Genomic DNA, 71447 nt, shown 5'->3' with positions numbered 1-71447 from the left:
ATATAAAGATTTGGACGCCGAAAACTTGCTATGAATCGGAAATACATCAGATCTACATAAACTAGGCGAAATGAAATGAAAACACGTAAGCTAGGCATAAAATTATAACACTCCTGCTCAGAATCACTTCAGACGCTTAATCCACTCCGGATCCAAGCCATCCGAACTCAACAACCAACAAAATCAACTCCATAACTCCGATTCTCACAGATCTGCTCCGATCAACTCCAAATTCCAACAATCACAAACAACTCCACAACATCAGCAAAACAAAACCCCGATTCATCCACAAACAAACTCCATTCTTCCAGATCTCACCATTAACCTGCAATAATCCTGAAATTAACCACGAAAACAACCAACTCCAACAATCCAACTCCAGAATTCAAGTAAACACAATCAATCAACAAAAATCATCACGATCTATGTAAGCGAAATCGAAACTTGCATAAAAGTAGAGAAATATCCAGAAACAAAAGAGGACCGAGCTTCGAACAGCGAAGCTCGGCGAATTCAGCAGAAACAAAAAAAACAGAAATAAATTGTTTCTTCGCCCCAAAGAAGGACGGTGTTACAACCCTCAAACACTATCGGAAAGCTAAATGTGAACCCCAGTGCGAACCCGAGATCCTCCGCGAATTAGAACCAAGTATGTGAAAAGTGAACTGAGCAACAGGCTGTTCGTGAGGCCTCCACCGAGAAGGTCCCTCCAGCTTGCATGCTTCTTCCTTTTATAGATGCGGACATAGCCTTCTAGAGTCTTCGTAGAAATCCCTATTCTACCCTTCAACTCCGAGGCTTCCTCCGTCAAGCAATTTCTTTCATAATGTCCACCTTTTCGCCAGTTTCCTAGGACTATGCAAGCGTCCTCTTCTTTTCCTGGATCTAGCGAAAACCTTCACACACCTGGCTTAAAACATGCGTTAGACCCAGTAATTTCACGAAATAAAACCCCTAGACCGATGCATGAATTTAGCCTTATCAAACTGCTCACACTTAAACCATGCTTGTCCTCAAGTATAAAAGACAAGAGAAAGAAATAAGGCGAATTTCAATGCACGGTCCCCAAGAACGACTCTACACATAAAAAACAAAAACAGACTCCTAGACCTAGACAACTGGCAAAATAAAAAAAACAGACTTATAAAAGAAAACAACACAAAGAATCAAAACACAAACAAGCATGAACCAGGTTCGACTTTTAGGCAACCGTCCCCACAAGCTTAAGTTCAATCCGATCGTCTACAGTCTTCAAATCTTCCCCCTTCCATCTTCTACCTAAACGGTCCGTCAGTTCGTCAAGATAGCCTATTGACACCCCAGCTGTTAGGTTCGCTCGATCACTCATTCCTCACCAGGTATGTTAGGATCAAAACGCTCCCCAGTTAAAGTTATGCCACTGATGCGTTGGGTTATGAGAGTTTCTCCTTTCTACAGTCCCCTTTTTCCTTTTAAATCCTGGGTCAGGTTACTATTGCTTCCTGCCCTTAGATTTCCTTTTTTTTCTTCTATTCCTCCTTTTATATATATATTTTTTCCCTTGGACTTTGTCCAGCTTATACCTCCGAATTTTTAGTTTATTTCTTCCCTGGACTTCGTCCAGTTTATACCTCCATTTCCTGGACTTCGTCTAGCTTATACCTCCTTTTCCTGGACTTCGTCCAGCTTATACCTCCGAAACCCATTTTTTCTCCTTCATACTCTACTCCCTAAGCATCAAGTGGCAGCCCAATTTACATGTTAGCTCAAAAAAGTGTTTAGGCTTATAACTCGCTCTTATAGTAGGGCTGCACAGCTGGGTTATCTAAGGCTTTTTCCATCGTCCCAACTTCATTCAGACCGCCTTTGGTTTATTAAGGAAGAAGGTGTCAAAGTTGACATGTATTCTCTCTTCAATTGCTCTCACTAAGGGAAACCTGCCGTAATATCTCACTAGCTCATGCGAAACACAAATCCTAAAGACTCTTAAAACAGAAAGAACACAAACACCATACTTACTCCCCCCCTCCCACTTCACTCAAGCTTGTCCCCAAGCTATCCTAGTGAAGGGGGGAAAAGGAAGTAAGAACAGCAGACAACAGACACAAACGCAAACAAAGCACAAAAACAAAACAAACTTCTCACACTTAGACCGAACATCGGGCTAAGTGGGAGAAAACGCAACATACAAAACCAAAACAACTCCTTCTCACACTTAGACCAAAAATTGGGCTAAGTGTAGGAAGGTATAACACATATATACAAAACGATGCATGCTGGCACATAAAAACACAAGCGAAAGAAAAACGAAAAGTAAAAGACAGAAAAGTAAAAGTTACTTGGTTCTGGGGGAAATTCAATTCGGGTTCTGGCCCCTGCGGGAGCCAGACTTGGGTGGCACTGTCCGTTGGGTCACTTTAACTTTCTTTCGTGCCGGTGACTCCGGCGTCTCCTTCTGATCTTCTGTGGGTCGGGGTACGGTTTTCTTCAAAAGCACGGGCCTGGAGGAAGACGGGGTGGTCTGAGGCCTTTGGGCTTGTGGCGGCTTCTGCACAGCTAGACTCCCTTGACCCGGCGTCTTGGAACCGCCGCTAGGTTCAGGAAGTCCCATCGGTGTCTCGGGGAACTTCGCTTGAAGCCACTTCATCATCTTCATCATCAGTGCGACGGCCTCCGCCATCTTGTCAGAACGCCTTGACGATTCTGCCACTAGGTCGGTGATACGCCCCTTCAGGGCTACGACCTCCTCTCTACTTCTCCCCATTTCCTTCCGTATCTCCGTCACTTCTTTTCGTAGACCGATTACCTCATTCCTCACATTCTCTACTTCGTTTCTCACTTCCTCAACTAACTTTCTGACTTCTGCATCCTCAGCACTGTCCCTTCCTTTACCCCGTAGGGCCACAATCCCCTCCAAAACCATTTTCATCTCTGACCTCATCCATCCAACCTCTTTCCTTACTTCTTCTACTTCTATCATGGCTCCGGCTTCCATGTCAGCAGTATCCTTCGCCTCCACCATCTCAGGCTCCTGCTTCGTCTGCGCCTCCGACTGACCAAACTCATAAAAGCACACGTCCCTTCCCTGTGTAATGAGCAGCCCCTTATTGAAAAAGTAGTCCACGTTGAACACCTCCGGGGGTAGACACATCTTCACTTCTCTGCAGGACTTGTAGATTTTCATAATAACGTTGCGTTGCAGGTAAGCCCCTAGAAGGTGGCATGTGTAAAGATGTCGGGAAGGGTTGGCTGTCACTTGATGGCAGGCTTGGGCTAACCAATAGCCCAAGTGAACACGTACTCCCTTGGCCATGCACCAAGTGAAGTACAAGTCGGGGGTCGTCAGAGCGTTGTTGGCTGTGCCCATCAGGTTGTAGCTAATGAAGGTCTGGGCGAATCGCAGGACCCTGTTCTCAATATGGTGGGCCTTCGACCAGCTGGTTTTGAACTGACCTACCCTAGGGTGAGCCACAAACTCCCATGCGTTCTGCGTCTTGAATCCCGGCGTCAGCTTCGGCGGACCAATCATTCTCTCGCTCCACAAACCCTCATCATCCTCTGTGCGCGTAAGCAGTCCCATCCGTAGAGTCCATTCACGGATGCTCATCACATGCTCTTCATTGAAGAGCCGGAATTTGATGGAGTCAGCATTCAGATCGGTGGTGGACTTAAATCGGAAGGTGGAGAAGAATTCCCTTGCCAGGTCTATTGAAACTTCGGCGGTGCTGTGCTTGAGCAGCCAATCAAAGCCGATTGCGTCGATATAAGTTCGGAATTAATCATTGCAAGCGATCTGCTTGAGCTCCGATGAGCTGTACATTTTTCCAGACTTAGCGTACTTGCCCTGGGCACTCTTCTCCTTGTGGATGGTTGCGCGTTTCGGGTCGTCAAACTTTCTCATCTCGTCCAGGAGCTCTCTTGTAATCCAGATCTCAGTTGGCTCAAAGTTGAGCTCCTCTTCTTGTTCTTCTTCAGAGTCTCTAGACCCAGCAGAATCCTCGGGCTCTGCAGCGTATGGTACCTTGGCAGGTCGAGGAAGTGAGGATTCAGTGGATTTCCCTTTCGCCTTCTTGGTCTTGGAAGGAGCAATTTGTTTCCCCTTCCTTTTCTTCTAGGCCGCGTGGCGGCGTTCCTCTGCATCACTCTCCCCTCTGCTCGGTCTGGGAGATTCTGCCTGCTCAGGTGCTGTGGCTTCTGGACCCAGCATTTCTTCCTCCGTCTGCTGGACGGTTTCATCTATCTCATCAAGCAGGCTCCGACGAGCCTATCTCCGCGCTTCCCTTGCGTTAACCGGTGAATCGGTCCTTTCGGGGACATCAGTCAGATCCACTATCAAATCCAACCCGACATCGACGGGTTCTTGGACATTCTTAGCACCGAGGGCTTCTCATTCCTCGTTCAACAATGGGGTTGCCCCTGAAAAATAAACAGGGGTCTCTATCCCCTCCAAGCCTTCTCCAACGTGGGTTTCTGTACCCGCAGACTTCTCAGGAGTTTCCCCCTCTCTGACAACTTCCTCAGTAATTAGGGCTTCGTCGCCCCCAACCACTTCTGGGGTTTCCCCCTCCACATTTCTTTCAGCATCTAGGGCTTCGTTGCCCTCTGGAATTTCAACTCCATCAACAGGGGTTCCCCCTTCAACAAACTCCTCCAAAACAGGGGTTTCCCCCTCAACACGGCTATCAGTAACAGGGGTTTCCCCCTCAGTGGCAGATCCTAACCTGGGTGCACTTACGGCCAACAACTCCAACCCCGCGGCCAGATCTGCTTCGTCTTCGCGAGTTTCTACAGCGGTTGGTTCTGAAACGGCGACAGTGGGTTCTGCGACGGCCTCCGGCTCAGCAGTGGTTTCTTGAACGGTCTCTGGTGGTGGTGCGACGGTTCTGATTTGTTTGGGTTTTTCTTGATTTTAAAGAAAACGATTAAATATTTACATTTTATGTTCAAGTGTTCTCAAGATTCCCTAGGTCAGGACATGTTAAAACTTCTTGGATACTGGACCTAGGAAATTCTCTAAGAACACTCACTTCCCAGACCGATTAGGCGATATCAGGGAGTGCGCGTAGTGGCATTTCGTCCACTACACACATCTCCGAATTATCCCTAAATACCTTCACCCTATGGCCATTGACAAGAAATGGAGTAGAGTTTGGAGCACTTCCCTGGATCTCTACTGCTCCATTTGCACGAAGACTCACAACAGTGTATGGTCCGACCCATTTGGACTTCAGCTTACCAGGCATCAACTTGAGCCGGGATTGGAATAGGAGAACTTTCTGCCCAACTTGCAATTCCTTGACTCGGAGATTCTTGTCATGCCAAAGTCTTGTTTTCTCTTTGTACCACATTGCCGATTCATATGACTCCATCCTTAGCTCCTCCAACTCCTGCAGCTGCAATTTCCTCTCTTCCTCGCAAGATTCGGGTCTCATGTTTATCTCATTGACCGCCCAATATGCTCGGTGTTCTACTCCCACGGGCAAGTGACACATTTTGCCGAACACAAGCCTATATGGTGACATCCCAATAGGTGTCTTGTACGCCGTCCGGTAAGCCCATAGTGCGTCTCCAAGCCTCTTACTCCAGTCTTTTCTAGACGGATTAACCGTCTTTTCCAGTATAACCTTTATCTCTCTGTTGGATATTTCCGCCTGGCCGTTAGATTGAGGATGATAAGGTGTAGACAGTCGGTGGTGGACGCCATACTTTCTCATCAAAGCTTCAATAGTCCGGTTGCGGAAATGCGTCCCATTGTCAGATATTATAGCTCTGGGCACTCCGTACCGATTGAAGATATTAGCTCTAAGAAACTTCGATACCTCCTTAGCTTCGCAAGATGAAGTCGCCTTGGCTTCTATCCATTTCGAAACATAATCCACTGCCACTAGTATGTATGTATTCCCGTATGAAGAAGGAAATGGACCCATGAAGTCCATTCCCCAAACATCGAACATTTCACAAACGATCACCGGGACTTGCGGCATTTCATCTCTTCTGGAGATTCCCCCAGTCTGTTGACACCTCTCACAATTCTGACAAAACTCGAACGCATCCTTATGCAATGTAGGCCAGTAAAAACCACTATCTAACACCTTCCTTGCGGTCTTCCTAGGTCCAAAGTGACCTCCACAAGCTAGGGCATGGCAATGATTCAGCACATCCCTCTGTTCCCACTCCGGAATACACCTCCGGATTACTTGGTCGGCTCCCATTCGCCACAAATACGGGTCATCCCAGAAATAGTTCTTGGCCTCGCTTTTCAATTTCATCTTCTAGGCCCGGGAAATTACTTGCGAACTGGGCACCTCTCCAGCGACTAAGTAATTTGCCAGGTCTGCGAACCATGGCTCAGCGTTTTGATGACATTTCCCTTTTTCGGCATCCCCTGGACCTGTTAACACCATAATCTCTTCCCAGCTGATAGGTCGAGGAATTTTTTTTACGTAGTACAAATGTTCCTCTGGGAATGCATCCGGTATTGCTTCCTTGGTCTCCCCTTGAAATATCCTGCTCAGATGGTCGGCTACTTTATTTTCTGTTCCTTTTTTGTCTCTGACTTCCCAATCGAATTCCTACAAAAGCAACACCCATCGGATTAATCTCGGCTTGGATTCTTTCTTTGCCAACAGGTACTTTATAGCCGCGTGGTCGGTGAAGACTATCACCCTCGACCCAAGCAAGTACGGGCGAAATTTCTCAAATGAGTATACTACCGCCAGCATTTCTTTTTCAGTAGTGTCATAATTTCTCTGAGCTTGATTTAGCGTTTTTGAAGCATAAAAGATCACATAGCTTTTCACATCAACTCTTTGACCTAGCACCGCTCCCACGGCATAATCGCTTGCGTCACACATAATCTCAAAGGGTAGATTCCAGTCGGGCGCTCTAATAATAGGCGCAGATACTAGCCTGTCTTTTAACAACTAAAACGCCTTTCTGCATTCCTCATCAAAGACAAAATCAACATCGTTATGCAACAAGTGGGTGAGTGGCTGAGCAATTTTTGCGAAATCTTTTATGAACCTCCTATAAAATTCTGCATGCCCTAGGAATCCTCTCACCTCCTTCTGATTTGTTGGGTAAGGCAGTTTTGAGATCACTTCAATCTTTGCCTGGTCTACCTGTATACCTCTTTCCGAGACTACGTGCCCTAGGACGATTCCCTCAGGGACCATAAAGTGGCATTTCTCGAAGTTCAAAACCAAATGTTTTTCCCGGCACCTTCTCAATACTATATCCAAACTAGCCAAACATGAGTCAAATGAATTCCCGTACACAGTGAAGTCGTCCATAAAAATCTCGATGCAGTCCTCCAAAAGATCCGAGAAGATACTCATCATACACCGCTGAAAAGTTCCTGGCGCATTGCACAGGCCAAACGGCATCCTCCTGTAAGCATACGTGCCGAAAGGACACGTGAAAGTTGTCTTCTCCTGGTCCTCGGGATCCACATAGATTTGAAAATACCCACTATACCCATCTAGGAAACAGAAGTATTGCTTGCCTGCTAGCCTCTCCAGCATCTGGTCAATGAAAGGTAGAGGGAAATGGTCTTTCTTGGTCGCTTCATTTAACTTCCTATAATCGATGCACATCCTCCACCCAGTAACTAGTCTGGTGGGCACCAATTCATTCTTGTCGTTCTTGACCACCTGTATTCCTGACTTCTTGGGTACCATATGGACTGGACTCACCCATTCACTGTCTGGTATGGAATAAATGATTCCTAGGGAGAGTAGTTTCAATACTTCTTTCAGCACTTCCTCCCTCATGTTAGGATTCAATTTGCGTTGAGGATCTCTGCAGGCTTTTGCTCCTTCCTCCAAGCGGATGTGATGCATGCACAAATCTGGACTAATTCCTACCAAGTCAGAGAGTGTCCACCCAATAGCCTTCTTGTTTCTTCGGATTACCTTCAGCAGTCCCTCTTCTTGTTCCTCGGTCAAGCTGCTGTTGATAATCACAGGGAAAGTTTCGTTCTCCTCTAGATACGCATACTTTAGGCCTGGTGGAAGTGTTTTCAACTCTTTCTTGGGAACATCTTTTTCCTGGGGCGAGGGATTTTTCTCTGTTACTTCCGTTGTCATTCCCTTCCTCGACCCAGCAGAACCTTCCACACTCGCCACATAAGGTGTATTCCTTGACCTAGCTAGCTCCGGATTTGCACAGAATTTTAGAATTGCTTCAGCTAGCTCCTCATCTGATAACTCGCTTGTGTTCATTGCTTGACACAAACTGGCCACTTCTCTATCAATGGCATGACTCATCCCGGAGTTCTCAATCTGTTCCTGCATTAATTCCGTCTCAAGGTATTCTTGGACCAAAGGGTTAATAACATCTATAGCATGCAGATTTTCAACGTCAAGAGGTTTCTTCATTGCCTCATCAATGCTGAATGTGTATTTCTCCCCATTGTAATCAAGGCAAATTGTTCCATCAAAAACATCAATGATAGTCTTAGCGGTACGTAGGAAGGGTCTCCCTAAAAGTACTCCGCCCGACTCTGCAGACTCATTATCACTCATCTTAATCACATGGAAATCAGCAGGGTACAAGAAGTCATGTACCTTGACTATCACATTCTCAAGCACCCCTTCAGGACAGATGCATGACCTGTCCGCCAGTTGAATCACAACCCTCGTGTCTACCATGCCTACCCCCACTAATTTCTTGTATATGGAAAGTGGTAACACATTTATCGACGCACCCAAATCACACATAGCGTGCTCGATTCTCACATCACCAATAGAGATGGGCAAGGTGAACATACCTGGGTCATTGCATTTAGAAGGCATCTTCCTCTTCTGAATCACTGCGGAGACGTTCTCGCCTATCAGAATTTTCCCACTGGGCCTAGCCTTCCCAGCTATAAATTCCTTGATGAACTTGCTAAATACTGGCATCTTCAGGGCCTGTAAGAATGGCAGATTGATTTCCAACTTCCCAAAAATGTCCATGAAGTCTACCGGTTCCTCCTTCTGTTTCTTGGCTTCCCCCGACTCGGAAAGGGTTTCAGTCGCTTCCCTGCTCCGGTAGAACTTTCAGCTGATAACTCTCCAGTTTCTTTTCCCACTGCCTCATCTTCCAACTCCGGCTCTGGATCGAGGAAGAATGGTTCAGTTGATCTAGGCAAAGGTTTCTCTAAATCTCCTGTCTTAAGGTCATCCTTGACCAAGGGACTTCCTCCCTCCAAGTGTCTTGGCCTAGAAATTGTATCCTCTTTTTCCCTGTCTTCCTTGGGATCTGTCACCTCCTTTGTTCTTACCACTGGCCCATCATATCCCTTCCCGGATCTCAAGGTAATCTGACTTATATTAGCTCTGTCCGGTGGCCTTACGGAGGCGGGAATCTTCCCTTCATTTCCCCTCATATCACACAAAGATAGCTATCTGGGACAATTGCTTAGCCAGCATATCCATGGCTGCTTTCTGCTCCTGTTGAGCATCTTGAAGCTTGTGCACTACGTCATTGTTCGATTGCAGGTTGTTTTGCATATGTTGCTGAGAACTGACGAGGTCGTGCACCATATCATCGATACTTTTTGGTGGTTTCGGTGGCTGACTGGGTCCTAGGCCGATACTTAGAGTCGGTCCACTTGCTTGATTCTGACGAGCGTTTCCTTGACCGCCTGAAGAGTTATTGTATTGATTTCCTTGGCCTTGGTAATTGTTCTGAAAATTCCTTTGGTGTGGGGGTACATAAGAGTTCCTTTGACTGCTCGGATTCCTGTTTCCCCAGCTCGAGTGGTCTCCTTGGTTCCGATTAATCCAGTTGCCCTGCCCCTCTTGATTCCTTCCTGACCAATTACCTTGTCTTTCGGGCTGAGGTGCAAACTGCTGACTTTGTTGCGGTGCCGGCTGATTCTGTTCATTGTCAGTCCATCTGAAATTTGGATGGTTTCTCCAGGGCGCATCTTTCTGTCTCCCTGGATTCCAGCTCCCATCGGGATTCCAACTTCCCATTGCATTGACCTGGGCCTGATAATCTCCTTCCTGGGTCCCGTAATATTGTTGAATTTGATTATCTCCTGGACCAGGAGATTTCTCCTTCCCTTGTGAAGCCAGTGGAATCGCCCTTTCAATCGCGTTCAAAAGAGCCTTCTCGAGCCTATCAATCCTTGCTTCGACTTTGTCATCTTCTTGTTCTCTCACAGCATGCACCGATCCTCTTCTCACTGCATTCCTAGGGTTATCGTACGCCTTCTTAGCGTCAATCAACTTCCCTAGGATCTCTCTTGCCTCACTTCCCCTTTTTTCTTGTGAAATTTCCCCCACTCGAGGAGTTCATTAAGTCCTTTGACTCGGGAGTGGCTCCTTCGTAAAACAGAGAGTAGGTCTCTGCCTCTATCATTCGGTGATTCGGGCATGCATCCAACAACCCCTTAAATCTCGACCAATACTGACTCAACGATTCATCGTAATCTTGCTTACACTCTAGTATTTCTTTCTTAAGTGCATTCGTCTTGTTGGATGGGAAGAAATAATCTAAGAATTCTAACTTGAAGTCCCTCCACGTGCGGATAGAATCCGGAGGCAACCTCAATAGCCACGTATTAGCTTCCCCCTTCAAGGTAAACGGAATCGCTCGTAGGCGATAATCCTCCTCTGTTGCATCATTCGGCCTCTTCTGAATACCACATAACTTACTGAATTCATTTAAGAACTCATACGGACACTCATTTCTACGCCCAGAGAACGTCGGCAAGATGCCGAGTACGTTTGTCTTGATCTCGATAGTCCTCTGGCGTGGATTCATCACTATAGCTTGAGCTGGTTCTCCATCTAAATGGGCAGTGAGAGAGCCGATTTCTGGATCCGGGTCTACCACCTGCGCCATGACTACTTCCTCTGATTCCCCTATTTCTGACTCTGTTTTTGATTCGGGTGGTGATTCTGGATCTTCGCGTCCTGATGACGTCCAAGATTCGTCGCTAGTGGATTCACTCGGAAACGGACCTCCCGTGGTGAACCCTGATCTGGTGGTCACAGTAGAGACTGTATCCTTAACTTGCCAATCAAACTGGCCGTGTTTCCACCCAGATGAGTTGCTCCAGTAGGTAGATCTTGAGCCTCTGCTCATAAACTGCAAACAAAAGAGAAAGAAAACAAATGAAAACTATTTACACCACAGACTCTGAACACTTACACTAAGCACGCCATCCATCCCCGGCAACGGCGCCATTTGAAGTTTTGGGTCGTGTCTACCTCGACTCTAATGTCGAATGACTAGACTCAGGAGTAAGCGAGTGTGCACATTTGAGAATTAATGCAAAGCTCGGTCCAGACACAACGCTCCTTAAATCTACTGGATCACTGGGTCCAGGAACTCTAGAGAACTACAGTGTTTTTGTCGTTGGACACACTCGACTCCCATTCAAAAATAAATCCCTCAACCCGAATACTATGAATTAGTATAGGGAAGTGGGGTCGATCCCACAGAGATGGATTCGCAAAATAGTGCTAAGAGACTATGGAAACAAACGGCTGCTGCCACGCAAAGGGGTTGAGATTTAAACTACCACTAGATCTAGGCAAGAAATGTAAACGCTAGACCTAGGACACAGAAAACTTACTGGATTCAGACATCAATACCGAAAGACACAATTACTCCCTAGACTAAGCAAACGACTACCTAATCTAGCTAAACAGTAAGCAAATAACAGTGGGGACCATATTTCCAGAAATAGCAAGTACGGTAAAAAGCTGCAGATAACCAACCCTTGCTCCAACTAACTACGACATGCACCTTCGCAACTTAACTAAACTCGCAGATGAAGAAAACAGAGCACACGCCTAGATTCAAACAGAATATAAAGATTTGGACGCCAGAAACTTGCTATGAATCGGAAATACATCAGATCTACATAAACTAGGCGAAATGAAATAAAAACACGTAAGCTAGGCATAAAATTAAAACACTCCTGCTCATAATCACTTCAGACGCTTAATCCACTCCGGATCCAAGCCATCCGAACTCAACAACCAACAAAATCAACTCCATAACTCCGATTCTCACAGATCTGCTCCGATCAACTCCAAATTCCAACAATCACAAACAACTCCACAACATCAGCAAAACAAAACCCCGATTCATCCACAAACAAACTCCATTCTTCCAGATCTCACCATTAACCTGCAATAATCCTGAAATTAACCACGAAAACAACCAACTCCAACAATCCAACTCCAGAATTCAAGTAAACACAATCAATCAACAAAAATCATCACGATCTACGTAAGCGAAAACGAAACTTGCATAAAAGTAGAGAAATATCCAGAAAAAAAAGAGGACCGAGCTTTGAACAGCGAAGCTCGGCGAATTCAGCAGAAAAAAAAAAATAGAAATAAATTGTTTCTTCGCCCCAAAGAAGGACGGTGTTACAACCCTCAAACACTATCGGAAAGCTAAATGTGAACCCCAGCGCGAACCCGAGATCCTCCGCGAATTAGAACCAAGTATGTGAAAAGTGAACTGAGCAACAGGCTGTTAGTGAGGCCTCCACCGAGAAGGTCCCTCCAGCTTGCATGCTTCTTCCTTTTATAGATGCGGACATAGCCTTCTAGAGTCTTCGTAGAAATCCCTATTCTACCCTTCAACTCCGAGGCTTCCTCCGTCAAGCAATTTCTTTCATAATGTCCACCTTTTTGCCAGTTTCCTAGGACTATGCAAGCGTCCTCTTCTTTTCCTGGATCTAGCGAAAACCTTCACAAACCTGGCTTAAAACATGCGTTAGACCCAGTAATTTCACGAAATAAAACCCCTAGACCGATGCATGAATTTAGCCTTATCACTTGTTCCCAGATTCTGCCGACTCTTCGGCATCTCATTCCTCTTGTTCCGCTTCTTTCGTCTTGGTTAATACCTCCTCTGATACTCGTGGTTCATTAGCTCGGCCTCCATAGCCCCTTGGTCAACAGCTTCCTTTTGGCCTCGTTGCGTTAACTCCATCAATATCTCGTCTATTACGGACGCCATCCTGGCCATTTCTGTTATCAGCCGTTGGTTTTCCTCTCCTAGCCTGGTAACAATCGTCTCCAAAGCTCTTTGCTTCTGACTCTGCCTCGTCTGTCCTGCAGACTACTTCAGGATTCCTTCCATCACTGATGCTAGCCGTGTCATTTCTGATCTCATCTGTCTGTTCTCCTCCGCTACTTCGGACACAGCCTTCTCTAGCTTTTCCTGTCTCTGCTCCTGTTCTTGTGTTCCCGGATGTGCTGCAGACCTCCCAGTCGGTATAGCTTCTTCTCCCATTGCGTAGAATTGGGGTGCGCCCTGCCTCATGTAAATGGTGTTCGTTCGGACGAATAAAGGTGTATCAAAAAGACCAGGAGGATCCACCATGATCTGGTCGGATAAATCTTCGGCCTCCGTGATGATGATGTTGTTTCTGACGAACACTCCCAAGATATGGCAGAGAGTGAGGTTCTTCGCTGGGTGGGTGGCAATTAGATGGCATTGGTAGGCGGTCCAAAAACCCAGATGCAGCTTCCTCCCCTGCTTGGCGCACCAGAGAAGATATAACTCCGTCATCGATGTCCTAACAGCGGAGTTCGACTGCCCCAATAAATTGAAATCCAGGTAAAGCTGTACAAGACGCAGAATTGGGTTGTTGAAATGAACGGAGCGGGAAATTGTGGACTGGAATTGCCCTGCATCAGGGTGAGTAAGTTCCTCCCAGGCTTCCTGGGGCTCAAATTCCACATGTCTGCGGGGAATTCCCCGCTCCCTACTTCTCCACTCATGCCCTATGGCCTCCTCTAAACTGCACATTCCCAGACGCACGGTCCACTCAATCAAACTCATCCGTATCTCTCCTCCAAACAGCCTAAAACTGATACACTCCTCATCTAGATCAGTGGTGACCTTAAATCTAAAGGTCGTGAAAAACTCATTTGCTAATCTAACCGGGACACTAGGATCCCCATTCTCCAACAACCATTCGAATCCTAACACGTGCAAATAAGATAAAAACTGCTCGCGGGCACCTAACTCATCCAAAGAAGGAATGTGAAGTACCTTTCCGCTCTTTCGAAAACTTTCTGTAGCTCCTTCGAGTCGAAAAGCTTCATCTCCTCTACCAGATCATCAGTAAGGTCCACTGTCCAGCGCTTATATCGGAGTCTCTCTGCCGGCGGATGTAATAACTCTCGATGATCGTTCGGAAGTTGCTGTTCCTTGTACTCCTCATCCTCCATGGACGTATCACTGGCCGATTCAGATTCCTCACTGATCTCATACTCACTATCACTCTGCTCTTGTCGGCTGGATGGGGTCCTCTGAGCAGCCTCAGTGATTACTATGCCAGTGTTCACGAGACACGGTTTCTTGGTGCTAGGCTTCTTCTTCATAGGGGCCTTCCCCTTTCGTTTTCTCTCTTCACGGTATCTCACTTCCTCTCTGTCAACTTTGTCTTTCTCTTCTTCGGGTTCTTTCTCAGCTTGTGATGAAAATGGATCCTGGGTAGTAGGACCGGTCTCCCTGTGGCCTACTGACCTGGATGCGAGGTCCAGACCCTCAGCCATCCCGTCAGCCTCGTCACCTTGGCCACTCAGTGTTGGAGAGACCGCTTTGGTTTCCATTGCAGTATCCTCTAGGTCAGTAATAGGTAAAGACTCCTCCACAGGTTTTGTGGGAGTGGTCCTCTCCTCTTCACTCAAGATTTCCACGGGATCTGCCTTTGTGTTCGGCTTCGCCCTACTAGCTGCCCACTTTCCCAAGCATCTCTGCGAAACCCTCTGCGGTTTAGGCCGGTCTGCCTTAGGATCAGCCTTCAATATTAAGCTCCGCTTTATGGGCTTGGGCTTCACTACTGGAGGCGCCTCTGGTTCTGGCTCTTGGATTTCTGCAGCTGGTTCCTCCTCTCCTACTTGCATTCTACCATCCCCTACTTCCACTCGGGGATCTACTGGCTCCGGCTCTTTCTCTTCTTCGTGTACTTCCTCCTTCCCTTCTACTGACTGGGAAGTATGACCTTCCGATGTGGTTCCTGTAACGGATTTCTCAACCCCTCCTACTGACCTTGATGCGAGGTCTAGACCCTCAGCCATCAAAGCAGTATCTTCTCTGCGGTTTACCTCTTCCACGATTGACTCAAACTCCGTATCGGTCATAAGGCTGCGCTTCTGTGCCGATTCGTTCAGATCTATTTCTTCCCTAACCCTTTCTTGACGGACGGTCTACACAGTAAGTGTTCTCTCCGTTTTGCCACTCCCTTCATGGGTTGTCTCTTCTTGGCTGGCCCTTTTCTTACGCTCCTCAGGGTCGGAGTCGTAATAGGCGGCGACAGCATCGAGCTCCGCCGAATCTGGCACCGAGGTCTCCGACGGCGCGGTCGCCGATGGAGATCCCTCCTCTGATTGTTCCTCTGCGTGACTGACCGGTGCAGGTGGAATTTCACTAGGTGCGGTTCCTACGCCCCCCATTTGACCGAAACCAGCCAATGCCGCCGTCCAGTCCCGAGTAGGGTCCTGTTGACGAAGAAATGCCATCATGGCATCCATGGAAATCATAGGTGGTGGCTGAGCGGTCGGTGCTGGTGGTGGTGGATTTTGCTTTGGTTGTGCCTCCTGGGTTTCTTGGCAGCGCGGTTTGATTTTCTTGGCGAACGCTTTCTTCCCCATGATCGAAAATCTGCGATTTAGTGGTGGAAAGTAGGGTTTGATATCTTGGAGAGAGTTGGGGTTGAGAATGATGTTTCCGTGAGAGAGATGGACGAGAATTCTTGAAAGCGAATTTGAAAATGAGGGTTTGTGAGGGAAAAGTGTTGGGACGGTGAGTTTAATTTGGGTGAGAGAGAGTAGTTGCAGGTGGTTGTAACCGGCTATCAGGGGTTGCCGGTCACGACGCTTCAGAAGGGAGGCGGTTGAGATTGCTGGCCTCTGATTGGTCAGCGTGTCCCTTCTCTCTGCTCACGCGCCACTCTAGCAGCTGTCACCCTGCAAAATCTGCACAAGCCTTAATTCAAATTATCGTCCTCTCCATAATTTCCCCTATACTTACCTAAAAAAAGAAACTAAATCAAACGGGCACCTAAATAAAATTTGAAATAGCACCAGATAAGTAATCCCTTGGTCAATGTGTACTCCAAATTAAAATTAAGGCCCGAAAATATTTTTGGATTTTTAGAAATTATCTTGCATGCAAAGATTAACTACGTATTTACAATATTTACAATAGGCGATTTAGAATTCTACTTGGCCAGTATATGCAAAGATTATTCTATAAAGGAACTAGGCATGTGGAATTCCAAATTCCTATCTTACTGATCAGTATGAAACCGATGTAAGTGGTTGTAGTGGAATTTCATCCACTACACCCACCTCGCTATTATCCCTGAATATTTTCAACCTATGTCCATTTACTATGAAAGGTTCAGAGTTAGAAAAACTCCCTGAAATTTCCACTGCCCCATTAGATCGGAGTGCAGTTATGATGTAAGGTCCTGTCCATTTGGACTTGAGTTTCCCTGGCATAAGCTTCAATCTTGATTGGAAGAGTAGTACTTTCTGGCCAACATGGAGCTCCTTAGTTCTCAGATTTCGATCATGCCACAATTTAGTTCGCTCTTTGTACCACATGGCTGAGTCGAATGACTCCAATCTAAGTTCCTCAAGCTCCTGCAGTTGCAGCTTCCTTTCCTCTTCACAGGCTGTAGCATCCATATTCACTTTCTGTACTGCCCAGTATGCTCGATGCTCGATCCCAACCGGTAAGTGGCACATCTTCCCAAAAACAATCCGGTAAGGGGACATGCCTATGGGGGTTTTGTAGGCTGTTCGATACGCCCAGAGAGCATCCTCTAACCTTACACTCCAATCCTTTCTAGAAGTGTTCACAGTCTTCTCCAAAATTTTCTTTATCTCGCGGTTAGAAATCTCCGCTTGACCATTTGCTTGCGGATGGTAAGGGCTGGATAGTCTATGGTGCACACCGTATTTCTTCATTAAGGCTTCAATTGTGCGATTACAGAAGTGCGTACCTTGATCGGATATGATCGCCCTGGGCACACCGAATCGGCTGAAGATATGACTCTTTAAGAACTTGGCCACCTCCTTGGCTTCACACGTGCCTGTGGCCTTGGCTTCTACCCATTTGGAGACGTAGTCTACAGCAACTAGGATATACAGATTCCCGTAGGATGAAGGAAAAGGCCCCATGAAATCCATTCCCCATATGTCGAATAGCTCGCAAACTATTACGGGTACCTGCGGCATTTCATCCCGGGCAGATATTCCACCGGTCAGTTGGCAATGCTCACAGCTCGTACAGAACTCGTACGCATCTTTGGTGAGAGTTGGCCAGTAAAAGCCGCTATCCAGAATCTTCCTTGCCGTCTTCTTGGACCCGAAGTGCCCTCCACATGCTAACGAATGGCAGTGGGTTAAAACATCCCGCTGCTCCCAGTCAGGAATGCACCTCCTTATCACTTGATCGGACCCTACTCTCCACAGATAGGGGTCGTCTCAAAAGTAGTATTTTGCTTCACTCTTGATCTTCATTCTTTGGGCTTTGGTAACACTCGGTACTTCTGGAAGCTCTCCAGTTACTAGGTAGTTGGCCAGGTCCGCATACCATGGCTCTTGCCCTACCTTCTCTTTTCCTTTCACTACATCATTCTGACCAGTAAGTTTCAACACTTCTTCCCAATCAATTTTTCTGGGCGCGAAAATCACCTCACACAAATGTTCCTCTGGAAACTTATCATGCACATCGTCACCGTTTCCATCTTGCATTATTCTGCTCAAATGGTCTGCCACCTTGTTCTCGACTTCTCTCTTATCTTCCACCTCCCAATCAAATTCTTGTAGCAAGAGTACCCATCGGATCAAGCGTGGTTTGGATTCCTTCTTGGCAATCAGATACTTAATCGCTGCATGGTCAGTATACACTATAACTTTGGATCCCAGCAAATATGGTCGGAACTTCTCGAAAGAATACACCACTGCCAGCATCTCTTTTTCAGTGGTATCGTAATTCCGCTGGGCTTGGTTCAGAGTCTTGGACGCATAAAAAATTACGTACCTCTTCCCATCGATCTTCTGACCCAGCACGGCTCCTACCGCAAAATCGCTGGCGTCACACATTACTTCGAAAGGATGGTTCCAGTCAGGAGCCCTTATGATAGGTGCGGATATCAGTTTTTCCTTGAGAAGATTGAAAGCAGCCTTGCATTGCTCATCAAAAATGAACTCCACATCATTCTGAAGTAATCTGGTAAGGGGCTGGGCGATCTTGGAGAAATCCTTGATAAATCTTCGATAAAATCCGGCGTGCCCCAGAAAACCCTTCCCTTCTGATCAGTAGGGAATGGTAATTTGGATATAACATCTACCTTGGCTCGATCCACTTGGATACCTCTTTCTGAGACCACGTGTCCTAAAACCATCCCTTCGGTGACCATAAAATGGCACTTCTCAAAGTTCAAAACCAAACTCTTTGCTTGACACCTTTCCAAAACTATATCCAAATAGTGAAGGCAAGAGTCGAATAAGTCTCCGTAAACCGTGAAGTCGTCCATGAATATCTCTATGCAATCTTCAATCAAATCGGAAAATATGCTCATCATACATCGTTGAAACGTACCTGGAGCGTTGCATAGGCCGAAAGGCATGCGACGGTATGCATAGGTTCCAAACGGGCAAGTGAAAGTGGCCTTGTCCTGGTCCTCAGGATCTACGTAAATTTGGAAATACCCGTTGTACCCATCTTGAAAGCAGAAAAACTTCTTCCCAGCTAATCTTTCCAACATTTGGTCGATGAACGGCAGGGGAAAATGGTCCTTTCTGGTCGCATTGTTCAGCTTACGGTAATCGATGCACATTCGCCAGCCCGTGACTAGCCTCGTTGGGATCAGCTCATTCCTCTCATTCTGAACTACTTGGATGCCCGACTTCTTTGGGACCATGTGGATTGGGCTGACCCACTCACTATCCGGTACTGAATAGATAATCCCTAGCCACAACAACTTCAAGATTTCCTTCAATATCTCTTCTCGCATGTTAGGGTTTACCTTCCTTTGAGCATCTCGATGTGCTTTCGCTCATTCCTCTAACCTAATGTGGTGCATGCAGACGTCGGGGCTAATTCCAACTAAATCTGTAAGACTCCATCCAATCGCCTTCTTGCTCAGCACGGTCAGTAGCCTAGCCTCTTGTTCCTTCGTAAGGCTGCTACTGATGATCACTGGATATGAGTTCTCCTCTCCAAGGAAGGCATACTTCAAATTCGGTGGCAACTTCTTCAGCTCAACTTGGGGTGGAAGTGTGTCTTCGGGTAAGGGGTTTTTCTCGGCCTCTCCACTTTTCTCTAAATCTTCCTCTGATGGTTCTTCTATACTGACTGGTAGCTGAGCCCCTGCGGCTCCAATGAACTCCGATTTCTGGCAGAATTCCTTGATCGCTACTTCTATTTCTTCATCAGTCAACCCTTGGCTACTGAACAGATCACACCATGCAGCAGCTTCCATGTCAGCCTGTTCATAAACATCTAAAGCTTGGAGTTTCTCCTGCAATAGTTCGGTCTCAAGAAAATCTTGGACTAGGGGGTCAATCACATCAACATAGCATAGATTTTCAGAATCGATGGGTTTCTTCATGGCATCATTTATATCGAAGGTAAACTTCTCCCCATGAAAATCGATGCAAATAGTCCCCTCAGCCATATCCACTATTGTCTTGGCCGTTCTCAGAAAAGGTCTCCCTAACAAGACTCCACTAGACTCCCTCGCTTCATGCTCACTCATTTTGATCACATAGAAATCAGCAGGGTAGGTAAAATCATGCATCCTAACTAACACATTTTCTAAAACTCCCTCAGGGCTTATGCACGACCTATCAGCCAGTTGGATTAACACCCTGGTATTTGACAGCCTCACTCCTTTCAACCGGTTATAGATAGACAATGGCATGACATTTATAGATGCCCCCAAATCACACATTGCATGTTCGACCTTCACATCTCCTACAGTTATGGGTAGGGTGAACATACCTGGGTCGGCTCTCTTGGGTGGTAACTTCTCTTGCACTATTGCTGACGCTATCCCTTCCACCATAATCTTGCCATCCTTCTGGGCTCTCCCGGCTATGAAGTCCTTTATGAATTTCCTGAGAGGGGGTAGCTTCACGGCTTGGAGGAATGGTATGGTGACATCCAACTTCCCAAAAATCGACAAGTAGTCAACCGGGTTCTCTTTCTTCCTCTTTGTAACAAATCGGAATGGGAATGGTTTCTCCCCTTTTTTCTCCTCTACTGGTCCCTCAGCAACCTTCTTGGAGTCCTTCTTGGTTAGTTCCTGGGTCTGGGCCTCCATTCTGGGCTCTTTCTCTTGAGGGGGTTCCTTCCTGGTCAGTAGGGTGTCGGGTTCACCTCTTACACTTGGTGTATCATCCAAGAAGAATGGATCCTGCATCTGAGGCATAGGTTTCCCTAATTCTTCCGCTGAAATGGTATCGCCTCCTATCTTCGTTCCATTGGATCCTCCACTAGTTCGTTTCGGTTGAGGCGCGTCATAAGTAGTTCCTGACCTCAACATGGACTCACATTTGCTTTTTTGGGCATTTGGACTGTAGATGGGAGTTTCCCCGCATTTCCCTTCAAATCACCCACCGAACTGGCCAGTTGAGCTAACTGCCTATTCATCATATCCATGTTCGCCTTATGTTCCTTCTGGGCATTTTGCATCCCCTGCACGACCTCATTATGGGATTGCAATTCTCCTTTGATGCTCTGTTGTGACGCTAGCATTTCACCCATCATGTCCTCAACGGATCTCCTTGGCCTGTTCGAATTTTGGAAATGACTCGGCCCTTGGTGTTGATAGTTCTGGGAGTTTTGCTGGCCTTGATTAGGCGGGTATTGGTTATACTGGGCAGGAAGGGTGTACTGATCTTGAGGATATTGATTCTGGTGTCGTAGGTGTCGTTCAAGCAAGGATATATCCTACTGGTCAGGATAGAGATCCTAACTAAGCCTAGACCCAGGTTTCAAAGATTCCTCAACCCACTCCTACTGATCAGTATAGTGTTGATAAGGGTCGAATCCCACAGAGATGGTGCGTTAAAACTATTGTGGTGATATTCTGGGTGGTTTGGTTAGCTACCACGCTTGGGTTGAGTCTCTACCTAGACGGGAAATTAAGATGGTGTTGGGGTCTTGGGTTCGGCTGATTTTGGAAATTTTGGAAGTTTCTCTGGCGGGGCGGCACATAGACAGGGTTCGGGTTCTGGTTTTGTGGGTTTTGGTTTTGGGATTGTTGGTTTCTTCCTGACCAGTTGGGCTGGTAGTCTGGGTTTGCTGTTCCACGGTTAGGGTTTTGGTTCGGATGGGGGTTGTACTGGTTCTGACCTTGGTTCTGATTTTGGCTTCCGTCACCCCATCGGAAGCACCCCATCGGAAGTTTGGATGATCCCTCCATGGTGCATCCCGTTGTCTACCTTGAATCCAATGCCCACTAGAATTGAAGTACCCCGCAGCATTAACTTGCTCCATATTCCCGAAGTCATTAGGCTGATCATAGTTCGGTCCTTGATTTCCCTGCTCTGCACCCTTGTAACTCCCAGCTGGGGGAGGTGATGGAGTGCTCTTCTCGATCGCACTCAGAAGTGACTTCTTCAGCTCCTCCATTTTCAAATCCATTTTCTGCTCCAGCTTATTTTCCTGATCAGTAGACGAGGCAACAGCAGCCCGCTCTCGGTTGTATCCTTCCCTTGAATGGTCATACTCTTTCTTTGCATTCAGTAGTTTCCTTAGGACTCTCTTCGCTTCGTTGACCCGTAGCTGCGTGAAGCTTCCTCCTGACGATGAATTAGCCAGGTCCTTGGTTACCGCGTTCATACCTTCGTAGAAAGTATGATGTACTTCAATGTCCGCCATGCGATGGTTGGGACATGATTCCAAAAGACCCATGTATCTTGCCCAATAATCACTCAAGGGTTCATCATACCCTTGCTTCACATTAGTTATTTCCCTCTTCAGCGCGCTTGTCTTGGATGACGGAAAAAACTCACCCAGGAATGCTGACTTGAAATCGGCCCAAGTCTCAATAGAGTTGGGGGGCAGGCGCATGAACCAGGTGTTAGCTTCTCCCTTGAGCACAAATGGCAAAGCCTTCAGCCTATAATCATCCTCAGTCGCTCCTGCTGGTCTCCTCTGCGCCCTACAAATTTTACAAAACTCATGAAGAAACTCATACGGCCCTTCATAGCTCTTCCCACAGTATGTAGGTAGGATCGCGATCACATGAGGTTTCACATCGCAGGTGGTTTGCCCTGGAGTAACGACTATGGCTTGCGGTGGCTCTCCTTCAGTATGTGCGTTCAGCGTCCCGATCTCCGGGTCTTCATCTCCCTGGTTGGCCATTTCCCTTGGGATGCCTTCCAACAGTGGTTTCTCTTCTGGTATTGGTCCCTCTATGGTGCCCTTCTCTTCGTCACTACTCGTGCCTAGGTCAGACAAGGTGGTCGACAGGCCAGAACGAGTGGTTACGAGTATAGTTCCTCGCTTGAGTATTTTCGGCCTCCACTGATCAGGAGGCGAGCTACTGCTCATAAACTGAAATGAAAAGAAAAAGGAAAATTATACACAATATATACACCAAAGTATCACACACAATAGCAACTCAAAAACGCCATCCATCCCCGGCAACGGCGCCATTTGAAAGACAACAGGGGTGTGTAGGTGTCGTTCAAGCAAGGATATATCCTACTGGTCAGGATAGAGATCCTAACTAAGCCTAGACCCTGGTTTCAAAGAATCCTCAACCCTCTTCTACTGGGTAGTATAGTGAAGGTAGGGGTCGAATCCCACAGAGATGGTGCGTTTAAACTACCGCGGTGATATTTGGAAAGGTTGGTTAGCTATCACGCTTGGGTTGAGTCTCTACCTAGACGGGAAATTAAGATGGTGTCCTGCTGACTAGGAAGGGTGAATGGTGGTCGACATGTAGTAGTGTACGTGGAATTATGGTGGATGCGGTGTAACAGAAAATATGCGGAAAGTACTAGGTTACTATAAAAGGCTAAACAGAAAAGCAGAGAATAAGTGGTAGTTGTGGTGACTAGGCTGACAGATCTGCAGGGTGTACTAAAGGTGAAGGACAAAAAGCAAAAAAGCATCTAAAAAGCAAAGTAGTCCCAAACTTGTATATGGACATCATCTTCTTCAACAACCACAAACTAAAATCAGTAAACAAACCAGATTCAGCATCATAAAAACGCAGATTAATAACTCACGAACACAGATCTAAAATCAAAAATTCCAAATCGAAAATCAAACATCGAAACTGAAATCCCACCTACTGATCAGCATGGGAAAAGACAAGAAACACATAACTGCACCTTGCATGAAACAAACCTCTATGAAATAACAGTAAACAGATCATGCTAACTCGAAGAAATAAACTACTGACTGGAAACACACCATTCGATACTCAAAACGACCAGAACCTCTAGATTTAACTAACTAGGCAGAAAAGAAAGAAAGCAGCTCGACAAACTGAACAGAAATCAACTTCATAGCATTAAACATTGTTCGAATCTTCAACAAAATACTTCAAAGCAGTGAACTTCAAAAACAGCAAGATCCAACGTAAGGAAAATGCAAGTAAATTAAACTACGAAAGCGAGATAAAAGTGTTTTGCCACTCCGGGCGATGGAACTCCTAAACTATGATCTTGCTGGCTGGAATAAGGATGACTGGAACTCCGAGAACATCTGGGCGTCAGGTGATCATGGCTGCGGCGAGGCAAGAAGCGGGACACGGCTGAAAGACTGGTATTACCGAGAGAACTCTCTACCTAAAGATGGTGGTGAATGAGTGAATGTCTATATCTTTTTCTCTCTCCAAGTGGCTTCCTTTTATAGGGAGGTTACCCTTGATTTTAGGGTAAATCCTCATTGCAAGTTGACTTCTTTGCCCTTAACTGTGGGTAATCCGTCCCAGCTATCCGCCTTCTCCATCTCAAGCCGTTTCAGCACGAATACTGATCAGTATGAGATCATGCTGGTGCCCTTTGTCACCTGATCAGTATGAGATCATGCTGGCGCCCTTTGTCACCTGAACATTCCGAAACTTCCCTACTGGCTAGAACACTTAACCTGCACACTTTGAGCAACTGTTTTGCAGATATAATCAATTTTGCACATCATACTGACCCGTAACCAAGGCTTAGAATACGACTTATCAATCCCATCTGCCAAATAGTATCCCCTACTGTACTGCGTGCCGTTGGCTACGAAGCTGATTTCTGGACCTTCACCCCGACACTCGTCATTGAAGAGCGGCGATGACTGAAGAACATTGATGTCGTTGTTCGAGCCGGCACCACCGAAATACGCATGCTAGATCCGCAAGCGGTAGTCAGCAACGGCTTCCAGAATCATCGATGGATGTTTGCTTTTGAATCCAGTTGTGAACTGGCCTTTCCACACCACCGGGCAGTTCTTCCACTCCCAATGCATGCAATCGATGCTTCCTAACATTCCTGGGAAACCGTGGACCGAACCGTGCATATCCAGCAGACTTTGACACTCAGAAGGGGTGGGTTTCGTAGGAACTCCCCACCAAATATTTCCCGAATCCCCTTACAAAACTGCCTAAGCACCGTGAGGCTAGTCGTCTCACCCATTTGTAGGTATTCGTCGAACATATCAGCTGGTTCGGCTTACGCAAGCTGCCGGATTGCAGCGGTGCACTTCTGAAGCCTAGACAGCCCGATCCGGCCAGTGCAATCACTCCGGAGGGTGAAGTAACGGTAACGCTCCGCCAATTTCATCGCTATATGGTTGAAGAGGGGTTGAGACATTCTGAATCGCCGGTGAAAAATCTCGGGTGGATAACGGGGGTTATCCACAAAGTAGTCCGCCATTAGACGCTGGTGCGCACCGCTATGGTCTCGTCGGATGGTCCGCCGACGACTAATCGCACGAGGGATCGCGCCCTCCGCCACTTCCGTCGTGCGTTCCGCCGCTTCCTCCTCATCGGCCTCGTACTGCACCTCTTGGATCAGAGAATTCCACGCGTCGTTCCATAAATCGTCCATTTCATACCACAAATTCTAGTGAGAGAAAATATGTGTGAGGGAGAGGTGGAATGGTGTGAAAATAATGAGAGGAATGGGGTGTATTTATAGGTAAATTAAATTGAATAAAAAAAATATTTTCGGACGTCCACCCCGAAATAGGCGCGCCGGGCACCGCCCCACTATAGGCCGGCGCGCCTATTGCCCCGTCCTCGCCCCGTTTCCGCCGATGGTGCGTCCGCCCCACTTTTTTTCGTCCGCCCCGGGGCGGACGTGCCTCCCACTATAGATAGCCCCGGAATCGCCCCCTCCGAGCCGTCCGCCCCCTTCTTCCTATAGTGGATGCTCCAACATTCCATAATGGTTGAACTTGAGATATCTTTAACTCTTTTCACTTTGAATATGGTTTAATTTTAATTAATTTTGGAAAAATCATAGTAGTGCAATTAATTTAAGGAACGCAAATATTATGTTAATATTGGAAAGAACATCAATGGGAAACATCAAGATCACTGGATTTAAGTTTTTTCATGACCTAATTTGAACACATTAGTGCTAATGTGTGAGGGCTTTTTCATGATGGAGATAAGCCAAAAAGTGGAACAGTAGCATTTACAAATATAAATATAGAACTAATGATTTGGTAACCGGCAAAAGTCATTAAATTCAGCTGTATTCAACTAAGCTAGCAGTGTAATAGAATTAGGTCATTTTGTTTTACTCTCTCAGAACCAAACCTAAATATTTTAGGTCATTTCATTCGATTAAAATCTGAATAAATCATTTATACTGTAGTATAATAGAATTCACTGGAGTTTACTGCAAGATATATCTATAAAGAATAGCAACTTGGAACAAACAAATTCAAATTAGTGTCAAATTTTCCTCATATTTCACATATCATTTGTTTTCTCTTTTATCGGATGCTAAAAGGCTCTACTCTTTATTACGATTTATGACTTACATTAGGTATAGTAATTAAGAAGCAATATGGAGTATTTATTGAAGAAATACGCACATTGCTCTTCCAAAGATTAGGGTATATCCTACTATTTATTCATGACATCAAGCTTGCTAGAGGACAAGAAATAAATTATATACTGTATTTGAATATGAGCTTGTGGAGAGAGAGAAGATATGGATGATTTAGGCCATTTGCATGGCTTTTCCTGAGCTCACGTTACTGATGAAATTAAATATATAGTAATAAAAAACCAAAATATTCTTGCTTAGAAACTAAGGTGACCTACCAAAAGGGTCTCATTCCCATTTTGATTATGTAAATTAATAAACGTTACAAATCCATTGTACTTTATTCAAACAACTTGTTAGAATCTAGATACAAACATGATAAATATATATATATAGGGTCACATTATAATGATAACCCCAATTTGTGTGATAACCATATAACTAAATCTCCACTACATATTTTTAAAATATGTGGTCTAGATTTAATCTAACAAAACTATCATTTTATCAAATAAAACTATCGTATTTCGGTTATATAAGGGCAAAATTGTCATTTCATTATAAAATTGGCGCGACGAAAGAAAACGTGAACTAGACGCTGAATTCAATTTCTCTCACACTCAAACCCTCCGAATCGCATTCAAAACCTTGTTTCTTCAGTTTCAAAGGAAAAACCATCCGAATTCTGGAATATGACTACGGAAAACGCTCAAGCATCATCGGAGAAAGGTTGGATGAAGTTTTTTACTTATTTCACTTTTGTTTTTGCTCGATTTTATCATTTTGCCTGCGATTCTCATTTTTTTAGATTCTATAGTTTTTTAGTGTAGATTTAGAGTTACATATGACAGCATGATGAATTTACTTTGAATTTACTTCATACTTGGTTTTGTATCATCAATTCATACCTTATTTCATATCCTAACCTCCTGCCTGACCTTTTACACTTGAGAAGCCATGATCTGCTACTATTAAAACGCTTTCGTTTAGAAAATTGTGTGCAGCAGTAATGCAGATTCGAAGCAGTTTATTTGAGTGCTGATTTTGTGAGTAGTGTTTTGTTCTACTTAAGTGACAAGTTATGCTCTCTCTGTTGTTTTGAACTCATTGAAATTTAGTAAATGATTGTTTCAGAAGGTAAAATGATAGTTTCAGGGGAAAAAATGATAGTTGCACTTGATAAAATGATGGTTTCAGTGGATAAAATGATAGTTTCAGTGGATAAAATGATAGTTTCAGGGGATAAAATGATACTTTGACTTTATATAATGACATAAATCGTTTAACACACTGAAATCTTTTGTGTATTAGGAAAGAACATTCGTGATGTTGCTGCTGATGATGATGATAGACTATTAATGATGGTTTCAAAAGGTAAAATGATAAATCTTTTGTGTATTAATGATATTCTTTAAATTGAAAATGATAGTTTCAGAAGGTAAAATGATAGTTGCACTTGATAAAATGATGGTTTCAGGGGATAATATGATAGTTTCAGGGGATAAAATGATAATTTCATGGTATAAAATGATAGTTTCAGAAGGTAAAATGATAGTTGCACTTGATAAAATGATAGTTTCAAGGGATAAAATGATAGTTTGAGGGGATAAAATGAAAGTTTTAGTGGGTAAAATGATAGTTTCAGGGGATAAATGATAGTTTCAGGGGATAAATGATAGTTTCAGGGGATAAAATGATAGTTTCAGAAGGTAAAATGATAGTTGCACTTGATAAAATGATAGTTTCAGGGGATAAAATGATAGTTTCAGGGGATATAATGATACTTTGACTTTATATAATGACATAAACCGTTTAACACACTGAAGGGCAAGAAAATAGTTGTTTAAGATGATACAGCCATTCAGACACCGACTTTGGCAGGAAGAAGGAATACTGACTTCTTCGTTGACATGCTTGAATCTCTAAACAAGAATCAAAGAAGAGCTGTTCGAGAGATTGGGTTTGGCGCACTCCTAAACTACAATATAAGAAGTTTCCCAAGATCATTGGCATATTATCTGATTTACAACTTTAACCATAAAAGTTCATCAATTAAATTGAACAGCGGGGAATCACTGTTTTTAGATGATGAAGATGTTCACATAACTCTTGGGTTCCCGATCGGATCTTTACCTATGAATAGGATCAAATTTCAGAAAAATATCAACATCAAAACTCAAATTGCTAGATTCTGTAAAGGTGGAGAGAAAAAAATGGTGCCAAAGTATGTTGTAGAGCAGATGATGAAAGACGAAGAAGGTGGTGAGTGGTTCAAATGGAATTTTATGGTTCTCGTGGAGTATGCCTTGATTAACACTCCTGCTGATGGAAATTTGATTCCACAAATTTTAGATTACATAACTGATGTTGAGAAGATCAAACAATACAATTGGTGTAGCTATGTCATATCTAAATTGCTTGAAACACAAAAGAGATGGAAAAGAAACACAGCAAAGATATTTACCGGACCAGTTATCTTTGTAGTGGTAAGAATATATTTGTTTTCCATTGTCTATGAATCTATTTACAGAAAAACTAATTATTAGTTTTTGTTAATGTAGGCTTGTTACGTGGACAGAATTGTCTTTGAAAAAATGGTGCCAAGATGTTATCCAACAGTTAAAGGATGGACTGCCGAACTGTTGAAAGAAAGACAAAGAGCAGAAATGAATGATTCAGATTTTGGTCTCGGTCATAAGTATGACCGATATAAAAAGCAACCACATGAAGAGAATGATGAAGATGATGAATCTGAAGATGAAGATGATGAACCTGAAGATGTAAAAGCTTTGAAGATGAATGATCATGATGAAAAGGGGGCAGCCAGTGGAAGTCAAGAAAAGATTTTCATAGATGAATGGAAGGAAGCTGTCAGGGATTGTAAAGCCTCAATGTCGAAGATGCTTGATGTCCTCGAAGCAGCGCCAGATAAACTCAGGAACCTTAATAGCTTTAAGATAATCTGTGATACAACAAGAAATGCATTGGGATTGAGAGAGGAAGATGTGCAGAATGTTATAGAAAGTCATAAAACAATGACACATGCTATGAGCAATGATGAAATTGATGATCCTAAATGGATCGATATCATGATTGAGCTAACTAAAGCAGCTGGGAGGACATTTATACTGAAAAACAGGAATGAGTTCCCTACCTTCACTCTGATACCGGAATATGACCACACTCCTGATGAGAATCAAAATTTTAATCGGGAAAACGATATGGAGAAGGAAAAAGATGATGAGGTGGAAAACGAGCAAGAGAAACAGAATGAAAGCGAAAAGGAAATGGCTAATAAAGCAGCTCGAGAAGAAAAAGAAAAAGTTCTAGAGGAAGAAGTTGAATTCTTTCTCAATGATGAATATGAGGTAACTTTTAAAAATGATAGTTTACGTACATAAAATGATTGTTTATATGGTTAAGATGATATATGTTTGATGATGTTTTTTGGTTGTTCTGTTTTATTTGAAAAATTATACTTTTGCATCATAAAATGATAGTGTAAGGGGATAAAATGATAGTTTCAAATGATAAAATGTTACTTTTACAAAAAATGATAAAATGATAGTTTCGGTGAATAAAATGATAGTTTCAGTGGGTAAAATGATAGGTTCAATGATAAAATGATACTTTTGCATCATAAAATGATAGTTTCAAATGATCAAAAATGATAAAATGAAGTTTCAGTGGGTAAAATGATAGGTTCAGTGATAAAATGAAATTTTAGTTTCATAATGATAGTTTTAGATTTTTGGCTGATAAAATGATACTTTTGGCTGATAATATGAGTTCCATTGGGTAAAATAATATCCCTTATGTCAATAACAATTTATATTTTTGAATGAAAGCATGACAGAGTATGTACCATAATATCCACTGTCATGGAGGATATACATGGTGAAATAGGAGATGATGAAGTTTTAAAAGAGAGAGAAGAAATTTTGAAAAAGGCAAAAGGGAAGAAGATGGTTTCCCAAGAACCTCCAGTTGAAAAGGAGAAAGGTGCCAGAACCACAAAGAAAATTGTTGAAGCACTGTGTTCTCCCTACAATGTCAGAGCAGTAAATATAAAAGGAAAACTGAATAAAGAAGAGAAAGAAATAATGTGCTGGTTGATGACACATGAAGAAAGCGAATAGTAAGTTTTGAATTACATAACTATATTCTTATTAAATTCTTTTAACTAACATTAAATATGATTTTGAAATAAGTTATGAGATGGTTTATGAGAACAACATGATGAGCATGTTCAAGATTGATTTCCACAGCCTTGCTCCACGTACATACGTCAGTATCAACATCATATATGCATGGGTTGTGTACCTCAACTACCATGAAAAATTCAAATCAAAGGCATCACCGAGTCGTCTTTTCATCAACACCACACCTACGTTACAGTAAACGAGTAAATAAATAATAGTGTTACATTAAAAGTTAAATTTATTTACAAAAATGTAAACATGACAGGTATACAATATTACTGCAAGGAAATCTGAATGGACTGAAGCCGAGGCTCAAGAAAGATTCTGCTCAGTGTTAAATGAATTTGTGTCAAAAATTAAAAATTTCAAATGGGAAAATTATGACATGGTAAGTCATAATGAGATATACATTACAGAACAACATACCTAAACCCTAAACAACATACCTATATTTTTTAAAATGACATTTGTATATAATGTTTTGAAAATTAGATATTCTTTCCGATCTGGGCGTACGAACATTTTTATATCATGTGCTTCAATCTCAAAATGCAAATGATGGATGTGATTGACAATGCTCTAATTAGTGAAGAGTTGATTAAGAAGAAATATGGAGATGCACCAAGTATGTTGTTATGTTTAGTTAAATGCATTCAATATTTATTAGTTAAAATGCATTGAATATCATTTAGTACGGACCATAATATCATTTTTACCAGTAATAAATATCATTTTTAATCAACCTCATGTATGTTTTGTGTTATTTGAATAGAAACATTTCTTCTGAATTTATCTTGGAAATGGAGTTAATCCATCAATGGGGAGAATTGTCAAACTGTCAAAAACCAGACACATGACTATGCCATGGCAGAACGATACAAATAAAGTTGATTGTGGAGTTTATGTGATGCACCATTTGGAGACTTACATGGGTGGTGCTGTTCGTAACTGGAATTCGGGTTTAACGAAGAAGGGGACAGAGGCTTTCACAAAACTCCGTGCCAAATATACTGAAGCATTGCTTATTGGAGATACTAACAAGAAGGCTTTTGAGACATTTACAATGATACAGCAGAAGTTTCAGAATGATAGCAAAAAAGGGGAAATCGATGTTGAAAATATGATTAGAGAATTTGAACCCCCTAAAGAGATCTAGTAGTTGTAATAGTAACTTGTATGACTTGATACTATTGTTTTGTAATAGTGGTGTCGAATATAATCAGCTAAGATTATCATTTTATCGACTGCAAGTAGGTCCGAAGTAACATTTTATCTGCTGCGAGTACCATTTTATCAGCTTATATATCACTTTTTCAGGTTAAACTATCATTTTAACAGTTTATATGTCATTTTGTCACGTTAAAGTATCATTTTATCAGCTTATATGCCATTTCATACCAATCATTGGCTTCAAAACATCATCACAAACAGGAATGTACATACCTACAAATCAGTAAAAGTATCATTTTATCAACTCAGAATATCATTATATCCGGCAAAACTATCATTTTATACAGTAAACCAAACATTTATAAGCCAAAAGTATCATCTTAACTACCAATCATTGGCTTCAAAGCATCATCACAAACAGGAATGTACATACCTACAAATCAGTAAAAGTATCATTTTATCAACTCAGAGTATCATTCTATCCGGCAAAACTATCATTTTATGCAGTAAACCTAACATTTATAAGCCAAAAGTATCATTTTATCAACTCAGAGTATCATTCTATCCGGTAAAACTATCATTTTATACACTAAACCTAACATTTATAAGCCAAAAGTATCATCTTAACACTACATAATATAATTAAATAAGAAGTTCAATACATCAGAAACATAAACCAATCGACAACTAATATTGATCTAAAATCAAATTCAATACATGAAGCAAAACAATCAATAAATTAAAATATGAACACAATCAATAAGCTAAATAATAGATAATGATTGTTACCTTCGTTATTTGCTACAGACTCCATCGAAACAAATTCTGACAACAATTGAACAGGTAATTAATGAAAATAAGAACGCAAAATAGAAAACATCTCACCGGTCACAATTAACAATTATGCGAGAAATCAAGAAATAAAATCTGGAGATTATGGAATAATGAACCAAATCGGAAGAAAATCTGGAAACAAAATCGATGAGAAGGGGAATATGGAAACAAAATCGCTGAGAAGAGGAGAGAATCGAACTGAGAGAGAATGAAAGAATGGAGCGAAATTCAGAAATTAAATGAGAGAAATGACATATTTACCCCTACGCCTTTTTTATGAAGTAAATCTAAGTTCGAATCTCAACCACAAGATTAGAAAATATGTGTGGTTCATATTTAGTTATAGGGTTATTACGTGATTTGAGGGTTATTATATGATCATAACTCTCTCTATATATAAATCATTAATTGGAATTAAGCTCTCAAAAAATCAGACAAGGGACGTATCTCTGGCTTAAGAATAAGACATATAATTAATAAATAATGTCGGAAGTGGGGCCAGCTGTGCGATGGAGTGTTTTAGTCATGTGTCCGAACCTCTAAATTTCTTACATATATATGTGTGTAATGTGTGCATGTTAAGAGCAGCATCTAATCACAAGAAGGCAGACAGTGAACTTAATCTTGATTGTGAAAGCTGAGTCCTCCACAGTAGAGCTAGGTAGAAAAATGGAGGGTAACACTAACACTAACAAGGAAATAGGAGTAGAATGGAGGATCAACATGGGAGATGGGACGTCGAGAGTTCTAGAAGCAGAGAGCAGGTTCGGATTGCAAAGGTTCGTGTCCAAGGTGGGCGGCTTTTTTCAACGAGCATGGAGATTAGGAGTAAACGAGCCAAAGAAATCGATACATTGTGTTAAGGTGGGGTTGGCGCTCTCTCTGGTTTCTCTCTTCTATTACATGAGGCCCTTGTGCGAAGGAGTAGGCGGCAACGCTATGTGGGCTGTCATGACTGTGGTGGTCGTCTTTGAGTACACCGTTGGTACGTTCTTAATCAATTACATTCACTCTCTCATTCACCATGCCTCCCTCTTTCTCTTATAAATGACTCCATATGTATATATGCAGGGGCTACTCTATGTAAATGTGTGAATAGGGCAACTGGGACTTTCTTGGCTGGAGCATTGGGTGTTGGTGTTCATTGGGTTGCTAGCCAATCTGGAGAAAGGTTTGAGCCCATCATTCTTCAACTCTCAGTCTTTCTTCTAGGTAACTTTTTTTCTTTTTCCTATATAAAAAAAACTAGTATTAATACTGAAACATACTTATCTAACATGGAAGTATATGTACAGCTACTGCAGCCACGTTCTCGCGTTTCATCCCATTGATAAAAGCTCGATTCGACTATGGGGCGATGATCTTCATCCTCACCTTCAGCCTCATATCGGTATCTGGCTACCGTGTAGAGAAGCTCTTTGAAATGGCTCATCACAGACTCTCCACCATTGCAATAGGCACCTCCATCTGCATCATTACAACCATTCTTTTCTGCCCTGTTTGGGCAGGAACCGAGCTCCATAACCTCATCAGGAACAACATGGACAAGCTCTCTGATTCCTTAGATGGTATGAGTAATAAACACAATCATAACATGCAACAAAAAAATAGTAGTAATAAAAGTACACAGAGGGAATTGATCAGTTTTTTGTGCTCTCAACTCAGGATGTGTGGCTGACTATTTCAGTACTGACAGTGAAACTTCAGACAAAACATTAAAAGGCTACAAAAGCGCCCTTAATTCTAAGGCCACCGAAGAATCCTTGGTTCGTCCCCTTTTCTGCTTGATAAGTTTTCAAGAACAACACAATCAAGACAACAATCTTACAAAACTTGGTTCGTTTCTGCAGGCGAATTTCGCAAGATGGGAGCTGGCACATGGCAAGTTCAATTTCGGACATCCATGGTTGGAGTATGTCAAGGTTGGAGCTTCACTCAGAAGCTGTGCTTACTGCATCGAGGCGCTTAATGGGAGCATGAATTCGGATGCTAAGGTGAATTTTAATTTAATGTGAAAGCATGATTTAGTATTTGTTTGTTTAGTTTTTTCAGCAGCACATGAAGCTGATGTTTGGTGTTGTAACTAATCTAAACAGGTTCCTGATGCCCTGAAGCAGCATTTCGGCAACTTCTGCGTGAGACTGAGCAATAAATCCTCAGCTGTGATGAGAGAACTTGCTGTTGTGATGAGCAGCATGAAGAAACCAACAAGGATAGATTTCATGGTGGAGGAGATGAGGAATGCAGTTCAAGAGCTCGAGAACGCCTTGAAATCGCTGTCGAAGCAGCCCATCCTGCCGGCTGAGGCCGTGACTCTAGTAGAAGTAGTTCCATTAGTGACAGTTTCGTCGTTGCTGATAGAGATTGCGGCCAGAACAGAAAAGCTTGCAGGGGCAGTGAAAGGAGCGGCGGAGAAGGCTGAATTTGAGGTTGAGACTGCAGAGGAAGCCAAGACAGGACAAAGCTCGAAAGGAGGAAACTAGGTTGTTGATGAAGACCCTTCAGAAGGTCTGAGTTTGTGAGAAAAGAGACAAATTATGCTTTCTTTTGGTAAAGTTGGTTGCTTATTGGCGATGACCATGTTCAAATATGTGCATTTGAACAAAAACAGAAGGGATTTAAGAAGAAACTGATCAAACATATCTGCAGAAGTGCATCATAGAATAGGGAAAAGCACATTCAAGACTACACAAGACTCTACCTACTTTGCAGTCACATGGTGATTTCCCCAAAACCAAAAAAACTTGGCAAATTTAATCCAAGATTGGAATTTTAATGCTGCAAATGATCATAATGCTCCAACTCGATTGACTGAACCAAGAACATAAGAGCATCTCCAATGGCGGACGTCCGGTCGGACATCCGCGACGGGCGACCGGGACGTCCGCCATTGTGGCGTTTCAACTCGGATACGGACGTCCCGTAAGGACGTCGGATGTCCTCGGACGTGCGGGCGACGGGCGGGCGGACGTCCGCCATTGTGGCGTGGGTCGGATGTCCGGGTCGGACGTCCGGTATTTAATTTTTTTTTTTAAACTCTATATATGCGGCTCGTTGAACTTCATTTCATTCGCACCACTTGTGTTATCTACATCTCTATTTTCAAGTATATCTAGAATGACTAGTGACAGTGATAGCGAGGATGAATTGGAGGTCGCTGTGGAAGGTGCGATAGATAGGCTGCTACACCATAGGGAGCAGCGGCGGTAGCAGGCGGTACATCGGCCGATCCGCCGTCGAACTACAATACCCCGTGACCACATTGCTGCACATATTCCGTTGTATCAGGACTACTTCGCTCCGCAGCCGCGTTTTGGGGATGCCTTATTCCGGCGACGTTTTAGGATGCATCGTCCGCTGTTTATGCATATCATGGGTGCTTTAGAGAGAAGATACCTGTATTTTAGGATCAGAGAGGATGCAGTTGGCAAACCCGGACTCACGCCCTTACAGAAGTGCACTGTCGCAATCAGACAACTGGCGTACGGAGGCGCGGCCGACATGTTCAACGAGTACCTCCACATTGGCGAGTCGACAGCCGTCGAGTGTCTGCAAAATTTTTGCGCGGGCGTGAGAGCGATATTCGGGGAGCGGTATCTTTGGAGACCGAGCCCCGAAGACTGCCAGAGGCTGATAGATATGCATGGGTCAGTGCACGCAGTGGCGGATCCAGGGGGCAGGTGGGGGCGGTCGCCCCTACCCGACCGTCCGGAGAGCCTAAATTTTTCATTGAATCAAGCCGAAAATAGCATATCCGCCCCCTCCGTAGAGTGTAGAAATATTTTTGTTTTCAATAAATGTCATATAAAATGTAGTAGTTCAATGGTTTGGTTGTTGGATTTTCAACTAAGATGTCTAGGGTTCAATCCTCAACAAAAACATATTATTTTCATTTTTCATTTTTTATTTTATCCATTCATATTTCTTCTTATTATCAAAATAATACCTTTAAAGACTTTATGTAATCTAAACTTTTACTAAGTTGCATATATTATGTTGTTATATTTATTCTTTAGTTAAAATCATTTTTAATCTTGTGTTAAAGTCTTTTTTTATCCTATAGTACTTATAATTTGATCCATGCATCTTAATTATTCTCTATGTAACAAAATAAACATTTTAAATATTTTTGAATATAAATATTTAGTGCTCTACTTATATCACTTTTGTATATAATATTTACAGTGATTTAAAATGTACATATATTTACAATAATTTTATATTTTAAAATGAATAATACATATTTGCAAGCTAAAGCATGTTTATATTTATATATTTTTTTATTTTAAAATGAATAATACATATTTGCAAGCTGAAGCATGTTTATATTTTATTAATGAAGCTAGTGCTACTTAAATATTAATATAATAATTATTTATTTTATTATTAAAATAATATTAATTAAATATTTAATATTTAAATATAAGTTCCGCCCCCGCCATTTTCTGGCCCTGGATCCGCCACTGGGTGCACGGGTTCCCTGGGATGTTGGGCAGCATAGATTGTATGCATTGGGAGTAGAAGAACTGCCCCGCCGCCTGGAAGGGGATGTACACTACCGGCTTCAAAACCAAACATCCCACGATGATCCTTGAAGCTGTAGCTGACTACCGGCTGTGGATATGACATGCTTATTTTGGAGTCGCCGGGTCGAACAACGACATCAACGTTCTCCAGCCGTCACCCCTCTTCAATGCTCAGTGCAATGGCGTTGGTCCCGCCATCAGTTTCGTCGCCAACGGCAACCAGCACAATATGGGATACTATTTGGCGGATGAGATATACCCAAACTGGCCAGTCTTTGTGAAGACAATCAAGCATCCGCTCGGACAAAAGAAGTCATACTTTGCGAGCCGTCAGGAAGCAGCGCGCAAGGATATGGAGCGGGCATTTGGTGTGCTCCAGAGTCGATGGGCGGTAGTAAAGGGTCCTGCACGGCAGTGGTATATTCCCAACATCGGCGATGTCATGTACGCATGTATCATAATGCACAACATGATTGTCGAAAATGAAGCTGCGGAACTGACTCAGTGGACCAATGAAGATGATACGGGTGCAGGTCCAAGTCACGGCTTGGCCACCGCGAATGTGAATATGGGGGTACCTCATGGAGAGGTCGAGCGGATGCGTGCATTTACCGACATGCGGCAAACAGATGCCCATGTTCGACTTCAGCACGATATTATCGAAGAGGTTTGGACGCGGAGGGGTTGACGTTGATGTTATTACTTTTTTTTGTTTTATTACTATGTAATTTTTTTTTTCAAATCATGTATGTTTTTCTTAATGAAGTTGATAATTTTTCCCGTTCGTATTCGTGTTGAAATTTTATTTCCGTAAACGTAAATTGCTTTATTTGTGAATTTGTGATTTTTTTTATTGCAGGTAGTCCTAGTGGGAAGGACGATAGGAAGGGCGGATTGTGAAGGGGACGTCCTAGTGACGTGGCAGTGGGATGAGAAGTCCTAGTGACGTGGCATCAGGTGTTTTTGGGAAGTCCTAGTGGATGTCCGAATGGGACATCCGTGCATTGGAGATGCTCTAACAACCCACGAATAAAGAAAGGGAAAGGGCAAAGCACATTCAAGACAACACAAAGAGAGAGAAAGAAGAAGAAGAAAAAGCAATAGACTAAACCCTGGCTTCAGGAAATAATTGAATTTTCAATCAGGAAATAGTCACAAATAAAATGAGGTAGATTTACAGACATATGATGACACTAGTAATGCATGTTTGCCATTTTTTTGCTTTTCTATCATCCTTTTCCCCTCGACCTCGTCGAGAAATCATAACTGGGAAAAATAAATCTTCTTAGAATCTTGGCAGGGGTTGCTTTCGAAAGAGGTGTGCTTTTATCTTCATGGACGTTTATTTTTCCATATAAATTTGTCATGTTATATCCCTTTCAATTTTTCCTTCTGTAATTTATAATACAGTCTTTGAGACTTAATATTGATTAATAGTGCATACTGAACATGCACTATAGTCTATAGATACTAATGTTAACATGTTATTTCAGTATTTTACTCCCTTATTAGTCACATTAATTTTGAATAATAGTATTCTTTTTCTTATTGTCCTATCATTTCCATTTATGGCAAAATTCAACATATTTACCTTTCTCACTTTCCTTAATCTCCATGCTTAAAAAAATATCTCAACACAAATAGAAGGAATGGAATAATATATTTTTAATATTCACTAAAAAGTAGTGAAATTAATTTGCATTTTCAAATTTAAACTTAATTTGTTTTAAAAAAATATTTCTACTATTACTATCTAAGTTTTTCAATTTCACCTACAAACAACTTTGTTTAGCTTAATTTCGTGCACTTTATATATTTTGAATGCGACTTTTAGTAGTATTAAAAAAACCCGAGTGACTATATACGTCCACAACATGAAATCTAGATCTAAAGACAAAATCCAAAATTAGAACATTGTTCGTCAGTATGGAAAGTGTAATTAATCAATGTCGAAGAAAATGTCTAATTACTATCTAAGAACTAAGAATGGATATCAACATTTCCGAACTCCTTTTTTTTTAATTTTATTTTTAGGTAAAATAATACTCCTCCTTCAGTCCCTTAAAAATAGACCATATTTATATCATTTTGAGATCCCTTATAGACCAATTCTATTTAAGGAAGCTTTGTTCTATTTAAGGAGGTGGATCTCATCTTCCACTAACAATATTCCAATCACTTTTTTTTCTATCTCTTTCTTATTTTACCAATTGTATATTAAAACTCGTGTCGTTTCAAATATTATCTTTTTTTTAGGGACGGAGGGAGTAAAATTATTTGTGTGCAGTGCACTGGTTATAAACAAACTTAAATATTTCATTAATTCTTCTGTTTTTTTTCTCATGGGCTTGACAATGTAACATTTGGGCTTCGTCTAGTCGCCTAGATTTTGATTAGATTGGCCCAGGACAGATAAATCTACAATCAAACAAGTGGGTCAACAAAAAATTCTATCATAAATTTGAATGCAAAATAAAAAATTAGAAATTGATAAGGCCGTCTCCTCCGCCTCACCATTGTTTGTTCCGCCCATATTTCCGCCATCAGATTCATATAAATAATCTCCATCAAATCAAAGCTTACTTTTCTCCTCATTCCTCTTTCACCACTGATTCTTTAAAAATGGTTATTTCCCCCCTTCTTTGGCACAATTACTGAGAATCAAAACATCAGCGACATCGATTGAATCACGATCCGCAGCAATGCTACTGCAGATTCATCGTTTTTGCCAAATGGAATCAGCTAGCGCCCCCATACGTTACTTAACTCCGTCGCCCTACCGCGAGGGCTCATTCCGATTTCTTTAGCGTTACCATCCCACACCTCTCAATTCATCCGCATTTCTTAAATCTCCATGCCGATAAGAAATGTCGATCCCGATTCGCGGGCGCTCCATCGCCCGTAATTTCCTGCTGCATTGTTTCACGCGTTTTTTCCTGGGATCGGATCATTCTAAATTCTGCATTATCTCCATTTTATGGATAATTACTGTTTCTTCTGAATATTCTTATTGGTGGTTGTTGGTATCGGCGACCCTGCTGAGTGTTGATGACAGGAATGGGCTCAGGTACGGGCTTGCGAACGGGCTCTGGATTGGGATCTCCGCGCCTAATCCACACCGGAACTGGGAATGTGGAAACCCTAGGTATTTCGCCCTCACTGAGTTCTGCTTGTCTCGTCGAGGCTGGTTACCGAGAGTCCGATTTTGTTGAGCGATGCACCAAGAGCCGATATGCTCGGGTAAATTTTGATCTAAGCAGCTCTGCGTATTTGCGGCAAAACTCCATTTTTATGCAACTACATTGGATTGGAATCTAAGTCACCCTATAGTTTTTAAATATAAAAGTATACTGTGTAGTTATGTGAAAAGTTACTGTTTTAGGAAGTTGTAGGATGCTTGCATCAACCACTTACATGATGAAACTCAAGTTTGTTTCATTAGTGTTTGAATGTATTGGTACATTAGCCTAGTTGTTGGTGGTGGTCTTTTATATGGCTTTGATGGCTTGCGTTTGTATTTCTGCAGTATGATGAAGTTTTAGGCAAGGGTGCATTCAAGACTGTGTACGTGTTGAAATATTTCAATTTTATTTTCTAAATTTTGTAGTTAATGATTAGAAGGAAGTGTGAATTGAGAAACGTTGTTGTGTGTTTGTGTAGATACAAGGCTTTTGACCAACTTGATGGAATAGAAGTAGCTTGGAACCGAGTGAAAATAACTGACATGCTGCAGTCACCTGAAGATATGGAAAAATTGTACTCTGAGGTTCATCTTCTTCGGAACATGAAACATGTCAACATTATAAAGTTATATGATGCGTGGATTGATGACAAGAAGAAGACTATTAACATGATCACTGAGCTCTTCACATCTGGGAGCCTGAGGCAGTGAGTTTGTTTATATTTCTCCTTCTTGTTTCTAAAGAGATTAGGAGTGATTTATGCCAACAACTCGGATTTTTATGATCAGATACCGGAAGAGGCACAGAAGTGTTAACATGAAGGCTATCAAGAATTGGGCAAGGCAGATTCTCCGAGGCCTAGACTACCTTCACAGCCAAAACCCACCTGTTATTCATAGGGATTTGAAATGTGACAACATATTTGTCAATGGAAACCAGGGAGAAGTTAAGATAGGAGATCTTGGTCTGGCAACCATCATGCAACAGCCAACAGCTAAAAGTGTAATTGGTTCGTATATATATATACAGCTTTCTGAATTCGCAGACAGGAATTATTCCTTAGAAGAGTGCTCAAATAGTTGACTGTTTTGGCAGGAACACCGGAGTTTATGGCTCCAGAGCTGTATGAAGAAGAATATAACGAACTAGTCGACATATATTCCTTTGGAATGTGCTTGTTGGAAATGGTCAGTATGGAGTATCCTTACTCGGAGTGCAGGAATCCAGCTCAAATATATAAGAAGGTCACATCTGTAAGCTCTCTTGCCTTCACTTTGACTCTGTTCCTGATGTTATGTGGTGTCGTTCTATAGCATTGCATTTTGTAGGGCATCTTACCTGCTGCTCTTGGAAGAGTGGCGTCTCCAGAGGTGAAAGAATTTATCCAAAGATGCCTGGTTCCGGCTCCTCAGAGGTTGTCTGCTAAGGAACTGCTCAAAGATCCATTCCTTCAAGTTGAGCTATCTGGAGAATCCATACGTGATTCTTTGACTGTACCTGATATGATCCCCAGATCTGTCACTTCATTGAACTACGGACCTCAAGTTATGGATATAGACCCTGAATATAACCAGTTTGTATCTGCAGAGTACAATTTTGGGACTCCTCCTACCTCGGTGGTGGAATTTAAACGGACTCATCATAACAATGAGTTCAGATTGAGGGGAAACAAGATCAATGAAAACTCAATCTCACTTACCTTGCGAATTGCTGATAAGGGAGGTAAGCAGTGAGTTTGATTGTTCAGTCTTTGGCCGTACGAAACTAGCATCATCTCTTACTTGCTCAATTTGCAGGCCGAGTCAGAAACATACACTTCCAATTCTACCTTGATGCCGACACTGCCCTTGCTGTTGCAGCTGAAATGGTTGAGCAGCTAGATTTAGCCGATCATGATGTAGCTTTCATTGCTGAGTTCATTGATTACTTGATATCGAGGATCTTGCCGGACTGGAAACCTTCTTCAGATTACTCTGCCAGCCGCGATAAATTTGGTAGTGGCCTAACCTTTGTGTCAGACTTATGGGAGGGTGAACCAATTAGCAAGCAAGGAAATTCCTCCTACTTTCAGATTGATCGTCAGAATTTTTTCCCAGCTCGCAATTTGCACAAACAGGCAAATTCAGTGTCCAGCAATCATGGTTTGTTATTTTTTTAATGTTTTTTTGGTACGTCGAGAGTCTGCAATTGTGGTTTGTTCACATCTCCCGCAATATTTTACGATTACAGGAGGAAGCAAATTATCAATGGGATCAGCAAATTCTGGGACCATTGGAGACTATTCCTCATTGAAGAATCAAACGTCAAAGGGATCTTTTGTTTCAGCCTCTGACATGGAGTTCAGAGATCACCACTCTGGCGAGAGTCGAATTAACGGGATGGGAATTGGATGGCCATCGATGGACCGTTTGACCGAACACTCCGACTCCAGTTACCCTGATCAGAAAGTTTCCAAAACCGGGAGCTTTACAAGCTGTTATTCGACACTGAATTTGAGCGACAGAGACCCCGATTTTGATCTCAAGTCAGAACTCGATGCAATCGAGGCACAGTATCAGCACTGGCTTCAAGAACTCCCTAGGATGAAGCAAGAGGCAATAGAGGCCGCCAAGAGTCGATGGATGGTGAAAAAGAAAGATGTTCATTGATAGAGCTTGCCTCAACTCCAACAAAAATAACAAGTTTGTTTTCTTGTTTTGATTCCGTATTGGGTCGTCGTCATGTGTATTTCGAAACATCCTTGATTGGATGTGGCCTGCTTCCTTGGGGGGATTTTTTTTACTACCCCTTCGACCCCTCTAGTTTTTCAAGGAGGGGCGAAGCGAAGACTCTGATTATACAAGTTTTTATGTGAACCTGTACAAAGATGTTTCATATGCTTTTTTCTTTGCCTTGGTGTTAATTTTGTAATAGAAAGGTCAAATTCAGGTTTGATCATATTGTATGTGCATAAAATGTAAATTGTAAATTAATGTAAAGAAAGATAAATTCATGAACTACTAATCTTGAGGTGAGGAAAAATGGTATGAGCAGTTGTTTGTGCATTTCGCAAGAACCTGAATCCACTAGAATGTCTCAATGGAACCTAGCCGGAATATAAAAAGCTGATATGCGAGTTAAAGGGTATAAAAGCATGAAGAACTACTAGCCCTCTCTCCAAGTGAATTCGCACTTTCGGCATTCATAGAAGATTGTCATGGGTTCATCTGCTGACCTAGTCTGCACTTGAATAAAACCAGCTTTATCATGATTGCACGTGGGGCAACTCTCTGCAAGACAAGAACAGATCGGAAGTATTTGTTATAAATGTCTGGATTGTCAAGAAAGAGTGACATAAGTATCATCTATACAAGGAATGTCAAAATTTATCCATGATTTTGGACCATAGGAGTTGCAAGATATTGATAGAAGAGGAATACACCTATAGTAAGGATTACATAACCACTGGGTGCTTTGTAATGCAAGTGCAACATGAGACATGGATTTGCCAATTATAAACAAAGTTTTTAAATGAGCAGAGTAAAATGAAATAAACCTTTAGTTTCTTGAAAGTTCCTCCGGTCTTCTTTAGTAAAAATAGGATCTAATGTCTTCTTAACCAAGCGCACATGTCTCTTTATCTTAACCTGTTAAAGAACATGTTTTATGAATACATATCAATAGCTGTAAGTACTGACATGTGTGTGTGTGTAGAACCACATTGACTTATACAAGAACTCTAGTCACCTGGCTCTCTATGTTGCATACATAAGGGCACGTCGGACAGGTAAACCGGGCAGGGTGCCCCAACTGTGGCAACTGATAGAGTAGCATATTCCCACAAGTTGGGCAGAACTCCATTTAAGCTTCAGCTTGGACAACATGCTGCATTTTATCAAACGATCCATTAGAAAAAGGCAAATTGCGATCAATACCAAAATGCCTACTTCACAATAGATTTGCTGCCGGATATCTTGTATCGATGGATAAAGTTTGTTGCCATAATCTGAACTGTTATCGATACATAATTAACAATTCATTGATCTATACTTCTGAATAATTTCAGAACTCAACGTAAAGGAAACACATCACTGAAACAAAATGATCCAGAATCCAATCCTGGATTACAACAAATTCATATGCTTTGTCGCAAATGTGCAATAACCATCGGTCAATTTGCAGGTACACATATGAAAGCTTTATACAAAGCACTGAAAGCTAATGCACAAACAACTCAAACATAATTTGTGGAAATCGGAGGAAAATGACAGATCAATCGAAGTTGGAGTCAAATGGATTTAATTGAAAGCATTCTAAAATAAGCAGATAATCAGGCTAGTAATAGAATGTGTAAAGAAAATTCAAACATTAAAATGTCCATCAATAAACACATCGAATTCTAATCATTGCTTACACAGGGTGACAGGGGAAGAGACATTGAGCCTTGTGCTCAGAAATCCCAATTCATGATTTCATGTCAGTTTTTCATGTAAAACTCTATTTGGCAGACCAGTGTAACTAAAAATGAAACTAGACTATAATGTTGATCACAGTGCACGAATTTGGCTCTGAATTGTTTGTTAAAATGTGAATTTATATACTCCTATGATATAGAACAATTGTTCTAATCACTGAAGGATTTTCTTGCCGCAAGAAGTCTCTTGGGAATTCTATCAAACAGGTGATCACGCGATCACTTCAAAAATTAGATGTACCAGACGCCTGCTGCCATCATCGTATCTGGAAAGGAAGACTTGCATATCCAAGGCTATATACATCAATTCTCCATTCCAATCACGATAAAAAAAATAACCCCCAATTCTAAGTCATAAATTTTACCAGACAAATTTGAGCATCACATAAAGGCAGTTGCTATGAAATACCCCCAATACAAGTCACAAAATCTCGCCCAATGACAGTTTTCTACTTTAATCTTTCAATTCAATTAAATTAAAATAAAAAAGCCTTACCAATTAATAAGCTTGGTTGTGAAGCTTCAAGCTTCTAAATATATCAGGATTGAGAAGGAGGCGGGCTGTGGCCGGATGAGGTTGGTAGCGAATGAAGCGTGAACGGGGAAGGAAACCGGGGAGGAGAAGGGGAGTATAGGTGAATGTGATGGAGAAATATGGATTGAGATTTATCTAGGGCTTTGTTTAAATTTAAATTGTACTACTACATTTAATGAACAAAATAAATTGTAATCCCTCCGTCCCATAGTAGATGTCACATTTAGGAGATAATAAAGATTTTAGAGATATTATTTTGTGTGTTAAGCGTTGAGAAAAAATATAGTTTTATAATTGATGTGAGAAGGAACTTTTTCCAAAAGAGGAAATGTGACATCTTTTGTAGGACAAACTAAAAAAAGGAAAGTGTGACATCTACTATGGGACGGAGGGTATTGCATTTATATAATATCTTTAATTTTAAACTCAGTTGAACTAAATTATAAATTAATTATTAATTATGTTATACTTAAGCAATAAAGAGGAAATGATATGAATAATTTATGACAAACTTTTGCACTATTTTGAAATTAATTCAAAATAATTATACAATATTTAATAAAAAATAATTTTTGAAAATATGTCGATATTTAATTTAAAATTTTTAATATTTTTCTAAATTATCAAAGAATGATTAGTAATTTAATTTAAATGAATTAGAATTTAAAAATTGATTTTCAATGTAAAATCACAAAAAAGTGTGATTATTAGTAAGTATTTATAATAGTATGATGTCTGGTATAGTACTTTATGCGGGAAAATTTTTAGAAGAGAAGTATGCAAGATACTATTCCTTCCGTCCCACAAAGTTTGTCCCTTTTTCTATTCTCGTCATCTCACAAAATTTGTCTTATTTGGAATCTTACCAAAAATAGATATTAAATACATTCTCCAATCTCCTCATTATTAGACCCTTATTCCATGCACTATTCAAACAATTCCTTAAAATCTGCGTCGAGTCGAACTGGGATAAACTTTGTGAGATGAAGAGAGTATTAAAAAACAGAATATTAAAAGTCTATAAGAGTGTCCCCTATAATACCGGCGGGGGCGGGGTGGTCTATAGTGCATGGGATGTCTGCCCCGCGGCGGACGAAAAAAACGGGGCGGATGGGCATTCGGCGAGAAATGTGGGAGGACGCGCCGGTCGGCCATCGCCGCGTCTATAGGCGCGCCGGGCGCCCCCTTCCGATTTTTTATTTTTATTTTATTTTTTTTGAAAATTAACCCTATAAATACCACTTATCCAAGCCCCTTGGCCTAGCGGTAAAGGGTGTTGGATACCGCGTCCATCCTGGAGGTCTCGAGTTCGAACCCTGGGTGGCATAATTTGTCTTTCCTCCTTGTTATAGGAGTTGATTTGTAATTTCCTCCTTCATATATATGATATAAATATATGAAGTTAATTTTAAAAAAAAAAAAATACCACTCCACCACCCATTTTACACCATTTTCACACACTCTCCATTCATTCACTATCTACACTTTCACTCTCTAAAAATGCACGGTGGAGGCGACGAATCACCCGGCTCGCACGAATCGGGATATGGCAGCAATCATTCACAACCGTCGGGATATGGTGGCTATCCTTCTCAGCCGTAGGGATATGGCGGCTCTCCGTCCCAGCCATGGAATTGGAGTCAATCTCCCCCGCCGTGGGCATCGAGTCCAACTCCTCCTCCATCTCAGCCGTGGAGGTCTTCTCCCACGCCCCAACCTTTTCAGCGGAATCTTAGTCGCTAGGCGTTTGGAGATTACAGACCCAACCTCGACGCGCTTAACCAGCCGCGTCCGGAGACCCCTTTCCAATCAGGCCAATCTCCTTTCACCGAAGCTGATCAAGACGCACTGGATACCATGATGGGTCTGCTCAGTTCCGGCGTACCGGATACGGCTGGTGGAAGCAATGGCAGTGGCAGCGGCGGAAGAGGCAGTCGCTGTGGCAGCGGAGACGGCTCGGGCAGCCACGTCGGGAATGGCGGCGGCGATGGCAGCGAGGCCGGAAGCCGGACACAAACGGGGCACGCACTACACCAAAGCGGAATCCATTGCTGTGGCGAGGGCGTGGGACGCTGATAAGGTTCCTTGTGAGGGAAACCTTCCATGTGCCCAAGAAATACCCAAAGCGGTGTTTGATTTCAATTTTTTTGTGTTTTCAAAGATAAAGTAAAGATAAGTTGAGCTAGCCACAAAAACTAAACTCAAAATGGTTTTGGATGGAGAGAAAGAAGGTGAGAAGAAAGTGTAAAGAAGGAGGAATCCTCTTTGAGGACCTATGACCTCCCACAAAAAGATGTGGGCAACCCTAGGCTACTTTCACCCAAAGCAAATACTCCATTGGCTCCACATTAATGACTACACAACCATAAATGCATACCTATACTTGATTTAGCCAAATGAACATAAAACAAGCAACCTACAATGTAGGAATTTGGATAGAAATCTCACATGGGAGATGCTCTCAAAGGAGTCTTCATAATAACATTCATCAAAGTCTGCCCTTAAAGTCTTACAAAAAGGATATTTATAGTTAGGGTTGGAAACCCAAGAAAAGGGCTAAAAAAACAAGGAAAAACGGATGTAAAAGTTGAATCGCCCGGCCGGGCGTTTTGGGAAAGTGAAATCGCCCGGTCGGGCGAACTTTCTGGATTCGGCGCTGCTTCTTCAAACGCCCGGTCGGGCGTTCTGGGATGGTGAAATCGCCCGGTCGGGCGAACTTTCTGGACTGTGGACGATGCTCAGCGCACAAACGCCCGGTCGGGCGTTTTGGAGGTGTGGATTCGCCCGACCGGGCATTCCATCTGCCTCCTCCATTCCCCTCCTAATGAAGTTTGAAATGCCTTCCCGAAGCCTTTGTCTCATTGATCTCGTGACGGGTCTTCCGGGCAGCTTAAGGGGAGTCGTGGTCGGGTCAGCCCGGGCCTTGGACTTCCCGTTTGTATCAGACGCCGTCACATCGGACCCCATAGTGGGCACCGATCAGACCGAGGGGAGCTTTTGGAAGCACGTCCTGTTGGCATACAACGAGTTCAAACCTCGAGGCGCCAAACTGCATGACGGAGAACAGCTCCGCAAAAAGTGGTCTAGGATTCTGCCGGCCACCAAGCGGTTGGCGGGCATATACCAGAAAAACCTGCTCAATGCTGAGAGTGGCCGAAGCGAAGCCGACGTGAAGGCACTGTCCATGGGCCAATACAACACGGAGGGCTGACCGAAGTTCACAATGTGGGAGGAGTATCAAGTTCTCGAGCACTGTCCGAAATTCAAGGCGAGGCCATCTGTGCGCAAGAGCAGGCTGGAGTAGAGGTGCCCACGGTTCCGAAACCGGCGGTAACGGTTCGGAACCGCCGGTTCCGGATTTGGAAATTGCCGAACCGGAACCGAACCATGAGGGTATTTCGTGTTTACGGTTCCAAAACCGCCGGTTTTGGTTTCGGTTACTAACAGGCGGTTTTCCGGTGGTTTTTTAACGTTTTTCACGCTTTCGACCGTCGGTTTTTTGCGGTTTCGACTTGGTTTCACGACTTTCTGACGGTTTTTCGCGTTCTGGTTTGTAACCCCTAGGAACCGGCGGTTCCGTCACGGTTTCGGTTTTAACCGCCGGTTCGATAAACCTTGGGCAGGTCTAGGCTGGAGCTCCTGGGCCGAAGCGTACTAGACACAACATTGTCGGGGACTACAGCAGCGGCAGCGGCTCGCAATCATTCGACTTGAACGACGAGCAAGCGGAAGAGCCCTCCGCTACACACTCTAGGCGCGCACTCCCTCTGGGACAACAGACCTCTATCCGACGCGCTGAGAGGCTGGAATTTCCTCTCGCCGATCGTCGGCCGCGTCTGGATCGCGTACCCTGCAGCCCGCCCCTATACCGCCGCACAGGGTCCCTGTTGCCAGCGAGGTCTTGAGGGAGAACCTAGATGTGCAGTTGAAGCAACAACTGCATGAAGTCTGCAGCAAATACGAGGCCGCAACCGAGCCGTTCATCAAGGATACATACTTGAAGCTCATAAGTCGGATCCAGCGCCGTCTACGCTTGGCTGATGAGGGTCCTGGGGCAGGGGCGGCTGGCGGCAGCGAGGGAGACGGAGAAGAAGAGGAGGAATCCGACTCCGCCACCGATTAGACGGTGGTGGCGTTTTTATTTGTTTTTTGTTTTAAATGTTCGTTAAATAATTTTACTGTTTCCAATACCATGAATATTCGGTCCCAATTACCTCGTTTTATAATTATTTAAATTCTGATGATTTTAAAACTAAAGGAAAAAATTTAAATGAAAATTGATTATAAAACTTCGGGGCTATTGGAAGTGTCCGCCTATTGTGGCGGAAACTTTTTTTGGGGCGCGGACAAAAAAACTGGGGTTATGGAAAAAAAGGGGAGGAGCTACTGGGGACATCCGCAGTGGACACTCTAATAGTGATAAGCTAAAAAATGTCAGCTGGTGCAGTAAATAGTGAAATAGTGGAATCTATATTGCTATATAACTCAATCTGCATTGATATCGCACAATCTGTATTAGTTTGTACTTCATATACGTAATCATGATATAAGTGAATCTGTTTATAGCATATGTAGAATCAGAATGATGAACTGAGTAAAACTGTAAATCCGTATAGAGATGATAAGATTATTTTAACTGTCGATCTCCACTCCATGTCATCTTCCGTATGATTATAGAGCTAAAAGAATAAATTAAGAACATAGATAGTATTTCACAATAAATAACTTCAATGAGATTCAAACTAAAGTGAGATGAGTAATAGTATATGAGGGAGAGTAAGCTTCTTGGAAGATACACAAACAATTTGAAGTAAGCAAATCCCCATAAGTCACGACTCATGAAACGTCACATTACTCCAAGACTAGTAGCACCTTCCTCGAAAATCGCTCATTTTGGAACTAGACTCAAATTTTATTAACTTTGATTAATGCCAATCAAGAAACGACTCGACTGCCACAAAACCCTTAGAGCATCCACAATAGCGGCGCTAGGCGGTGCGCTAGGCGAACTATTGCAGCCGCCTAGCCGATTTCGCGGAAAAAAACCGCCTAGCGCTCGGCGCTAGGCGCTATTGCAGCGTCCGGATCGCCTAGCGCGAATTTTTAATTTTTTTTTAATTCCGAAACACTATATATACGCGACTTGCCTGTTATTTTCATTCGCACCACTTGTATTAACGAGTACTCTATCTATCTAAATTTCTGTACAAGATCAACAACGGTAAATGGATCTCAACAACGAGCCTACTTCAGGGAGTAGCGGATCTCAAACTCCCCCGATCCCCGTGGGAGGTGGATGGAGTCAGATGCACCCGAGTCAGATGCACCCATACTACAACATGTACCCGTGGCAGCAGATGATGCCCGGGATACCAGCGGGGGGAGTCCGCCGGGGGCGTTTCCGGCGATGCCGGGGTGGGCACCCAGTGTCCAGATGCCGGGGTGGGCACCCGGAATGCAGATGATGCCCGGGGGGGTACCGGCGACACAGGGGACGCCGGGGGACGTCTATCGCCCCAATGTTGATTTTTCGACTGGTTTGTCGCACACATCGACGCCAACGGAGGCTGCGCCTCCGGCCCAGTTTGACACTTTCTCCTTCGATGACTTGGGGATAGATCTTTCCGGTATTCCGGATGCTCCCGTTCAAACGGTGGGTGCAGGGCAGGGTCGGGGCGCCCCAGAGAAGAAAGGCAAGGGGAAAAGGGTCGGCGAGTCATCGCAGCCGGGTGAGGACGACAACGCGGTACGGAGGAGGTGGACGGACGCGGAGAACGTCGCGCTGTCCAAGGCGTGTGTGAGTGTTTGCGACGATCCTCTCGTTTCGAACAACCAGAGGATCGTCAACTTGTGGGGCAAGATAGCAGCAGCCTACCAGAGGTTTTGCCCGGAGGGGAGGCCACGCAATGGGGAGGATTGCCGGAAGGCGTGGGACCGAATCAGGGTTGCAGTCTCCCGATTTTCAGGCTTGTACACCAACGCCCTCCGCATGATGAGCAGTGGGCAAACTGAGGACGACTGCAGGAGGATAGCGGAGAAAGCCTTCCCCCTGAAGGGGGTGTACAAGGACTTCACCTACTGGAACTGCTATCTTGTGCTGAACGACTCCGAGAAGTTCCGAGTAGGTGTCGACTCTGGCTGGCCGAAGAAGCAACGGCTGAACTATTCCGGTGATTTCAGCGGCAGTAGCGGTGGTTCCCACGACCTCCCTGAGACGGCCCAGGAGGTCCCGACCCCTCGTTCGTTTGCTCGCCGTACTCGCCCGGTTGGGCACAGGCGGGCTCAACGGGAGGCGATGGGGGTCGCCGGGGGTTCACAGGAGGTCCAGTCGGCATTCCCCCTTGGCCAATCCATAGCGGATCTCAAATTCTTCGCGCGTCAACAAACGCGCGCTCAGATGGTCAAGACGATGGCCGAATGGCGGGCGGCGGTGGACCCCGTGGAGAAGAGTTTGCTTCAAACATTGGAAGCTGCAGGGAGTAGAGGCGACGGCGACGGAGGCGGAGGCGATGGTGGCGACAGCGACGGAGGAGACGACGACGGCGACGAGGAGTGAATTTTTGTACTTTTTTTAATTATTGTACTTTTTTTTAATTATTGTAATATTTTTAAATTATTGTACTTTTTAAATTTTTAATCGTATTATTAATGTTTCCCGTATATGTCTCGTAAATTAAATTCCGTATATTGTGTGATTGTTAATTATGTCATTTTATATAATTGTTATTAGTGATGTGGCTATTGATGTGGCTGGGCTATTTATGATGTGGCTAGGCTATGGCTGGGCTATTGCTGGGCTATTCCTATTGTGGATGGCCTTACAAAACAAAAACAAAAAACAAAAACAAACAAATATAGAAGGAAAAAAAAAACCACTAGAATATTATTACTGGTCTTTATATAGTTCCAATCCTATCAACATGGAATATAATTTGGAGATGAAAGATTACCAAGACTTAGAGCATCCACCATAGGCGGCCTTCCCCAATAGCCCCGCCCCCTTTTTCCTCCACTGCCCCACTATAGGCGGATACTTCCAATAGCCCCGAAATTTTAATAACCAATTTTAATTTTAATTTTAATTTTAATTCAATTATAAGTACTAAAATTTATCGAACTATACGTAATTATAAAAAATCGGCTATAAGTGAAGAAATTAAAATTAAACACTACATTTTCGTTGTATTAAAGTGGGGGTAAAATTATACTACAACGAAATATTAATCTATTAAACATCATAATAGTATTCACACTGCACCGGCACCTCCACTACGTGCTCAAACTTCTTCAACCAAATCGGCCTGGAGTGTGGTATGTGCTGTGCTCCTGCGCATATCACTGAAACGTTGGATCAAATATTCATTGCTCCGTGATACGCCCATCTGGATCGGCGCGGAGGCGACTCCGTTACTTGTACTTGCGCCCTCTTCCGGTGCCTAGCGCTCTGCCCCAAATCCTTCATCTTCTATTATCATATTATGCAATATGATACATGTTAACATAATATTTGCGACATCATCTTCGTGCCAAACTCGTGTTTGGCACCGTATAATGGCCCATCGCGCTTGGAGGACACCAAAAGCTCGCTCAACATCCTTCCTAGCACCCTCTTGTTTCCGCGCAAAGTATTGTTTCTTCGACCCTACCGGTTGGCGAATTGTCTTGACGAATACGGGCCAACGAGGATATATCCCATCTGCCAAATAGTATCCCCTACTGTATTGCGTGCCGTTGGCTACGAAGCTTATTTCTGGACCCTCGCCCCGGCACTCGTCATTGAAGAGCGGCGATAACTGAAGAACGTTGATGTCGTTGTTCGAACCGGCAACACCAAAATACGCATGCCAGATCCGCAAGCGGTAGTCTGCTACGGCTTCCAGAATCATCGATGGATGTTTGCTTTTGAATCCAGTTGTGAACTGGTATTTCAACGCCACCGGGCAGTTCTTCCACTCCCAATGCATGCAATCGATGCTTCCTAATATTCCTGGGAAACCGTGGATCAAACCGTGCATATTTAGCAGACTTTGACATTCAGCAGGGGTGGGCTTTCGTAGGAACTCCCCACCAAATATTTCTCGAATCCCCTTACAAAACTGCCTAAGCACCGTGAGGCCAGTCGTCTCACCCATCTGTAGGTATTCGTCGAACATATCGCTGGTCCGCCGTACGCAAGCTGCCGGATTGCAGCGGTGCATTTCTAAAGCGTAGACAGTCTAATCCTAGTGAGAGAAAATATGTGTGTGAAGATGTGGAATGGTGTGAAAATAATTAGAGGTGGAGGAGTGGTATTTATAGGTGTAATTTTCGAAGAAAAAAAAAAATAAATAAAGCAAATGGGGCGGACGTCCATCGCCCGTCGCCCGCAATCGCCCCGGACTCGCCCCGCCCCGCCCCCTCCACCATCGCCCCGTCCTCTCTCCCTTGTCGCCGACCCCTCTACCGCCCCACCCTCGCCCCCTTTTTTCTGTCCGCCCTGGGGCGGACATCCAAGCAAGGGGCTCATCACGGCTGCCAGCCTGCAGAAGAATTGCGCTTTCCTTGGTTTAGAAGGGATGAGCAGTGACGGCCATGGTGCAGGAAGGCGATATCGATGGATCCCTTAATCAAATGGAATTTTGCATTTTGATGGTTAGACTCAGCCCTGGGATGATGATGGAGGATGCTCAGACTTGGCTTCATGAGGCCATTCGGCCAGAGTTGCACAAACCCTCTTCTTAAATCTTTATTCCTCATTTATATAAGTATCTATTTATACTAATTATTCGCTCTGGAGGAATCCTTGGCTGCTGGTGCCTGTGTCCGTTGAGCTTCAGTGAATGGCTACTCGTCTTGCTGCTCTCCACACCCGTCGTTTTTATAGATGAACTTCTTAAGTATGTGGGAAGGAGAAGGAGGAGAAGAAGTTTCACAAGAGCTAAAGATGTTATGATTCGCTGGGCCAAAAAAATTGTTGTAACAGTGAAATATATAAAATTTTATTCCAATTAACAAAATTTACATATACAATATTGATCTCATCAACTACACATTACAAAAGAATTTTAGTATACAAACAGGAAAGATCTGTCTTCACCAATGGCCAATCAGCAGTGATTTTCTTTTTGAGATAAACAGAAGTGGCCTTGACTAACATAATCCCACTTAGAAAAGTGATTACCATCTAAACTCACATAAAAAAAGAATGCTTTGATCAATAATGAGCTACTTACTATTCAGAAGTAAGAAGACTGATCATGGAGCACATTCAACTGAGCAAGTATTCTTGCTGCTAAAGATCTCAGCCTTCTTCCCCTTTGAGTCAAATCCACCAATGGCATATGAGCTGCATCTCCGTATTTCTGCTTATATTCAACTAATCGAAAAATCCTCTCCAAACAATTCATCACTTTCTCCTGCAGGCTAGCACAAGGGCTGCTGATCAGTTTGATCATAGCAGGAATGGCGTTGGCCTCGTCCAGCACCTTGCAACCGCTTTGCAGCAATTCATTGTCGATTAGCGTTAGGAGGGCGTCTAGAGCTGCCTCACAGACTCCAGCATCTTCACTTCTGAGAGCACGGCTCAGTGGCTCGACTGCGCTAGCTTCTACTAGGCAAAATGAAGACTCCATCGTACAAAGCCCATGGTGAACGGGGCAAGCTGCCTCTGGCAATGCAGAGAAGCACCAAAGGCTTGCGCGCCTTGAGATCTGTCTGGTTAGCCTACGTGAGCTCTGTGAGAGATTACCGAGAGAAGTGGCTGCTCGTTTTACTGTCAAGCTGGTTCCCATCTCTAGCAACCGTACCAAAAAGGGGATGGCTCCTGCTTCTGCTACTTTCTTTTGTAACTCCAGACTTTTTGGAGTGGTTAAACGGCATATAGCTCCCACTGCGTTCTCTAAAAGTTGAGGTTTTTGGTGTGCGCTGTTTCTATCATCGGAAAGAAAACCAAATATTCTTTGGAGATTACGTGATTCCAGCAGCCACTCGGAGATTTGAATGGACTCTGGGAGGCTAGCAATTGTGCCCAGTGCAGAGGCAGTCTCGTCCTGGTTGTTTGAAGTATTGAGAATCTTGAGCAGTGATTCGATTGAATTTTGTGTCACATGCTCCAAAATTGCGTCTCCTTCAGCATCTTCGATCAAGCAGTCCAATAGCTTCACAGCATTTGCACGTAATGATATGGCATCATCGACCTCACATAGTCGAAACAAGGTTTGCACAGCTGAGCACTGCCAAGGAAAATCAGTAAGGCAAAAGTCAAAATCAATGAAACTACCATGCATCTTAATTATAATGAAGTAGAAACTGTCAAAATTTCCATAATGAGTAGAGATATTTATCACTGTTTATCATCATAATTAAACAAGAAAGAAGATCTCCAAAGCCTTTCTGGGATTTTAGGTGGCCTCAACTACTCCCGAAAAAGGAACAAAATAAAAGTTGGCTTTAGCTCTTCACCTAAAGTGTACTCACGCGTTCTAAACTAAACTGTAGTACAGATAGAAAAATATTACTATCATAAAGTGGTGTGCTTTAAAGCATTGGAATTTGAATAAAAACACCACAACCTCACTTGAATACAGGCCTGTTCTGATATTCTGACATGATAAACGTCATAAGATAGTGTCAACATATGTAAGACTTTCGCAATTGGATTAAATAATGGATCGGTTAAGACATGGAAGAATTTAATTATAACCTTAAAACATTTCGGCAATCCTGATGATAGAGTTAGCAACACATCATATCACTATGCAAAAAGTCCTATTATATGTCATTTTACTAAAAGCAGATATTTCAAACATGAAGGCATCTATAAATTGTACGAACGAACTCCCAATCCAGAACATTATGTCAAACAGAAAGGATATCCTATAAGTAATTGATTATCCATGCTTCTCTAAACATTATAAGGAGATCCCAGAATAGTCTAAGGACGAAACGGTTTGCAATATTCAAAAATTAAAAGTTATCCTGTTGTAATGTTTTTACCTCTCTCAGTTTTAACTTGACAGTATCAGCAGAAGGAGATCGACACATTGCATGAAATGCCCGGAAAATCTCTTGCTGCAGAACAGGGACTGTCATAGTACTGAAGGAAAATAGTTCGGAAATATCATCACCAGTTTCCAACATCAAAACTGGCTCTGAATCAGAATCTTCTTTAGTTATGGTTGACTGAGCAAGATTGACAATAGTAGCTGCGACTAGCTCACGCAACCTCTGCAATGATGTTTGGCGGTAGAGGATGTCCAGGAACGGACGCACTGCACCTTTCTTTATTATCTCCTGCCCATTCTTTTGTAAGCTTGAAATATTGAGGAGGGCTTGAACGGCTACTATCTTCATTTCAACATCATCATGGGGAACTAAGTCAAGTAGCAAATCCAGAACACCGCATTCAACGAGGGATGCTTTTTTATGATCAGTCAATTCCATCTCCCCCAATGTTTTTGCCATTCTCATCTTAACCAGATCAGAACCTGTTAAGAACTTCCGCAGGTTATTTCAGAGAAAAATATCTAACATACTGGAAAATCAAAGCTAGAAAAGGACAAAAGAAACATACCTGAAGAAAGACGTTCCAAAAGATATGTAAAATAGTTATTCTTCGCCATGAGGATAACATTGTCATCAGAGTACGAAAGGTTGTCCAAAACATTCCTCGCATCTCTGGCGGCTTGAAGGTCAGTATTGCTCAACATTGTTACCAGAAGAAGTATGCAACCCTGGACCTTCCCGATGCTACCACGAACTGCTTCACATTTCGACAATTCCAATAATAATGCGACAGCTGATTTTCCTTCCCCGATACGTCGCCCAAGAAACTTAACAATGTGTTCAATAGAACTTTCAACTGTGGCAATCCTTTCCTGAAAAATGCATCACAAGCAAAATGTAAAAAAATCAGGTCATCGTCATATAGATTATAAGGTGTAAACAGGTGGCGATAGATAAGTACCTTAGCGTCGTCATTGTCCTTCACCAGCAGGCAAAGGATACAAAGAGCTTTATTCCTGATTTCTCGATTTCTGACACTAAGAAGCTTAACAAGAGTTGGTATGTAGTTCTCCAAGATCAACCATTCTTTGTGGATTTCTCTCTGTTCACAAAGATCATTGACCTGTCCGAGACAATCAATCAGCTCTTGCTCATTTTCTGAGGAAAGCCGGGACTTGAGGGAAGCCACCATGATCATGTTATTTCGATCCCTCCATTCTTCAATAGACTGCCTCAGGGTTTTATTAGGCCTAAGCATTGATATTTCTAATGGATTTGAGGTAATGGGACATGATGGCTCATCCCCCTCAGACAACCACCTCTCAATGGCACTCCTCTCAAAAGTATGCCCAGAAGGAGTCTCCACTGGATCAATCATAACCTCGGTTGTAATTGGGCAAATAAATGACATGAGAGGCTCTAATGGCTGCACCCCTAAAGATTTTCTCTTGTTTAGGTATTTCTTTTCTTTATCATCAAGGGATGATGCTACGTCTGCCCTCTCCAACAAAGCAATTATTTGATCCATCTGTATTGCTTCAGCCTTGTCTTTCATCGAGCTTAGATTGTCTATTTCACTCTTGAAATCATCAAATTCCTTTTTCAATGCTGAACGATCGGTTGAAACCCCAACAGCCTTTGCAATTGAGACCAACAAATCATTGGCATAGTTTCGATCAACATTCCTCTCCTGTATGCCAGACTCTAGCTTCTCCAGAACATCTTCCTCGGCCATTGCAGCCCTGAACTCAGCATTCTGCATGTTGGTAATGAGCTGCTCAAAGTCATCCCTCATCTTCAATGGCATATTTAAAGATGCAAAAGGGATGCAATTGATTGCACGGACAATCTCTTTAGTGATTGCTTCAACTTGCTTAGCAATTGAGCGCGAATTCACCAAGAGGTAAAATCGGTTTCTTTCAGTACACTCCCTGATCAGTTTGCTCCCCTCCCTCACCTGATGGTTGAGAATCCCAATGAAGTTCTCTATGCCTTCAGAGGAAGCAATGTGTCCCCTGTTCAACTCTTTCAAGAGAGGAACAAGCCCGTCCAAGTAAGACGAGAGTTTAATAAAACTTCTCTTGCCAACAAGGACATTTTCAGATGCAACCACAATCTCAATGATAGCCTCAATAATCTTAGAGGCGACGTCCACTAATGGACCAGCCGAATTGATCGCTACGTCCATCACCATATTCACCAATCAGCCAGACTCCACACAGTTGAAAGAAGCTCTACCTAAAAGGTCCAGCTATCACATTTAAAGCACCTATACATACATACTCAATAATCAATATCATTAAACCCTAACTGTACTCATCTATTCACCAATTAAACAATTCTACCACTGAAATGACCCAAAAAAGCTAAAACTTTAACAACACAGCTCGATTTGCAAGGGGCAACAACACCAAAATCAATCAAGAATTAGCTAATTCATGAGATTTTCTCAGCCACCAAAAAAAATCAGATGTTTATAACGAAAACTGTAAACACAATAATTCAATTGAAGACCGTAAATATGTAGATAGGTCAACGGTAGAGGGGTTTTGAAGCTGAAGAACAACTGACCTAGTAGACGACTTGATGGTTGCTCATTCCAGCACGAAGACGGGTGCAAGAAGAAGATTCTAGCAGTGGAATTCGGTCTCAACAAGACTAGTTGGAAAAGGTAACAATCTTGCATGAAATGAAGAGCTGAAATCGGATTTGTGTTGAATGAGTAAAAGGAAAAACTGAAGGGTCCCAAGTTGCACGTAAAGAGGCCCAATAAATTTACCGGAAAATATTAACAACTTACTGTATTTGTACCGGTCTTGTTCCTGGTAGTTTCCAATTCATTGATGTCCAATTCATTGATGTTTGCGGAAAATATTCGACATCCAAACCCAAGATTTTCCACTTTTGGATTTTCTTAATACGTGGAATAAATGAAATACTGATTACCCCTTTGGATGACTATTCAAGAAATGGTAATTGTGGGATCGGACACAGTGCCATGTCGTATTCCGACTCCACTTTATAACTTCTTCGTGATTGTTGTCACTATTCATCCTCATTGAAATAATTTCTGCGCGTTATAAACTCTCATTTTCCTGCTCAAATGCGGCATCAAAATACATGGCTTCAGTCGCTTTTGAAATACTAACATGCATTTCTTCTTGCTATATTTACACTTATGAAAACTTTGATACTAAGGTAAAATTATAAGCTCTGCAAATAAAAAGTTGTGTGGATTAGAAGTGACCAAGATGGATAAAATTATCGACAATTAAAACTAAAATTTAATTGTACAATTATCGATATTTTATTAAAATCACGACAAATTTTAACATTCAAAATTGTACTACTATCACTCTCTTTTCTATTCCGGCTAAACTTACTAAAACACTATACAATCAATTAAAAATATGTTCCACTGAAACTAAGAAAAAAGAAGTAACTACTAGAGAGTGTCCACAATAAGGGAGCCGTGGCGGCACCGTGGCTCCCTATTGCAGTGGACGGATGAGCCGGGGCAGGAAGGGGAGGACAGCCCACAGCCGAGTAGTCGGCGTGGACACGGCGCGGGTAGGGGCTAGGGCCGCGGTTATGCCCGGCCGGAAACTATTTTTTTTATTTTTTCAGTTTTTTTTTGTAATAAAATATTCCGATTTGTGATAAAATAATGTGATTTGTAATAAATTAATGTGATTTGTGCTCATAATTGAAAAAATAATGTGATTTATGATAGTGGTTTGTCCACTATAGGGGTGGACAAATTTTATGGCGGTGGATAAAAAAAATGTAGCTTGTTCACCATAGTGTCCACCTTACTGTCTACACTCTAATTAATTAGCCACTAGCATTGGAAAGGCAACTTTGAAGAAAGAAATATGGTCCAACAACAATTCATACTCCTATATGTTAGTGTTTACTTTTACATTCTCTCTCACGTTTCTTTATTCCTCTTTAACTCTGTTTTCTTCCTTGCCCCTAACTGTTCAATAACTCCCATTTCTTTCTCTCTGAATTTGTAGTCACACACACAGAAGTAGCAAAGTCATTGACCACAACTACTCTCTTCTTTGCTCCTGTATACCATGGGTTCAGGGCAGTTTTACATATTGAAACTAATAGAGTTTCCGGCCGGCATGGGCTGACGAAGGGGTCGATCGACCCTCTTCGGCCCCACCTGGATCAGTCAATGACCCCGTTGATAGTTTGATATTTGCAAAGATAAAACTCTCGTAAAATTGATTACGGTTAATACATACTACTAAAAATGATATTTAAAGGGGTAATGGCCATAAAATCATAAACTTAGGCTAAAATTCGGTATTTTCTATAAATTTAAAACTTAGTCACAAAACATGTCATGTAGTGAATTCTCACGAGTTTGATTTTTCCTTAAATTGATTTCGACATAGTATGTTGGATTATGTAGGTTGCCAAACCGGGGCTTTTAAGTTTTACTGACTGTAAAGTGTAAACCAAGTCGTTTTTTATTGCATTACTTGAGTTTAATATTTACTCTAAATTTTCACCGAATTTATGGAAAATTCACTGTATTACATAAGTTTATGATTCTCGCGATCTAAGTTTTAAATTTTCGAGATATACCAAATTTTGGTCCAAATTTATGATTTGAGAAACAATAGTTTTTATTTTAATGACATTTGTTAAATGATTATATATGGATTCCAGTATATTGGATTTTGTGATATGCAGTACTTCTATAATTATAAAGGGTTTGACCTTAGTTGTTGAGTTAGTGTGATGGTAGAATTTAAACGAAATGGCTTAGCTTATAGTCAAATGGTAACCTAAGTTCTACTATAATTGAGGATGTGCCACAAAGCTACAAAAAATAGAAGTAATTTCGAGACTAAAATTGTTGGTTTTGACTTGAAGTAATTTCGTGGGGGTCTGTTTTGGTCAACTAGCCTATGACTCTCTGCCATTTGGCGAAGAAAACATGCTTTCATTTCTCTGTAGTATTTTTTCATCTTAATTAACAAATGTATATTTTCTCTTCTACTAGTATTACACAACCCATAAAGGAAATCTAAAATGTTTATTATTAATAAATAGAATAATACTACATAAGAAATCCTTAATTAAAACATTCAACACATTTTAATAGCGGGGTCTTCTAATTTGTGTTTAATATAATTGAAATTTCAAATTCTAAATATTTAATAGGACCAAACAATAACATAAGAAATTTACGTGAGAAATTTTCTCCAGCTTTCCACTAATCCACCTATTTATCAAATTAATTTATACTATAACGATAATGATCACTGACATTCCTATCAATTGTACCACAACACGCTTTCCACCGAAACGCGTATATCACACACATATAGTATATCTTATAATTTGTAGTGTGTTTGATTAACGGGACTCAATCCTATAATTCAATTTTAGATGGATAATCATGGGATAATTATTCATAGCTAATCCCTTATGACTAAAATAGCCTCACAACTCAATCCTAGATAGTATCTTGGTATTATTTTATCTTAGAAACCGAACACCACCTAATAATACTAACGTATATATCACTATGTGTGTGATTTTGACAAAACAAAGTCAAAACAAAAGACAAATATTTTACAATAAATAGAATACAAATTGGGAAGATATTTTCTTTCGAATACATGTCAGATATATTATAAAGGGAATATAAAAATGATTCTTATATCAAATTTTAGAGCAAACTAGATTCAACTAATTAGGATGGTCAACCCTTTTGGATTTCGGCGTGTGGCAGATTTATATGATTTATTTTATTTTGTAAGGATAAATTAGGAAATCAATGTGAATCTTTATGAATCTTAAAAAATTTCTAAAACTTAAATTTTGTGTATAATTTTTTAATATAAATTATCTTTTCATATATCTTAGAGTATCAATGAAAATATAATTTATACTACATTTTTATAACTACTTACAGAATAGTGTTCTTCGTTATATTGCTATGATGCCGTAAGACCATCTTCAACTATACACTAAATCTCATTTTTAGTATAGAAAACTTTTCCAATCATACTGCACACTCAAATCCAATTTTGTATTTTTCTACGGAACAACACCAAATATAGGTGTATATTTTAGCTACTGCAACTTTTTTGTGAGATATACTAAAAAACAGTGTAAATTTGAGTTTGGTATACATAGTTGGAATAAAAAAAAATTGGTGTGATATATACTAAAAAATGAGTTTGAATTTGACGTAAATGGTTGGAGATATCCTAAATCAATAATGCCCTAAGTTCTATGTTTATAATACAGAATTTGCAAGTAGTTGTGGTTTAATGACATATGTTGCACGATTGAATGCCTTAAATACATTATATGTATATGTAATACCAAAAAACTATCCAGTATTTTTGAATTACATGTTTACATAATACAATTATCAATTGAACCATTTTAATCCTTAATTCTCTGGTCATATTAAATTAATGCATATAAAAAACAGTAGATCTTCACCATCTATTTTTTTAATATAAAGATTTATATCTAATCTAAATTTTGATATAAAATTGAAATTCATTTTATCATTGTCCTAAATGTGTGTGCTGCAATTGAAAATACACACATATTTGACATAAGGTCAAGCAAAGGGTGCATGGAAGCCCGTCGTAGACATCGGAAAAATAGTACTTTCTCCGTCCCCTAAAAATAGAAACATTTGAAACGGCATGATTTTAATGCAAAATTAGTAAAGTAAGAGAGAGATGGAAAGAAAAGTGTGTTAAAAGAAAATGAGTCCAAGACATTTCCGAAAAGGGAAAAGTTTCTATTTTTAAGGAGACGGACTAAAAAAGAAATAATATCTATTGGATGGAGTATCTGCTTTTTACGGAAAGATACATGTTTTCATAGAGCTAATTGAGCAAATCTCATTTAAAATAATGCAAAATTTCAAAGTAGTTTCCTTTTGTATAAATTACTCAAGTGAGATGGAGATTGAACTTTGATGTGAATGTCTGTGGAAGGTGGAAATTAGGAGGAAATGGATATCATTTTGATAGCTTTGACAAAGGGAAAAGACCTTGTTGACTCCATTACATGTATACATTATAATTGATCGTTATATTGACATAGGGAATTCAATTCCGGGATCCGCAACCATACACATTAAATTAAAGTAAAGGACTTATTAATGCACTATTTATTTATAATCAAAGCGAATGAGTTTTATTTGGGGTGATTAAGTTTTATTCAGGGTGATTTGTGACGTTTGACGCATAGGACTATAGGAGACCAACTCTTTAAATTAAATAGTAGTACTAGTAGTAGTATTACAAAATAAATGCAACAAGATTATACTTAGATGTTATTGCGCACAATAGATCGCATGTGAGCATAATCAATAGGGTTTAGTGGACAAAAATTGAGAAATTTCGGAAAAATGGATTAATTTCACCGACTTTTCAGAATTTGACATTCAATTCGCTGACCTTTCAGAATATGGGATCGAGGCATGCGAACTTTTCAGAATACGAGATTTTTTTTATCTATTTTCTCTTCTTTTTCCTATTATTTCTCTCTAAACATTTATCATATGACCAAACTATCCCACTCAAATTTGGGAAAAACAATCGAAATTTCTGCCTCCTCCACTCCAAATGCATCTCTTTCCCTACTCCACACCCGCCTCAACTCTATTAGAAAGAGATATGCAGATTGTGGAGTGGAGTCCTGGAATAATTAATTAATTTCTTTCTTGAAGAATCAAGACAAAACAAAATGCCTAATCCCATTTCCCTCATTCATTAATTTGCACCAATCACATGTTCGCCACCACTACTTTAAATTCCACATCTCCGTCTTCTTCTCTCATTTTTAGATTTTCATTCTCAAAATTTCCACATTTCCCAGTCCAAGGAGGAGCTTCACAATACTTACAAATTTCTATAATGGGAGCAAAATCATGTGCAAGTTTGAGTCTTGATGAAGTATCTTTGTCTGACTGGTGTAGCTGGTTCCTTATTCTCGTGGGGTTTTCGATTTCAGAAAAATATTAGCTGCTTTTTGATTTTTCCTTCTTTATTCGGTTGTGCTTCGTTAAAAAATTATAATCTTGATTGTTCTTGCTATGTGTCTAAATTTTTTTGAAGCATTTTCAGTAGATTGGCTTTTACATGTTGGATAGTACAAACCTTATTGTAGTCTCTGGTGTATATCCGAATAGTTTTAGATAGTTTGATTTCTTATCCATTTTCAACTGTATTTTTCAAATATTGTACTTAAATGTGATGATCGGAGTTTTCTTGGTGAGTAGATTTTTGCGGCGGGTCCGAAGTGGAGGCGGTAGCAATTTCAATTGTTTCTTTAAAATTTAAGTCTGAATTTGAGTTGGATAGTTTGGTAATTTGATAAATGTTGGAAGGGAAATAATAAGAGAAAAGGAGAAAAAAGATTAAAAAAAATAAAAATCCTTTATTCTGAAAAATCTGCATGCCTCGATCCCATATTCTGAAAGGTCAGCGAATTGAATGTCAAATTCTGAAAAGTCAGCGAAATTAATCCCCTTTTCCGAAATTTCTCACAAAAATTATCATTTTATTAGTATGTTGACTTTTAATCAATTTCATACCCCCTCCGTCCTATAATAGATGACATACTTTGGTAATAACACGAGATTCTAAGAGATGTTGATTTGTGTGTTAAGTGAAGAGAGAAAATATTATATTTATATTAATGTGGGAGAGAACTTTTTTCAAAAAAAGAATTGTGACATTTTTTATGGGAACTAAAAAGGAAAATGCAATCTCTATTATGGTAACTTTTAAATTATGCAAATTAAAACAAAATTTTATTCTAATTTGCATTTATCTCACAAGAGAGTCCAAATCACGAGTACTTGAATTGCAATATGGGAGTTGCGAACCCCAATCAAACATTCACATAGAGTGGTGTTGCAGACTTCAATCATGAATTGAAGCTAAAACTAGTGAAGCCCCATAATTTAGACGTCAATTATGCAAATTAAGTAAAACATAAAATGAAATAAATAATGAAAACATCAGTCATTTTAAGTCTACTAACCAATAATTAAAATAAAATTTACCGTCTCTATTATAGGAGGTGGTTACTGGTTAATTATAATCCAAATTCCAATGTGCGCAACAGTGCTTGTTTATGTCCTTTAGGTCCGGACCTCAAAGCCAAATACTTGCCCATATTCTTAATTGGTACTCCCTCCATCCCTACGTAGCAGAGACAATTTTTTTTGACATGTAATTTAAGAAAATTTATTTAAAATGAGTTAAATAAAATGAGAATAAAGTAGAGAGGAAAAAGATAGAGATATAAAGAGATAGTAAAATACTTTTTGCTAAAAAAAAAAAAATCTCAACTATAGTGGGACAACTTAAAAAGGAATGCGACAGAGGAACACGGAGGGAGTAATATATACTAAAACCAATTGATTGCTAATGTCTCATTAATTTGTGTATTTTCCGCCAACTTTATATGCATAAAAAAATTAATTAATTTGCTGATTTTGTATCACCATATATGCGCCTAAATTTAAATACTCTTATAACTTATTCAAATTATTTAAGAAGGATCACATTTTGACATTAGTTCAGATTTCAAATTAAATATAAAGGCCCATATCAGTAAATGACAGTGCGAGACCACCTAGATTTTTGAAGCCCAATATGTATATATCTTCCCATGTTATATAAGAGTGTCCACAATGGTGGCCCTTGAGGGCCACCAAAGTTGGCCCGGCCACCAAATGTGGCTCTCTATGACCCTCCACAATGGTTAAAATCCAAAAACAACAAGGGCCGCGAAATGTGACCCTCTTCAAAATAAAAATTAATTTGTTTACTTTTTTTAATGATATTTTTTAATTTAACTACAATAAATTTTATTAGATTAAATTTTATGATATTTATAATTTTAATTAAAATAAAATAATTTGGATTGTAAATAAAAAATTTTTCACAACCTAACCAAAAAAAAGTTTAACAAGAACTTCGTTGTATTATATTAAAATGGAAAAAATTATACAACGAAATTTTTCTAGTTTAAAAACAACAACCCGAAAACCCATATCACTCTGTGGCGCTCCTTCTACGTTTCCAGACCTCTTCAACCAAATCAACCTGCAGTGTTGTATGCGATATTTGGCTCCGCATATCGGTGTACTACTGGATCAAGTATTCATTAGTACGTAGTACACCCATCTGCATGGGCTCCATGACAATACCCGAGCTCGAACTAGCACCATCTTCCGATGCCCATCGCTCTGCAGCAAATCCTTCGTCAGCTATTATCATATTGTGCAATATGATACATGCAGTCATTATGTCTGAGACATCATTTTCGTGCCATTGTCGAACCGGGCACCGTATAATGGCCCATCGCGCTTGGAGGACACCAAAAGCTCGCTCAACATCCTTCCTAGCACCCTCTTGTTTTTTCGCGAAGTAGGTTTGCCTCTGCCCAACGGGTTGTCGGATCGACTTCACAAACACGGTCCAGCGAGGGTATATCCCATCAGCCAAATAGTATCCCATGTTGTACTGCGTACCGTTGGCCATGAATCTAACTTGCGGACCCTCACCCTGGCACTCGTCATTGAACAGGTGGGTTGATCGTAGAACGTTGATGTCGTTGTTCGACCTAGCGACACCAAAATACGCATGACAGATTCGCAAGCGGTAGTCAGCAACGGCTTCCAGGATCATCGTGGGATGTCGGCATTTGAAACCAGAAGTGAACTGCCCCTTCCAAGCCACTGGGCAGTTCCTCCACTCCCAGTGCATGCAATCGATGCTCCCCAACATCACTGGAAAATGATGTACAGTCCCGTGCATATCAATCAGTCTCTGGCAATCATCGGCCGTTGGCTTCCGTAGATACTCCCCTTTGAAGATATGCTTAATGCCCCTACAAACCTGCCTCAACGTCTGTAGGGCAGTCGTTTCGCCCATCTGTAGGTATTCGTCGAACATGTCAGCGGCCCGGCATAGCAAGCTGCCTAATTGCCACCGTACACATCTGATATGTCGACAAGCCGGGTCGACCGGTGGCATCATAATGCAAGTTGAAGCACTTGAACCGCTGCGCCAAACACGTCGCTATATGGACGAAGAGTTGTTGCGACATTCTGAATCGCCGACGGAAAATCTCTGGCGGATAACGAGCGTTCTCGCTGAAGTAGTCTTCCATCAACCGGCGGTCAGCCCCAGCCCCGGCATGGTCACGGTCGATCACTGGCGGATATAGGGGGGGCAGGAGGGGACGGTCGCCCCCTCCGTGCGACTATTTCCCCCTTATCGGGATGTCAAATTACCATGTCCGCCCCCTCCGTTTGCCTCCGGCGTCGACCCAAACAATGAAAAGAATAGGCTTGTCCTTACTAAATCAAGCTAATATTATATATTCCGCCCCCTCCGATTCCGGATCCTAGATCCGCCACTGCGGTCGATATACCGCCGATGATAGAACGGCCGAGGGACTGCCACCGCAGTCGCCTCTCTGCAGTGGGGGCCGCGCACCCGAGCCACGGGCCGCGGCTCTCCCACTGTGGACACACTCTAATAGGACTTACTAGTATTCACTTAAAATTCATTAAAAATAGAATTATTTGTTGAGTGTTGACTATCTAATTAATTGTCCAATTTATATATTCAGTAAATGCAACATATATAATAATGCTTTGTTTTCCTGATAAATGAGATAATATAAGTTTTTATATTAGAGATATAATTACCGCCTTAATAATTCCTAGTATCAAAACCAACGAACCAGGACATACAAATAAACTAGAAAGAAACCGCAAATATGCTATATTTTTAATGATAACTGAAAATTAGGGACAAATTAAATTAAACAGAGTTTGAGCAATCAAAATGGACTATTATTACACAATTGTAGGATGAACTAATTTTCTTAAAGTAACCTTATCCGCTCCAGTCACCGTCTGAATCCTCTCAACTATCTTGATACGAGCGACCCGTCCACCGCCGAGGACATCGAGACGGAAGTCGAGAGCGCGGCCTCGCAACCTTCACCGCGCACGACAGCAGCGTCGGAGAGGAAGTTGCGGCCGAGGGACCGGCTCAAACCACCAAGGAAGTTCGCGTGTTGAAGTCTTTCTTTTTCCTTTTACGTCTTTTTATTTCCTTATTTAAATTCCTTATTTTTTGGTGATATTTTTGTTATTATTAAGTTGGGCGATTTATAAGCCCCGTTTGGGTTTTCTTTGTTGGTTCTTTCCCGAACGTATTAGGATTAGGTCGAACCAACCCCAGGGTTTTAGCATAAATAGAGCCTATGTATCATTCGATCAATTATCTATGAAATAATATACTTTGGCTCCATAGCTTTTGCATCAAGAAACAATCCATAAGCTGTCGACGGGAACTTCTCGCGCACCGGCTGCAATACTCTGCCGTCTAAGTCATGACCCAATGCTGGGCGCTCGACGAACGACGACATCTCATTTCTTGATTAACTAGGAAATCAACGTTGGGGAGTTCGAACCCTAACAACTGGTGCTTTCATTGAGTACGCATTATGTCCGGATTGGATGATCGTATACCGCCGCCGGGGCTCCTCACCGGTGGCAACGCACAGTTGGTGATTGGAGGTGTCTCGCGCCGCGCATCTACCAGCGCAACGCGCGCCGAGGACCTGCCGCGAATTCCGAACTATTAGGAATTCTTGTATTCATCTAATGAGCGCAGCGGAAATTGCATACAAGAATAACAGATCTAGATTCATAATCATATTGCAAGTTGAACAAGTAAAACACAACGGAACTAAATCTTACTTGTTGTGTTGATTTCTTCTACGATTGAATCCTGCAAGTAGAATCCACTACTATCGAGGTCCACGTGCAATCCAATCCGATGCAGGAACTATCCCGGTACAATTGCTCCGTAGAAGAAAGCTAAGAATTATCTCTACAAAGCTTTACATATTTTCTCTCTAATGTTACGCTATTTTCCTTTTCCACAATGGAGAATAAATAACCATTATATAGATGAAGAGCCACTAGGGTTCCATGATTGTTGGACTTATGGACTATTATAATTGTAGTCCAACTATAATAATTTAATCCATATTAATCTAATTCTAACACATATCCTTTCAATCTCCCACTTGGACTAGCATTAGATATAATACGCAGTTCCAACTTTGTACCCTTGAGCGGATCAAAATACACATATAGTGTGACCCTTTAGGCCCTCATTATTGACGACAATCTAATCGAAGTCTGCACAAAACTCTTAGACTGCGTTGGCAGCGTAGCTCGATATATGAAGGACGTTTACGTGAATTCGGTAAACAAGCCTTTACACAAAGTTTATAGTAATATAGAGAATTTGAGTGTTCTCTCGAAATTCTAATCGAGGAATGAATCTCATTCTTGGCTCAACTACCATTTCCATTTATCTTATGATATACCCAACACAAGTCTGTGTCTCAATCCTCCTTTGGGAGGCAAAGCATTGGACAAGATCAAAGCACACCACTCAACAAACAAAATGTGTAATGACATCAGATCCAAGGACTATTACATACTTCATGTACTAATAAACTGTAGACACTTAACAAAACAATTTAATAGAAGGGTATACCAATACTCTCCAAAGTATACCATGTGTCCATCACGAGTATCTAATATCTCATAGTTGTGAGAACAACTACATTCTCGAAGATTGTGATGCAAACCACATGCTAACTTATGACATATCATCAATATCTCATTCTTGATGATCATTGGTTATGGCTATTTTAGAATTATACTATATCATTAATGTCTCACACCATTAACGGCAGTCATAATTCAAGGGAACAAATATTTAGAATAAATACAAACATTTTAAATAATTATTCCAATAAGTGCACAAAACCCATAGGAAATAAAATGTTCATATAATGTGATCAAGTAATATTGTCTCAACACAAAATGTTTCTAAGACATTTAAAACTGTAACTCCCACCGATTCAAAGCCATCTACCAACATGCTTAACACCTAAGCTCTCAAAGTGCTTGTTGTGTTTTGCTATACATAACGGTTTGGTGAAAGGATCAGCCAAATTATCATCAGTGGGTACTCTTTCTAATTTTATGTCGCATCTTTCAATTATTTCTCTAATCAGATGATATCTTCTGGGAACATGCTTGTTCCTGTTCGTAGCTCTGGGTTCTTTTGCTTGCGCAATAGCGCCGGTGTTGTCACAATACAAAGGTATTGCACCATTGGCACTCGGAATGCCACTCAGTTCTTTAACGAACTCTAACAAAGCAACATCTTCTTTGGCAGCTTCAGATGCAGCAATATACTCGGCTTCGGTGGTGGAATTGACAGTTGTACCTTGTTTGGAACTAAACCAACTCGCTGCTGCACCATTGAGGACAAAAACATATCCAGACTGAGACTTATAGTCGTCATGGTCTCTTTGGAAACTAGCATCAGTGTATCCAGTAACTGATAACACTGGTTGTCCACCATAGACTAAGAAATATTCTTTAGTCCTTCTAAGGTACTTACGAATAGTCTTAACAGTTTTCCAATGTTCCTCACCGGGATTTTGCTAAAATCTGTCTATCATGCTAAGCGCATAGGCCACATCTGGCCTAGTAGAAATCATGGCATACATAATAGATCCTATAGCCGAAGCATACGGGATCCTTTTCATGTTGTCTCTTTCTTTGTTATTAGAAGGACAATCCTTCTTTGACAATACAATGCCATGTCCCATAGGAAGAAAAACATCCTTAGAATTCTCTATTGAGAAGCGCCTTAGCAACTTGTCTATGTAAGTGGATTGTGATAATCCTAACATCCTATTTGGTCTATCTCGATAGATCTTAATTCCAAGGATATAGGAAGCATCACCTAGATCCTTCATCATAAAAGAACTACACAACCACTCTTTCACGGATTGCATCATGGAACGATCGCTTCCCATAATCAAGATGTCATCAACATATATGATGAGGAAGACAACGTTTCCATTCTCGCGTTTACTATAAACACATGGGTCCTCTTTGCTTCTGACAAAACCAAACGATTTGATTGTTTTGTATATTCCAACTCCTCGAAGCTTGCTTAAGTCCATAGATGGACTTCTTTAGCTTGCACACTGCATTCGGCCTTTCTTTCGATACAAAACCTTCAGGCTGTGTCATATAGACATTACCTTCTAATTCTCCATTGAGAAATGCAGTTTTGACATCCATTTGCCAAATGTCAAAATTGTAGTATGCAGCAATTGCAAGTAATATCCTAATGGACTTGATCTTAGCAACTGGCGAAAAGGTTTCATCATAGTCAATGCCTTCGCGCTGACTATAACCCTTTGCCACCAACCTAGCCTTGTAGGTTTGTGACTCAACTTTATTTTACCCAATTAATACCCGCAAGTGTAAGGGGTTATCGTAGCAAATAGCAAGCAAGAGTATATCGTATCCCACAGAGACAATTAAGTGTAAACCTAAGTACCACGAACAAACTTCAACTACTATCCAGACAATCAGAAATTTGGTTTTGAAACTAACAAATACTAAAAGCATGTAAATTCGGAGAATAAAATAGAACACTTAAACACGAAGGCAATTAAGAAA

At 41.8% G+C, this 71447-nt stretch overlaps 4 protein-coding genes across 9 annotated transcripts; 2 read left to right on the top strand and 2 right to left on the bottom strand.

The window, feature by feature from the left end:
- The first annotated feature begins 32795 nt into the window (after positions 1 to 32795).
- LOC121794860 (aluminum-activated malate transporter 10-like) lies at positions 32796 to 34994 on the top strand. Of its 2 annotated transcripts, XM_042193223.1 has the most exons (6): positions 32796 to 33158; positions 33245 to 33385; positions 33469 to 33741; positions 33839 to 33939; positions 34024 to 34167; positions 34270 to 34994. In XM_042193223.1, the coding sequence occupies exons 1-6, from the start codon at positions 32843 to 32845 to the stop codon at positions 34654 to 34656; spliced, it is 1362 nt and encodes a 453-aa protein (XP_042049157.1). In that variant the 5' UTR covers positions 32796 to 32842; the 3' UTR covers positions 34657 to 34994. The 2 variants fall into 2 exon arrangements, with proteins under 2 accessions (XP_042049157.1, XP_042049156.1); XM_042193222.1 differs by having other exon boundaries at positions 33839 to 34167.
- Positions 34995 to 39188: 4194 nt separating this feature from the next.
- Positions 39189 to 42877, top strand: LOC121795305 (serine/threonine-protein kinase WNK8-like). Of its 2 annotated transcripts, XM_042193823.1 has the most exons (9): positions 39189 to 39600; positions 39755 to 39939; positions 40226 to 40263; positions 40360 to 40587; positions 40670 to 40890; positions 40977 to 41134; positions 41210 to 41603; positions 41678 to 42022; positions 42111 to 42877. In XM_042193823.1, exons 1-9 carry the CDS (start codon positions 39567 to 39569, stop codon positions 42527 to 42529), a joined length of 2022 nt encoding a protein of 673 aa, XP_042049757.1. In that variant the 5' UTR covers positions 39189 to 39566; the 3' UTR covers positions 42530 to 42877. The 2 variants fall into 2 exon arrangements, with proteins under 2 accessions (XP_042049757.1, XP_042049758.1); XM_042193824.1 differs by lacking the exon at positions 40226 to 40263 and having other exon boundaries at positions 39189 to 39939.
- Positions 42856 to 44993, bottom strand: LOC121795306 (DNA-directed RNA polymerase III subunit RPC10-like). The gene is made up of 4 exons (XM_042193825.1): positions 44831 to 44993; positions 43608 to 43745; positions 43417 to 43507; positions 42856 to 43150 (listed from the first exon to the last, which is right to left on the bottom strand). The coding sequence occupies exons 2-4, from the start codon at positions 43719 to 43721 to the stop codon at positions 43026 to 43028; spliced, it is 330 nt and encodes a 109-aa protein (XP_042049759.1). The 5' UTR covers positions 43722 to 43745; positions 44831 to 44993; the 3' UTR covers positions 42856 to 43025.
- An 8845-nt stretch (positions 44994 to 53838) lies between these two features.
- Positions 53839 to 58974, bottom strand: LOC121795304 (U-box domain-containing protein 43-like). Of its 4 annotated transcripts, none has more exons than XM_042193819.1 (6): positions 58653 to 58974; positions 58424 to 58549; positions 56814 to 58121; positions 56421 to 56724; positions 55844 to 56334; positions 53839 to 55080 (listed from the first exon to the last, which is right to left on the bottom strand). In XM_042193819.1, the coding sequence occupies exons 3-6, from the start codon at positions 58044 to 58046 to the stop codon at positions 54085 to 54087; spliced, it is 3024 nt and encodes a 1007-aa protein (XP_042049753.1). In that variant the 5' UTR covers positions 58047 to 58121; positions 58424 to 58549; positions 58653 to 58974; the 3' UTR covers positions 53839 to 54084. The 4 variants fall into 4 exon arrangements, with proteins under 4 accessions (XP_042049753.1, XP_042049755.1, XP_042049756.1 ...); XM_042193821.1 differs by having other exon boundaries at positions 56814 to 58090; XM_042193822.1 differs by lacking the exon at positions 58653 to 58974 and having other exon boundaries at positions 56814 to 58090; positions 58424 to 58616.
- Between the last annotated feature and the right edge of the window lie 12473 nt (positions 58975 to 71447).

Source organism: Salvia splendens, chromosome 3 (assembly GCF_004379255.2).
Source record: "Salvia splendens isolate huo1 chromosome 3, SspV2, whole genome shotgun sequence".
In the NCBI taxonomy this organism is placed as follows: domain Eukaryota; kingdom Viridiplantae; phylum Streptophyta; class Magnoliopsida; order Lamiales; family Lamiaceae; genus Salvia; species Salvia splendens.
Note: the sequence above shows the minus strand (reverse complement) of the source record. Positions and strands in the feature narration are given on the sequence as shown.

Bases quoted from the DNA above. Each gene is read 5' to 3' on its own strand.
- LOC121795305 (XM_042193823.1), top strand. From the start codon at position 39,567: ATGTCGATCCCGATTCGCGGGCGCTCCATCGCCC. The intron at 39,601-39,754 runs GTAATTTCCTGC...TGTTGATGACAG, and splicing joins TCGCGGGCGCTCCATCGCCC to GAATGGGCTCAGGTACGGGC. The intron at 42,023-42,110 runs GTTTGTTATTTT...TTACGATTACAG, and splicing joins TTCAGTGTCCAGCAATCATG to GAGGAAGCAAATTATCAATG.
- LOC121795304 (XM_042193819.1), bottom strand. From the start codon at position 58,046: ATGGTGATGGACGTAGCGATCAATTCGGCTGGTCCATTAGTGGACGTC. The intron at 56,725-56,813 runs GTACTTATCTAT...TGCATTTTTCAG, and splicing joins AGGACAATGACGACGCTAAG to GAAAGGATTGCCACAGTTGA. The intron at 55,081-55,843 runs GTAAAAACATTA...TTTCCTTGGCAG, and splicing joins TCAAGTTAAAACTGAGAGAG to TGCTCAGCTGTGCAAACCTT.
- LOC121794860 (XM_042193222.1), top strand. From the start codon at position 32,843: ATGGAGGGTAACACTAACACTAACAAGGAAATAGGAGTAGAATGGAGG. The intron at 33,159-33,244 runs GTACGTTCTTAA...GTATATATGCAG, and splicing joins CGTCTTTGAGTACACCGTTG to GGGCTACTCTATGTAAATGT. The intron at 33,386-33,468 runs GTAACTTTTTTT...GTATATGTACAG, and splicing joins ACTCTCAGTCTTTCTTCTAG to CTACTGCAGCCACGTTCTCG.
- LOC121795306 (XM_042193825.1), bottom strand. From the start codon at position 43,721: ATGGAGTTCTGCCCAACTTGTGGGAATATGCTACTCTATCAGTTGCCA. The intron at 43,508-43,607 runs GTGACTAGAGTT...GTTCTTTAACAG, and splicing joins TATGCAACATAGAGAGCCAG to GTTAAGATAAAGAGACATGT. The intron at 43,151-43,416 runs GTTTATTTCATT...CTTGTCTTGCAG, and splicing joins GAACTTTCAAGAAACTAAAG to AGAGTTGCCCCACGTGCAAT.